The sequence below is a fragment of the Leptodactylus fuscus genome, chromosome 2, assembly GCF_031893055.1.
Source record: "Leptodactylus fuscus isolate aLepFus1 chromosome 2, aLepFus1.hap2, whole genome shotgun sequence".
NCBI classification, from domain to species: Eukaryota; Metazoa; Chordata; class Amphibia; order Anura; family Leptodactylidae; genus Leptodactylus; species Leptodactylus fuscus.
Window position 1 is genome coordinate 213,856,482 of NC_134266.1, and position 72,089 is coordinate 213,928,570.

Genomic DNA, 72,089 nt, shown 5'->3' on the forward strand with positions numbered 1-72,089 from the left:
GGGTGGAGTGTATGTCTCTGCCTACAACAATAACAAACCCTCCCTGCAGGTAGTGTGTATCATATGTCGTCTTCATGGATGATTCAGCATTAGGGTACAGTACATATTGTACGTTATGTCATTGCTGGTGCTTTCTACGATTCCCTCTAAACCATTAGTAGAAGTCACTGAACCGGTGTCTCATGGGACGTCATTGTAATAATTACTTAACCCCCTGCATACCTCATTGCTATGTACAAGTTACTTACTATATAACAGTAATTTCAAACCTTTTTATTAAAGTGAACCCTTTAAAAATGCCTCCTCCTGAGAACCCCTACTACCACCCAATCCTTAAAGAGAACCTCTCATGCCCTCATCAATGTGTAGTTTTATATACTGCTAGAAAGTTGAGTGCACTGTTGGCTTTCCCGGTATGTGCCTCAATGCTGGAGATGTTGGTGCCATTAATTTTGGCACTGATATCACCCCACTGTCAGAAGTGTGTTCCTCAGAGCTCAGCCTCATCGCTGGGCTGTAAGGAACACTCTCATGTCTGTACTCATCCATAGCCTTGTACTGTCAGAGAGGGTGTTCCTTACCACCCAGCAATGACGCTGAGCTGTGAGGGACACCACGGTTTTTTCCACAGCTTTTAAAAAACCATAAGGCTTATATATAACTACATATGTCTATGGTCATTACCTGGTCATTAAAAAAGATATTAAAAAGAGAAGACCCAATACCTGACCTATGTGGTCACCCCACTGGTGACTGTGCCCCTTATGAATATTTTCCATTAGCAAGCACCTTCTTTTTCCTATTACTGAGCCAGTTGCGAACCCAAATACATATGTTTTCCCCCAGTCCCAACATTCTTGTTTTGTATGCCAGTCTTTTATGTGGTGTAGTATCAAAAGCCTTTGAAAAGTCCAGATATACTACATCTAACACATTGCCCATGTCCAATCTAGTACTGACCTCTTCATAGAAGCTGATCAGATTAGTTTGACAGGACCGATTCCTCATGAACCCATGCTGATTGGGTGATAGAATGTTATTTTTATTTAGATATTTCAGGATAGCATCTTTTAGGGTGAGTTTACACGGAGTAAAGTGCCGCGTGATGTGGCATGTATACACCGCGTGAGATTTTGCGGGCCGTATACGCTCCCATTGATTTCAATGGGAGCCGGGATCGTATACGCGGTGCTATTTTGCGGCCGTGATTTTGGTGCAACATTTGCTATGCGCCAGTCTTGTGGGACATACCCTGTTTCTAGAGAGTCATGAAATATTAGGCACAGAGTTCTCTGTATTACCATATTAAATTTTGTCTGAACCTGAGGGTGAATACTACCAGGACCTGGTGAAGCCTGGATTTCTGGGTTAAGCAGGTGACTTAAAGTAGAATTTACTTTATCTCTGATCATGTCCCCAGTTATTGCACAGTAGAAAAGGCATTTAACAGCCTTTTAGCCTTTTCCCCATCCTCTTCCACCATTACTCCCAGATTATTTTTGAAGGGTCCACATTGTCAATTTTACATTTCTTGTTACATAACTGAAGGATATGTTGGGGTTATTTTTACTTTACCTGGCTATGAACCTCTCTCTTAATTTTTACCGTCTTTATATGTTATTCACAAATCTTTTTTTCTACTTTTAATTATTTAAATTTTTATTTAACCACAATGGTTTTCTTTTGTTCCTAACATGTTATTCCCATATGATATATATCTTTCGCAGGATGTATTTAAGATGCTTTTTAAAAAATGTATCATTTATCCCCTGTACTTTTGTTTTTAAGGACTCTGTCCCCAGTTTATGTCCCTAAGGTCATTCATTAGGTGATGAAAATTGGCCCTCCTGAAGTTTAGTATTTTTGTACCCTCTCTATTAAATAACTTATTAAAGGATACTTGAAAATGTATTATGTTGTGGTCACTAGAGATTAGAGATGACCGAGTATATTCGATCGAATACCTACCCTGCATGGTTATTGTTGTAAAAAAAACACCAGGGAAGGAGGGAGGGGAATCAAATTTTTCCCGTGTGGTATTTGATCGAGTACACCAATAACTATGCAGGGGAGGTACTCGATCAAATACTACTATTGGATCGAATACTATTCGCCCATCTCTAGTCACTATTATTATACAGGTAAGCCAGCCCCTTGTTGTATCATCATAACTTAATTTATCAGCCCAGTTGCGATGCATTCATTGTGGTTAATATGACATGCAAGTAAAAATAAAGCACAATATAACAAAAAAAAATCATTTTTATTATGTGTCTTGCATTAGTTTGTGCTCAAAGAAACGAATATCAGTGCTGCCAATGCTATCAAGTAGTAATTCTCACCAAATGATACACTGTAGCTAATACAATGTACAAGGAATGTTCAAAGACACAAGGGATGTTCATTATAGTCAAGGAGTGAAGGCGATTGGTTTATAAGACGCAGCTGCAGGCATGGTATACATGTCACTAACATATCAAACTTTAAGTCCTCTCCCCATGAGACAAGCAAACACTGTCATGACCATCTTTGGTTTCACTTCCACCAAGTCTTCTGGCAAAGCATAAACTCTTGCACCAATCTTCCTCGCCATTGATATAGCGTATCTGCATTGAAAAGACAACAACATGTTAACTCCAGTGGAAATGACAGCATATGGTAGGCAGTTTTATGACCATTATCTTCTAAATGTGACTCCGTTATCTGAGACGACCATATAACAATTTCCTCTGATGCAAATATCATTATCGTCATAAAAGGGAAAGGATTCCATCTGTAAAGCTTCTCTACAGTATTAATAAATTCCTTGGTGTACGTATTCTAAACTTCAATAAAAGGGACTTTCTGGAAACAATAAAGAAGATTATTTCAATGAGCACCATAAGGGTTTGTTCACATAGCGGAATTTGACTTTACTTTAGAGATGGATTCCGCCTTAAATCTGTCTCCCATGGTTTTCAATGAGAGACAGAGATCAAAGCAGGATCCTGAGAAAATAAACGTCTTGGTCAATCTTATGGCCGTGGATTCCGCTGCTGATTCAATGACGTAAGGTTCGCCACTGGTTAGCCCCATTCATGTGGGCCAAATCAGGGAGTGAAAGCTGTGGCAGAAGGCCAGAGGGGCAGAAATGGAAGAGGAATTGGAGGTGAAAGTAAACCAGGAATCCATCTTTCATTTCCACTTTGTGAACATGCTTTGAGTGTTTATACATGTATACACCATCTCAGTGACAACCAATGATCAGAAGGACCAAAAAATTTCCCTGAATGCTCCATGTGAATAGGACAATGGTGTGCATGTGTGGCCAGCTCTTAAATCACTTAAATATGGCTGTCAGAACAAGAATCCCTATCCATCAAAAGAGGGTTTGATGATGATGATGATGATTATTTAACATTGATAATATTAATAATATTTATTTATTGTGCGTCCTCAGCGCCAGGAAGATCAAGATGGGCACAAAATGAAAAAGATAAATCACAATTTAACAATTCTATGGGTAGTGAAACATTTACTGTACACGTACTTAGCATTATTGAGTTTCTCATCATCATTTAAGTCTTCAGTTTTCAGAAGGTCATAGTTAATGGATCCAGGCTGAATGGCGTCGATTAAATCCAGTACAGGCATACTGGTGCTGATTTTACCATCCTGTTTATAGGTATATAAAAATAATACATTAGACTTTTCATCAGTATTACTAATACAATATAGAGTTATACAGGTGACCTGTAGGAGCCTTCAGTGTCTTCAGCCACAAATCACAACAAACTGCATATAAATGTATTTTACTGTGGTACTATATAGCAGCATATATACAGTCCTATGAAAAAGTTTGGGCACCCCTATTAATCTTAATCATTTTTAGTTCTAAATATTTTGGTGTTTGCAACAGCCATTTCAGTTTGATATATCTAATAACTGATGGACACAGTAATATTTCAGTATTTAAATGAGGTTTATTGTACTAACAGAAAATGTGCAATATGCATTAAACCAAAATTTGACCGGTGCAAAAGTATGGGCACCTCAACAGAAAAGTGACATTAATATTTAGTAGATCCTCCTTTTGCAAAGATAACAGCCTCTAGTCGCTTCCTGTAGCTTTTAATCAGTTCCTGGATCCTGGATGAAGGGATTTTGGACCATTCCTTTTTACAAAACAATTCAAGTTCAGTTAAGTTTGATGTTTTGTAAAAAGGAATGGTCCAAAATCCCTTCATCCAGGATCCAGGAACTGATTAAAAGCTACAGGAAGCGACTAGAGGCTGTTATCTTTGCAAAAGGAGGATCTACTAAATATTAATGTCACTTTTCTGTTGAGGTGCCCATACTTTTGCACCGGTCAAATTTTGGTTTAATGCATATTGCACATTTTCTGTTAGTACAATAAACCTCATTTCAATCCTGAAATATTACTGTGCCCATCAGTTATTAGATATATCAAACTGAAATGGCTGCTGCAAACACCAAAATATTTAGAACTAAAAACGATTAAGATTAATAGGGGTGCCCAAACTTTTTCATAGGACTGTATATATATATATATATATATATATATATTTACACACACATATGTATGCTGTGTAGTGTAACGTGGTGATGGTGCCGCTCTCTAGTTCTTATTTGACAATGTAGACCATTTGGACTGCATAAAGGTTGTTGTATGTCACATTTCTTTCTTAAAGAGGACCTTTCACCATATCCGGGCACATGCAGTTCTATATACTGCCAGAAAGCTGACAGTGCGCTGAATTCAGCGCACTGTCGGCTTTCCCGATCTGTGCCCGGTGTGAAGAGCTTACGGCCCGGTATCGTAGCTCTTCTATGGTCAGAAGGGCGTTTCTGACCATTAGCCAGGAACGTCCTTCTGCCTCGCGGCGCCAATCGCGCTGTGCTGTGGAGCCGGGAGGAACGCCCCCTCCCTCTGCTCACACAGCTTGTCCGTAGACGAGCATTATCAGGAGAGGGAGGGGGTGTTCCTCCCGGCTCCACAGTACAGCGCGATTGGCGCCGCGAGGCAGAAGGACGTCTCTGGCTAATGGTCAGAAACGCCCTTCTGACTGTAAAGCGCTACGGTACCGGGACCGATAGCGCTTTACACCGGGCACGGATCGGGAAAGCCGACAGTGCGCTGAATTCAGCGCACTGTCAGCTTTCTGGCAGTATATAACACTGCCTGTGCCCAGATATGGTGAAAGGTCCTCTTTAAAACAATCAGTTAAAGGATATGTTTCTGCTGTTATGAAAAATCTTTTATGTGCTGTTTATTGCATAGCATCTTATGCTACGTCCTTCAATGTTCATTATCTAAGTCTTACCTTGAAGCCAGAGATGGTGGTTGATTTTCCAGCCTGTTGGAGTGTTTCATTTACCCAGTTGATAATGGTGTCATCATTAACTTTCTGTCCTCCTCCAATGTCCGATAGCATATTCAGTGTATATCTTTAAGATACAGTAGATAACAATATGATAAACTAAGCTGTAAAATGGCTTGTCCAGCAGTCTGCACTGAATTGATCTGGACTGGACTTGTAACTTTCATGGTCATTACAGTCCGATTGCCAGGGGTGTTGGGAGTTGGAACCCCCCATGGATCTGCTATTGATAATCTATCCTAAAGATAGGTCATCAACAGTATTCTGCCGGGCAACTACTTTAACATTATTGTGTACCATTAATATGTATGTATCAGAGTATTTATACTGTAGTGATCTTCTATAGACAAGACTATTACAACTAATACTGCTTAAGAGTTGACAAAATGGTTTGTTTTACAGGTTCCCCTTACATATGTCAATCTGATGTAATAAATATCTGCCTGATTTATCCACTTAGTCCTAACCTTAACCCTAATACGTGACAAGGAGATTTGAAGCATCTGTTACCACTGCATAGGTATCAAGCATCCCCTTTTGTACATTACTGTTTTACGAAGGAAGCCCCACATTTCCTTACTATACCTCCTCATTAACTGCCACATCAAAGCGAGCGTGAGTGTCCGATTTCCTTCATGCAGGTCCTGTCCAGCTATGCCAACTAGAGAGAACTTGGCCTTGTTCTTTCCCAGGTCCACAGCATAGTTGCAGTTTTCGAGCTATAAAAGAGTAATATGAAATTATGAAAGATAAAAAAGGCATAAAACAGTTTTGGCTATAATACCCTTGAAAGCAACCATTGAAGAGGTTGACAGCCGGGTAAACTTGATCCTCAGGATGGGAGATTGGTAGGGGTCGGACTCCATCAGCTTTTTGACTGAGGCACAATGCTTGTGCAAGCGCTGCATGGTCTTCATTATTAACCCTTTCAAAATGTCCCCACCATCCATAGTGGTTGTGCACAGTATTAGAGTATCCCTATTGAAGGGAATGGAGAAACTAATACCACTCACAGCTGATGCAGACTGTGACAGTGTTTTACAAGAGTGAGCACCGTAGAGGCCACGACACCCGTACAAGTGCTGCGGTCCCTTCAAACAGGTGATGGGCAGAAGTACCAAGAGTCAGACCCCACTGATCTAATCTCAATGGCCTAACCTAAAACAGTCAATTAGTTTTATGTTGCAATCCAGGAGTGGATTGAGCAGAAGGGAAACGTATAAGTACTTCCTAGATACTTCCTATTCCTTCTGTAACCAATATTAGGTTTGGCTAAAAATAAAATGCAGCAAAAAGCAGCATTTCTGCAATATGGGGCCTTAGTCCTAAGCCTCCAAATACTTATGACATCTTTAGGAAGGACTAAATGCCAAAACGTTGTTAAGCATTTTTGTGCTCCACAAAAAGCACTTTTTAATCTGGGGGTGTCTTGGACACCTCTTACAATAAGTTATGAGACTCAACTTTCCTACACAGGACAGGGGATAGTATCTCATCACTAGAGGTCTGGCCAGCAGGTACTGCAGAGATCAGGAGAACAGGGGACCAAACTTCCATCTAAAGCCTCCTTGTGTGACCAGTGTTCTATTCACTTTTTATGGGTCTGTCAGAATTGTAATCTCCATCAGTGCACACAACCCCATAGACATACATGGAGTGCCGCTCATGCAATCACACTAATTCTCTGCTCCCAAATAGGCTTTAGAGGGACTTTCCTTTGTTCTACTGATGGTGGATAGGGGTTAAGTGTCCCTAATGGCACAACCCCTTTAACTCAGCCAAGTCGTATTCAAGCTGGAAAATCTAGCTGATACATGGACCATTTCTTCTGGCGCCACTATAACGGTGTGAAAAGTCCCTAAATAGGTTTGTATAGGGAAAGATACCTTCTTCATTTTTTCTCCCAGTTTAGGATAGGGTGGTTTATTTACTCTGCTCCAGTCCACAGGAACCTTTATCTTCTCATACAACTGGAATATGATCAGGGCATCCGACAGGTCACTAGAAAAAGCCAATATAATATTTATTTTTAAGCAAAAACAATTATCAAATTCCCTCCTCCAACATCTCAGTGAAATTACTTTTGACCGAAGGATCATTTTCACTATTTACTTCTGCACATTCGCCCACATGTTGTCTCTAGCGTGCGGGACCGTTATTTCCTCTGCAGATCTTACCTGTACAAATGATTAACTCGTGGATTAACCCCCAGTGAGTTCATCCAGTTCCTAAATGTTCTTTCTTCTCTTGTTTCACCTGCAAAAATAATTCCATTCCTTTTATGAGAAATATTATTTAATGTGAGGGATCATCATAACTTGACTTCACTTTTAATGTGGCTGATCTATTCCTATCATTCTTATTACACAATTACTTAGGAGACAAGCAAAACACAAGCAATTACGGTTGGGGGAGAGAAAATGCCCAATGGCAAACCCAAACCCAACACATTATACATCCTACCATCCAGTGTATAAAGTCTAATTTCCTAGGGTCGTATCACATCTACATTTTCTTTATCTTGCCCCTGGAATTTTTTGGTTCCCTCTCACAAGGAACACCTACAGATGTAGCAGAGTTTAGCTTCAAGCTTAATGCTTTAACAACATTGTTGCACAAAGCATTATCTCAGGTTTGTCATTGACTTTTCAGTGACTTTGTTGTTAAAGGGGTCCTGTCTTCAGAGCCCAATATATCAACCCAGCCCTGTAAATAGATAGGTTAAGGACATCCAATGCAATGGTGCTTTTCCATTGCAAATCGGCATCTCCATTGCCTGATATGGCTGTTTTTGTCAGAATGTAAATGAACTCTTTGGAGCAATAAGTCCATTGCCATTGCTCCAAAAAGGTAATTGTGTGTGCCCTTGTTGCATTTCATTTTCAGCACATTGTAACAAGTCAATGTTAACTTAGTAGCATCTGTAGCATGTCCAGTGCTGTACATATTATTATTGGCCGGCCTGCATATTAGCAGTAACTACCTGGCTACTGAGTATTTGCAATCACCAATTTTGGGTACATTGGGTCAGATTTACTATTCTGGTTGCTCCTCAAACTTGGCACCTAATTTATGTGTATCATGGTTCGTTTTGACGCAATTTGTTTTGACGCCGTTTGTTTTCATATTCAAGAGTTGTGGCTTCATGGACTAGCTTTGTGTGAATATGTGCATGACTTAAATGTGCTGAATTGCACCAATTTCCATTAAAATATACACAAATATTCTGGGACCAAATTAGTTTAAAGACATATCAGATTTACCAACTGGCGTCGGCCACTGTGATAAATATGGCACATATTCCGACTCAGTTTACACTGTCTATAAATCAGTAAATGTGGGCAATCAGATGGTCATTCTCAGGAGGAATCACAGAACCACCAGGGCTCATAGTGAGTTAATAACAGCAATATGTAGGCACTTTTCAAAAATAAAACTATTACAATTGAGAAATTGTTATATTTTGCCTGAATGTTTGTTTTTTCTTTAAATATATCAGAGATCTCAGATATTTTTGCATTGTACATATGACTATTTTACCTTCAATTGAGCTCCAGTCAATGTCCTGGTTTTCTGGTTTATGCAGTGCAGGATATTTGTTAAACAAGTTTGCAATGAAAGCCAAGTTAAGTTTTGGATTTCCACGCACAACATCTGTGGCGGTCACAAACTGGCGACAACCCAATCTCTCCGCCTGTACCAACATGCATTCTGCCCTCTTTAGATCTTCTTTCTCCTGTGACCAGGTAATATGAAGGCAACTAGGTCAGTCAGTAACATTAAGGTGTGTACATATATTCTGTTCTACAAACCTGAATATGTTGGCTATTTTAGACAAATTTATTGCACATTAATTGTTGTTTTATAGGAATGTCCTTCTAAGGGGCGTTCACACTACCGCTGCCAATATCCATTGCTTTCTAATGGAAGACAGCAACGGACATTAGCAACAGTAGTATGAACACCCCCTAAGAGTGTAACTACACATTGCATGAAGTCACTAAGAAACATTGCATGAAGGCATATGTTTAATTTGTATTACATTCTAATAAGATTTTTTTTCAGATATAATATATATTCTCAAATAATCATACAATAGAGATTGAAAAGAGTAATCATAGGCATGCTTTATATTATATGCTGTATATATCACTACATAATATTATAAAATCTATATAAATCTATATAATTACGAATATATACATCTATATACCATATATAAAAATATATAAATCTATGTATATACAAATAAAATCTATATTTTTCAGATATTTATCTCACTGTACAGCCAGACACATGAAATGGGATGATGTGTTTGCCATGTTGCTATAGAATATAGTAATTTTGGAAAATAAAATTTTACCCTGAGTCCATTCATATCAATGACAATAGCTGGTATTCCTTCTTCATCACCTTTGGGGGCAATTTGATTAATCAAATTGTAATATGCTTTAGAGTCCTTAAAAGAAAAATAAGATAAAGCAATCATAAATCTCATGTAACAGTGAAGTTACTTTATGTAAGACATTTAGTTTCTTTGCAAAATTCCTTCCTTGCTTGCATTATGCCAATATTCCCCCCCACCCCCCAAAAATAAACAAAAAAACTACTGCATGAATATAAGCAGCACAAGATTCTGAAGCTTTCTTCTATCCATCACAGAATCAGCATCTATCCAAGCTATACAAGGTATATCAGAGAGGAATATTCTGTTCTGGGGGCGCTGGGTGTTGAAACCCTGCAAGCTAACATTGCTAACCTATCCTAAGGATAGGTCATCAGTATTTAACCCATGGAAAAGACCATGGCGGAAATGCATCACAGTTTTTTCTGCAGAGTTTGTCACAGAAAGTCTGCAGAGTTTTCCTTTGCGGACTTTATGCTTATATTCGGGCCCATTCACACGGAGTAAACGAAACGTGTGTGTATTTTGGCACAATACACGTGTAAAAAAAAATACACATGTAAAAATAAGACTCCCATTGACTTCAATGACATTTTACTCGAGTATTTTGATGTGTATTGTGATGTGTTTTTCATTCAAGTCAATGGGAGTCTTATTTTTACATGTGTATTTTGCCAAAAAAACATGTGTGTTTACTCCGTGTGAACGGGCCCTTCTACCTATACAGAAAACGCCAGCATTTTGGTAGGTATAATTGGCATGCTGCAATTTCCAAAACGCTTGCGTTTTCGAAAATGCAGCATTTCCATTTTGGATATTTTTCTGCAATGTGCCAGAATCCCATCCACTTTGCAAGTAATATAAAACACAGCATTTTTTGCCGTAGCGTTCTCGCACTTGCCAAACTATTGCATTTTCGCAACGTGGAACCCTGGGCTTAAACAGAACCTAGCCAACTTCTGATCAGCATTAGCTAGGATTTTTTATTTTTCATTATGGGGTAGCTTATCACCAGTGAAATTTAACCACTGACTACTAAGCAGAAGTCTTGAATAACTTTAAAGAGTTCACACAAGGTTTTTTGACTGGATTTTGACACGGAATCCGGTTTTGTGCTGCTCATGGAAAAAAGAAGTGATCTGCCCTTTCTTGTCACAGATTCCACGGCGGAATCTACCACAGTGTCCATGGCACAACACCTCCCTCACAACTAGGTACATTCATTTGGGCCTAATCCGGAGTGGAATGCCGCGACTGGATGCCGGTGCACTGGACTGGATTCTGAGGCAGCCTCTACATCAAAATCCAGCCCAAAAAACTCTGTGTGAACCCAGCCTTCAGGGTTTTCTGGGATTTTAAACTGACTTATCTATAGTATAATATTAAATCAGCGGGGTTACAGCATTCAGGGGAGCACTGTAGTCTCTTCAGTTTGGGATGTTGCGTTCTTGGGTCACACAAACTTTTTCTTGAAAAAAACAGAGCTGCAATACTAGCTACAACTATTACACAATGAATGGTTCATGTTCCTATTATTAACTGAAGGAACTTCAACTCTTATCTGAGTGCTAGGGCCACCAAAAGTCAGTTGATCGATGGGATTGCCAATAGACAGACTCGCTCCACTTTGATATTGATGGCCATCCCAGAACAGGTCATCAACATCTAAGTCTTGGAAGATCATTAATTGTATGGACATGAAGTTATTTCATCTTCTAGTTCAGTCTCTTTTCAAGCCATACACATTTGATATCTGTCAGCCAAAAAAGTTCATTCGGTGTCAGTTTTGTTTTATCCAGTCTCTTACTAGTAATAAACATAATGGCTCATGATGACAAGTAAAATTAAAGGGGGACTTTGGCCACAACAAGTTACTTCCCCCCCATTAATGGGATAAGGTGTAACTTACTGATTGGTGGTGGCCAAGCACATCCACTGATCACAAGAAGTGGGGTGTTTTATACACCAATTTGATATGAGGTAGAGGTCAGAAATGTAGACCCCTGCTCTGTGCATTTCACCAGGACCACTGGAGATAGCCAAAGTACAGCACACAACTATCTCTGGCAGCCAATTGAAATGAATGGAAAGGGGCTCTCATTTCCAACCACTTGTTGTGGCCAGAAGACTATTTTAATAACCATGAACTCTTATCTGTCTCTGGTTAGAAAGCCGTACATGACATTCAGGAAACTAAACATTTGCACTGGAGAAAAATAAATATTGGAACCCAGTTCATGTGTTTCCTTATAAATCCATTCAGTGTCACCTCTGTTCCTGGCTGTCTAACACAAAGACAGTAATGTCTATAAAAAAAAAGTTATATATTATATTTTATTGCATTGTATTATAATACAGGTTACAGTATATCCTGTTTGTAGACTTAATATACATATCAGACACCAGAGGCCAAAATGCAGAATAAGAGGTAGCTCAGATTTAACCTTGCCAGGGCCGTATCTTATGAATGGATGGTGAGAGTTTAAAAAAAAAACATCAAATTGTTCAGGGGTAAAACAAGCGCCAAATGATGTATGTTATTTAGAATTTTAACTTGGTGACAGCTCCACTTTAAAGAGGTCTTTTTACTACCTCTACCAACCCCAGTTCTTGTATCCTTCATTACTGTAGGTGCCACTCCACTTATTCTGGTGTAGTTGGATTTTTTTTTCTCTAGTCCCTACCATGCCTGATCAATTAGTTTTAGTTTCACCACATAATATGCTAATTATTGGGGAAGCCAGATGGTTTTCCTAGCCTCAACCCCTTTAAAACCCTCTTGGGAGGACACCCCCTTCCTCTTTGAATGGCTTTAGCCTAGAGGAATGCCCTGCTCTTCCCCCTGCTTTCTACATATCTTTGGACCTCAGTTCTATGATACCTGGATATGTGTTTTTGTATTTGATTTTGATATTCCGTCATTATTATGTTGCAGATGTCGCATCAGGAGAAGAAACTTATCCTATTATGGTTGGAGACAGAAGTATTCTGATCACCTCACGTAGCAACTATGACATGTCCACAGCAGCTGTGGTGGCTAGGAACGAAATGTAACCTGTATAGAGTAAATAGCTATCATTTGTTAACGGACAAGGTTCTCCATATCTCAATATAGCTGTGGCCAACACCACTTTAAACCACAACTCCTGTCTTGGTTTTCTTTGTCTCTGGCTCATAAAACATACCTTAATATCTGTACTGAAGTTATTAATTTTGCTGCATCCTGCATTCTCCAGGTGGTAGTTAGCCCACCTCAGAAGTAATTCTTCTGGGGAAAGTTTCATGAGATCCTCTAAGCTCTCTCCATCCCGTAACAAGGCTATCAAAGCTGTAAAGAACAAGGAAAGTTTTAAGATTAGCACAGAATGCAAATGCTCTAGAATGTTTGAGCTGGCCATACACATAATAGAAAAATTGTCAAGACCCGCTTATATCAACAGGATCAGCCTAGATGTGATATGGGACAGTACACAGAGCATTTCCACTCTAATCCACTTCACCATGTGTAGAAACGGCAGTAACCAAGCAAGATCAGCTAAATGCAAGGAAGTGTTGGCAGTACATAAGACAACAGGAGGAGAGTTCAGCACAAGAAAAAGACAGAACGTTTATTTGAGGCAATTAAAACCATGTACACACTGGAAGGATATTTTTATTTTATGTTACTTCTGCCCCGGGCCCCTTCTGGATTTGTCCAATTCCTGGAGCTGGATGTACTCGGGAGCTCAGTGACATATACCAGTCGGGGGCATTCACATTTGCGCCCGTGTCCGGTGTGTGCAATCCGCTGGGTTTCTGTCCTCAGCCCTGGGGAATCTGGACAGGGGACGGGAACCTAGTGGTCAGCTATAAAACCCAATCACTTGAATGGGTTTGTAAAGGTGACCGCCAGTGTCTGCCTGCGGCCTATCCACGGGGAAACCATTTTTTTTTAGCCGTACACAAATTCCTGCATGTTCGACTTTGTATCCAGCTAACAAAAAACGTTTCTCCGCGGAGAGGCCGCAGGCAGACACTGGCGGTCACCTTTACAAACCCATTCAAGTTGAATGGGTTTTAAAGCTGACCGCCGGGATTCTGTCCCCTGTCCAGTTTTTCCCGTGGCTGAGGATGGAAACCCGGCCAAATGGCAAACACTGGACATGGGTGCAAGTGTGAACGAAGCGTCAGGTGGCTCCAGTTCTGAGTGGTGTGCATGTGCACTGGTCATCAAGTCTAATTTTCTAATTTGGGGTGGAAGCAATTAAATTTTTGCCTCGAGCAGCAAAAACTATAGTCTGGCCTGAGGGTGCCAGCTATTGGTAGAAAGACCAAAAGTGGATATGGGTCTTGATCATTTCTTCTCAGAGTAGATTAGCCAATTGTAAAGGTGTTATAAAGGCCTATTACCCTCCTTTCAACAGTAAAAAGTGTATGTTTATGGTGGAGTGGGGAGAAAGTGTCAGTCAATAGCGATGTCATGTAGGGCCAGCTAAACTTTACAGACAGCCTTCTTTACTATAATCCATATATATGTCTAATCCAATGAAAGGATTCTAGTATTTGTAAACATATATATAAGCATGACATCATAAAAAACATTTATTAAAAGTCTAATTTCGCCAACATTTTCTGCAATTTGTACTGTATGTGACATACATAAATTCACAGACATGGCATGCAGACATACAATATGTTATTCTTGTGCAAGAACAGCTCCTTAAAAAGTGACCTGACATAGGCTTGCGATTTATTTAATAGAAAGACTTACAATTGCTTTATATATTTGTATGACAAATTATACCAAACCCCAAAAATGAAAAGTTTACTTTTTGTAAAGATTGTCTATATTATACACATAGAATGACATTTAATAAGATCATGACTGGACAATACTCTTATAGCTAGTACCTTCATTTCTGCTCAGTTCAATGTCTGCAAACAACCCGATCTTGATAACTTGCCACAGAAGTCCCAGTACCAAGTATGGCTTTCCTTCCTTCAAGTCTTCTGCACCAATGTTGACTACATGACACCCAATAGCTGATGCTGAATTCAGAGCTAAATTCAGATTTTCCTGAAGCACAGATATAAAGCCAAAATATTAACTATTTCATTAAATCCCCTCAGTCTGACCATATAGTACATTTAAAAAGAGCGCCATATATAACTACATTATCTGCATAAAGGCAATAACAGTGGAAACTAGTCACTTCCCCTGACAATGAAAGCTGATCAACTGGATTCAACACATTCAATTGTTCAATGGGGCACCTGCAGTCTGACAGCTTATTACAGTGTATTCACTCGGGTGTAATAAGGTTCCTGTAATAGTCATAATTTTGCAGATTAAAAAAAAAAAAAAAAAAAAAGTAAACTGATTTTAGTCTAAGGCCGCAGGTTGTGGAAACACAATGTTTTTGACTTCCATGGAAATGCAGAAGAAAAAAATGCTGAGTGCCTTCACACGGAGTTTACGCTCCATGTATTCTGTCTACGCTCCGTGTATTCTGTCCATTTTACACGTGTAAAAATACACGTGTAAAACAGGCATGTCAAACATGCGTCCCGAGGGCCGCATGCGGTCCTTTACAGGCATATCTGCGGCCCTCACAAAAGTCTCAAACTTTGTCTCTAAACTTTAGAGACAAAGTTTGAGACTTTTGTGCGGGCCGCAGATGTACAAAACTCACAATCAGCACTTCCGGCTCTTCATTCATTGGCCCATATCCCTGCATATGACCTGCTTACGTGATCAGCGGCTGCTGTTCACGTAAGCAGGTCATATGCAGGGATATGCAGCGCCGCACCTCTCATGAAGCGACCACTTCAGGTGGCGCTATGCCGGGGCCCCGGGGGGGACGGCATTTTTTAACCTAAACCAGTCCAGGACAAACTGTCCTGGGCTGGCTTAGTGTCACCGTCTCGACAGGGAAAGTGAGCGGTAGATTGGGGCGATTATGATGATGGGGGGGTTGGGGTGCTGGGGAAGGGTTGGGGTGCTGGGGGAGGGGGGCTTTTTGATGTCTGTCTGGCCCTTCCTTGGGCTTGAGGACTGTTTTTTTTTCCCCACCCACCTTGTAATTCTTTCACTTGCAGGTTAATTGGAGCATTACAGTCTGTAGTGCTCCTATTAACCCCCAAGTGCAAGAATTACAAGTGGGTGGGAAAAACAGTCCTCAGGCCCAAGGAAGGGCCAGACATCCAGAAGCCCCCCTCCCCCAGCCCCCCCCCCCCTTCCCCAGCACCCCCCTCCTCCCCAGCACTCCAACCCTTCTCGAGCACTCCAACACAATAATGGTGTCTGCCAGCTTTAACTGAGGTGCCATTTTACCGGCAATCGCAGGCACCCGGAGCAAGATTCAGGGCCTGCGTGCATTTTTATGGCAGCCGGGAGCCTTGTGAGGCTCCAGCCTGTCATTCTATACTTTCTATTGTAGGCTACTCTATGTAGCCTGCAATAGAAATGCCGGATTTTTGCGATGCATGGTATTAGTGATCAGTCCCCTAGGCCCTAGCCATTAGCTGCTGTGTGCGGCCCTCGCAACAACCTCTTGTTACTCATGTGGCCCTCGGGATACCCTGAGTTTGACATGCCTGGTGTAAAATGTAGTTAGCCATTGAGTTCAATGGCTTTTTCGTATAACGCACGTCTTTTTGCGCGCATCTTTTTGCTCAATGGCTAACTACATTTTACATGTGTATTTCTAAGCTTAATTCACACGTGAAAAAACGCTATCTAATTAGCGCGCGTTTTTTGGACCTTGGCCCGCTTTTTGTGGACCATTTTTTGTAAAAACCGCTTCCAGGCGGTTTTCCCATCCTTAAAGAGAACGGGCGTAAAAAATGCGTGTTTTGCACTTCCCATTCACTTCTATTGCTTTCTTCAGGCGGAAAACGCCTGAAGAAAAGTCATGTCATTTATTTTTTCGCCTAGCGTAAGAAAACGCTAGCGAAAAAAAAAAAACTATCCCTCTACATAGACTAACATTGATGGAGGAGGATTATGACGTGAATTCCGCTGTCAAAATCCTCCTCATAAATGTATTCATTTTTGACAAACACAAAATGTTAATTTTAGCTGGGGATTTTCCCTATAGATTTCAAAGGGGAAAGAAAAAAACAGAGAAAGACGCAATGAAAAACACTAGGGGAAAAAATGCAATGCGTTGTTGCTGCCTTTTTTTCTGCAGCTTTTTAAGCTGCATTTCACTATATCTGTCTTAGCTTTACTTGGAGGTTAGAGAAACTACCAGAAGAGGGCAGTAAAAACAACTGAAAATATGTTGCAACATACAGTAGTCATCCATGGTGCCATAACTTTCAAAAGTTAAAAATACAGCTGAGGCCTGGTTCACGTCTGCGTTCCATAGCAGCACTTTTCTTTCACACGATTAGTGCGGACACCGCACGGAAAACACACGGAACCAATTATAGTCTATGGGATCCGTGTGGTGTCTCAGCTAACTGCTTTTCAATGTGTTCGGTATTCCGTTCAGGGGTCCCCAGGTGGACTCCCCAAATGGAATACCGAACGCAGATGTGAAGCAGGCCTGAAGTGAGTAATAAAGTAGTGAATCCATAGCCACACAATTTGTTGCCATCCTGTGGTCCTCACCCTAATACCAGTAAAGTCATAGGTTGAACAGTTCACAACACACTGAAATAAGTGCAGACATTGAGATCATCCAATATAGGGCAAGCAGATCTAGTCCAGAATCAGAATTATTCTCCATGTTTAATGGATTGTGAACTGACAGTTTACTATTACTATGCTTTCACATGAATACAAGGGTCAGTGATGTCTATCCATTGTACCTGGATAGTGAAAGGAGTTATCTTCTTTTTGTTGATGGCTCGTTCATCAATTGTGTCTGGAACGGAGAGGTTGATCATTTTGCTGGAAAAGACATATAGTCACTATTAGAATATCTCATCCCATTGATGAGAGATGGCATCTGTCCTTAAAAGCATGTTCTAGGTTAAAGCTATTCATGACTTATCCTTATCTTTCACTGAGCTGCAATGACAAGGTTCGGAGAACAAGGCTTCTCTGGGTTAGTTCTGGCACTAGTGGACTAGCAAAAGCTGTGGAGATGTCGAGTTTTGGAGACCCACCAATTTGATACTGATCTTAAGGATACATCATTCATATCTTTCACCTAGCAAGCCCCAACAACATATTTAGATTATTACAAAACACAACAATGTGTTTTCTTGTTCTGTGAATTTGGGCACGAGCTGAATGTTATGGGAACTCCTCCACCTAGTTTTCACATATATGAGAAGAGAAAGCAAAATACACTTACCAGAGGACAATCCCATCTCCTACTGCCTTGAAGAGGTCGTCTGTGTCTGGGTTCATGGGAATGACATGCTTGCAGTCTGGATCCTTCTCTAATGCCTTATTAATCCAGTTTACAAAGGCATACTTTTCCTCTTCTGTAATGTGGAAGATGTAAATTAAATTATTGTGTGCTTAAAATGTTTACCGCTACCTTACTTACTTCTACATCCCTTTATGCTGTTGTAAAGGCAGTTGGAGCATAAAGAGAAAAACAACTTTAAGGGAGCCTTCACACAATGTAACGCTGAGCTCATTCTGATCGTAAAAACACATTCAGAATGAGCGAGTAAAAAGCAGCTCCCATTGACTTGAATGGGAGCCAGCATACGTGCGCTCCCCATTCAAATCAATGGGAGGCTTTTTTCCCTATGCTTTCAATGTCATACGCGCGTAATACATTGAAAGCATAGGGAAAAAAGCCTCCCATTGATTTGAATGGGGAGCGCACGTATGCTGGCTCCCATTCAAGTCAATGGGAGTTGCTTTTTACGCGCTCATTCTGAACGTGTTTTTACGATCAGAATGAGTGCAGCGTTACATCGTGTGAAGGCTCCCTTAATCTACATGCAATTGAATTGTTCAGTGCACCTGAAGCATGGCTGGGTCTGCCAGAGCACCCGTTTTTCCCAGTGGTTGCCACCCAACACTGTCCATTAAAATAAAGATTAAGAGGTCTCGCTGCGTAGTGATGACAGGGCTCTTGTAAGCAGAACCACACTCACAATGGCTCTAACTGCTCTACAATAGCGTATAAGTGGTGTAGAAGTGATTTTGGTGGTGTAAATTCTTTTTAGGCTAAGGCCCCATGTTGTGTAGCTAAACACATGGCGGAAGCGTATAGCTTTTTTCCCCCAGCATTTTTCACAGAAAGTCCACAAAGTACTTTCTGCCTCTATTGTACCTATACAGAATACACCAGCATTTCCGTAGGTATATTTGACATGCACCGATTTTCAAAAAATGCAGGCGTTTTTTAAAACACAGCTCTTCTGCTGCAGATTTTTTTTCTGCAATGTGTGGATGGGATTAGCCAAAATTCAATCCAGTTTGCAGGTACTGAAAAATGTAGTGTTTTTTTGCCACTATGTTTCTGCCACTTTCAAAACGCTGCATTTTCATGACATGGGGCCCCAGCCTTAAAGTGATTCCCCAGTGTTTTACTAAACAGTTGGGTTTTTTATACCTCTTCAGTGCACTCCATAACTAAACCTAGAATAAGAAAGGAGAGACGTCTGCCTAGGAGGGACTGACTACTCCATCTGATTGATACATCACCTAAAAATTACTAAAGGAACTCTAGAGTTCAAGTATTTTTAACCTATACTATATTTGAGCTCATTAATGTGCTGGATTCTATCATTTTCTGTTTTCTTCCTAAAATAATAACTTCGACATAAAGAGAAGATACTCTAACTCATTTGTAAAGGGATTGTCTAGTTGGGGAAAAAAGGTTGTCTTAATCTGATGGTCACTAACTTCAGACAATTTAGAAGCACAGGTAATTCTGGACCAAAATGTACTCCATTTCAATTAAAAAAGTTCCTGTTTTCTGTCCCGAAAACTACTCTAAAGTTGCTGTGACTAGGTGTCTGTCTTCTAGTTAATTTGCTGTACACTCCCTGTAACTATGGATTATCCATCTTTAGATACCATCAGGATTAATACATACAGGACCACAATGAGTGGAGGCCTGTTCTCTCTTCACACAGTAAATGCAGAATGGAGAGACTACTTAGGGTTTTAAAAGGATTCTTTCTGGAAATTCTACAATGTAAAGAGAGTTTACTAATTCAATATATTTGTAACTGACTGGGATATTAGTCACAGACAGTAAGAAGCTTTTCTGATTGGGCTCAGTTTATTTTCTGTGCCAGGGATCTGTTAATCTGCATCATGCCCTGTATTTACAGTCTAATGTCCCTGGATCGCCTATATAATGGCCATTTGGCAGTTTATTTGTTTGTAATTGTAGAGTTACTCCTGGCAGAATTGCATGTAATCACTAGTAGTAAAAATGGATGGGGAGGGGCAGACTTCTCCTTATTGTACATGTTCACAGCCTAAGAGAGAAATGTAAAATGTGCTGCAGTCATAATGGGGCTAATAGCGGCAGAAAAAAATGATAGTTCATCATGAATGAAGGCTTATACAGCCAAAGAACAGACTGCTCAGTAAGACTCTGCAAATATTTTAACTTTCAAAGAAAACTCTTTAAAGGAAAATAGTTGCAATTTGCAAATTGGGACAGCTTCATATCTTAATGAAAGTCTATTAATAAGTCAATAAAAATATATCTAGATACATAAAGGTATACATTCTACTTCACAGGCAATTTACATTTCAGTAAAATACACCCACCTGAATATGAATGTTGGGTGCCTGCACTGGATTGCTCAGATGTGCCACCAATTGCACAAATACCTTCCTTCTTATTGATAGCCTTCCTGAATGTTTTGGCTACATCTGTGCTTTTGAGGTCATGAATAACCTACAAAATAAGAGAAAAAGCATTGTAAATCTATCTGTAATAGAATAAATCCTCAATATAAAACAGAAATATATCATGATGTAATTAATTCATTCTTCAGTGTTGAGTGCAAAAATATCTGAATTGGAGTCTGTCGGAGACTCTGTCGCAGAGACCGCCCAAAATCGGCAGAGAAAAAGTTTTACAAACAGGACTTCTTTCTCTGCTGCTTTTAGTTTTGAAACAACCAGTGTCCATGTGTAACCATTCTTGTAGCAGACCAGCTCTCCATCATTTGGTTCCCTCAATGGGACCGAGGGGTCAGTATGAGCCCGGGGCTAGTGTAAGCCTACCATTAGCAACACAGACCTATACACTGAAGTCCCTGGATGTCCCTTTTGTATGTAAGGAATTGGGAGTAATAACCCAAGATTTCATCTAACTAAATGTGTAATGGCCAACATGTTCTCTGCATATAAACTCTTACAAAGCCAATTACAGGTAGTGGGGTTGATTTATTATTGTGGTTGCAACTAGACCTTGGGGAAAAAAATGCTAAAATCTGGCACATATTGTTACATCTAGTTTTATACCAAGTTTTTCTGACTCGCTTGAAAAGGGGCATCACTTCAGAGAAAAGGGTTGTGGCTGCATGAAATAGTAGCTTACTTTAAAGGGGTTGTTCAGGATATATAGAAAATCAATCCCTAAACTAAACCCCCTCACCCCCGCCTAACTTCTAATTGACATTATTTTTTTTTAAAAAAATCTATATTTACATATATACCCGTCCCTTACACACTTACCTATCTTCATTCTTCTGGCACCAAGTGGCACTTCCTCTGTTTCTGCCGGTGCCTGCGCAATACAGCTTTATTGTACAGTCGCCGGCAGAAGTGAAGAGCACATATCATGCATATGTAAGTAGTCCACAGAAGAAGATACTGATGGGACCAAAGACGCTGATCCCCAGGACACAGAAGACAGGTAAGTATGATTACAAGGGGGGAATTGGGGCTGAGTGAGGTAGGTAGGTAGATAGATAGAGCTAATGGTCCATGGGCTAGCTAGGGAAACAGGGAGGGGATGTGAAAGTGGGGGATCGTGGGAGTGTAGGCTAGGACAGTAGAAAGTTAGGGAAGCCTGTAAACAAATGCAGATGATGCCCATTAATTGCACTAAAATACCTTTTTTTTAAAATTAAAAAAAAAAGTTTTTTTTTCCCCGGAGATCCCATTTCCACCCAAAGTAAGCCAACTAATAGGTGTTATAAAGTTAGACTAGGCAATGAACCAGATTTATCATCCAGCTTCAACCACCATGATAAATCTGGAGCATTATCAGTCTGTCTATTCACAAATATGGACTAACATATTTCACTTACACTTCAGCTCCATACTTAAAGCCTTCAGCATAAGAATCATAAAGGTTATTGAGAAGTAGTAGAAGGCATTGTAAGTAGCAGTTATCACGTATGTCCAATAGGAAATAAATGACTTGGCACTAGAGATGAGCGAACAGTGTTCTATCGAACTCATGTTCGATCGGATATTAGGCTGTTCGGCATGTTCGAATCGAATCGAACACCGCATGGTAAAGTGCGCCATTACTCGATTCCCCTCCCACCTTCCCTGGCGCCTTTTTTGCTCCAATAACAGCGCAGGGTAGGTGGGACAGGAACTACGACACCGGTGACGTTGAGAAAAGTAGGCAAAACCCATTGGCTGCCGAAAACATGTGACCTCTAATTTAAAAGAACAGCGCCGCCCAGGTTCGCGTCATTCTGAGCTTGCAATTCACCGAGGACGGAGGTTTCCGTCCAGCTAGCTAGGGCTTAGATTCTGGGTAGGCAGGAACAGGCTAGGATAGGAAGGAGAAGACAACCAACAGCTCTTGTAAGAGCTAAATTCCAGGGAGAAGCTTGTCAGTGTAACGTGGCACTGACGGGCTCAATCGCCGCAACCCAGCTTTCCCAGGATCCTGAATGGAATACACTGTCAGTGTATTCCCGTATACCCGATATATACCCCGATACCCGTTCCAACTGTGTGCCCCCCCACCTTCACCCCAGAAATACCCTGCAAGTCCCCTAGCAATAGAATTGGGGCTATATACACCCACAATTTTTACTACTGGTATACAGTGCCATTGTCTGACTGGGAATTCAAAGAATATATTGGGAATACAAATACCCTCATTTCTTGCTACTGCCATATAGTGCCAGTGTCTGACTGGTAATTCAAAGAATATATTGGGGTTACGTGCACCCACAATTTTTACTACTGGTATACAGTGCCATTGTCTGACTGGGAATTCAAAGAATATATTGGGAATACAAATACCCTCATTTCTTGCTACTGCCATATAGTGCCAGTGTCTGACTGGGAATTCAAAGAATATATTGGGGTTACGTGCACCCACAATTTTTACTACTGGTATACAGTGCCATTGTCTGACTGGGAATTCAAAGAATATATTGGGAATACAAATACCCTCATTTCTTGCTACTGCCATATAGTGCCAGTGTCTGACTGGGAATTCAAAGAATATATTGGGGTTACGTGCACCCACAATTTTTACTACTGGTATACAGTGCCATTGTCTGACTGGGAATTCAAAGAATATATTGGGAATACAAATACCCTCATTTCTTGCTACTGCCATATAGTGCCAGTGTCTGACTGGTAATTCAAAGAATATATTGGGGTTACGTGCACCCACAATTTTTACTACTGGTATACAGTGCCATTGTCTGACTGGGAATTCAAAGAATATATTGGGAATACAAATACCCTCATTTCTTGCTACTGCCATATAGTGCCAGTGTCTGACTGGTAATTCAAAGAATATATTGGGGTTACGTGCACCCACAATTTTTACTACTGGTATACAGTGCCATTGTCTGACTGGGAATTCAAAGAATATATTGGGAATACAAATACCCTCATTTCTTGCTACTGCCATATAGTGCCAGTGTCTGACTGGGAATTCAAAGAATATATTGGGGTTACGTGCACCCACAATTTTTACTACTGGTATACAGTGCCATTGTCTGACTGGGAATTCAAAGAATATATTGGGGTTATAAATACCCTCATTTCTTGCTACTGCCATATAGTGCCAGTTTCTGACTGGTAATTCAAAGAATATATTGGGGTTACGTGCACCCACAATTTTTACTACTGGTATACAGTGCCATTGTCTGACTGGGAATTCAAAGAATATATTGGGAATACAAATACCCTCATTTCTTGCTACTGCCATATAGTGCCAGTGTCTGACTGGGAATTCAAAGAATATATTGGGAATACAAATACCCTCATTTCTTGCTACTGCCATATAGTGCCAGTTTCTGACTGGTAATTCAAAGAATATATTGGGGTTACGTGCACCCACAATTTTTACTACTGGTATACAGTGCCATTGTCTGACTGGGAATTCAAAGAATATATTGGGGTTATAAATACCCTCATTTCTTGCTACTGCCATATAGTGCCAGTTTCTGACTGGTAATTCAAAGAATATATTGGGGTTACGTGCACCCACAATTTTTACTACTGGTATACAGTGCCATTGTCTGACTGGGAATTCAAAGAATATATTGGGAATACAAATACCCTCATTTCTTGCTACTGCCATATAGTGCCAGTGTCTGACTGGGAATTCAAAGAATATATTGGGAATACAAATACCCTCATTTCTTGCTACTGCCATATAGTGCCAGTTTCTGACTGGTAATTCAAAGAATATATTGGGGTTACGTGCACCCACAATTTTTACTACTGGTATACAGTGCCATTGTCTGACTGGGAATTCAAAGAATATATTGGGGTTATAAATACCCTCATTTCTTGCTACTGCCATATAGTGCCAGTTTCTGACTGGGAATTCAAAGAATATATTGGGGTTACGTGCACCCACAATTTTTACTACTGGTATACAGTGCCATTGTCTGACTGGGAATTCAAAGAATATATTGGGGTTATAAATACCCTCATTTCTTGCTACTGCCATATAGTGCCAGTTTCTGACTGGTAATTCAAAGAATATATTGGGGTTACGTGCACCCACAATTTTTACTACTGGTATACAGTGCCATTGTCTGACTGGGAATTCAAAGAATATATTGGGAATACAAATACCCTCATTTCTTGCTACTGCCATATAGTGCCAGTGTCTGACTGGGAATTCAAAGAATATATTGGGAATACAAATACCCTCATTTCTTGCTACTGCCATATAGTGCCAGTTTCTGACTGGTAATTCAAAGAATATATTGGGGTTACGTGCACCCACAATTTTTACTACTGGTATACAGTGCCATTGTCTGACTGGGAATTCAAAGAATATATTGGGGTTATAAATACCCTCATTTCTTGCTACTGCCATATAGTGCCAGTTTCTGACTGGTAATTCAAAGAATATATTGGGGTTACGTGCACCCACAATTTTTACTACTGGTATACAGTGCCATTGTCTGACTGGGAATTCAAAGAATATATTGGGAATACAAATACCCTCATTTCTTGCTACTGCCATATAGTGCCAGTGTCTGACTGGGAATTCAAAGAATATATTGGGAATACAAATACCCTCATTTCTTGCTACTGCCATATAGTGCCAGTTTCTGACTGGTAATTCAAAGAATATATTGGGGTTACGTGCACCCACAATTTTTACTACTGGTATACAGTGCCATTGTCTGACTGGGAATTCAAAGAATATATTGGGGTTATAAATACCCTCATTTCTTGCTACTGCCATATAGTGCCAGTTTCTGACTGGGAATTCAAAGAATATATTGGGGTTACGTGCACCCACAATTTTTACTACTGGTATACAGTGCCATTGTCTGACTGGGAATTCAAAGAATATATTGGGGTTATAAATACCCTCATTTCTTGCTACTGCCATATAGTGCCAGTTTCTGACTGGTAATTCAAAGAATATATTGGGGTTACGTGCACCCACAATTTTTACTACTGGTATACAGTGCCATTGTCTGACTGGGAATTCAAAGAATATATTGGGAATACAAATACCCTCATTTCTTGCTACTGCCATATAGTGCCAGTTTCTGACTGGTAATTCAAAGAATATATTGGGGTTACGTGCACTCACAATTTTTACTACTGGTATACAGTGCCATTGTCTGACTGGGAATTCAAAGAATATATTGGGAATACAAATACCCTCATTTCTTGCTACTGCCATATAGTGCCAGTGTCTGACTGGTAATTCAAAGAATATATTGGGGTTACGTGCACCCACAATTTTTACTACTGGTATACAGTGCCATTGTCTGACTGGGAATTCAAAGAATATATTGGGAATACAAATACCCTCATTTCTTGCTACTGCCATATAGTGCCAGTGTCTGACTGGGAATTCAAAGAATATATTGGGGTTACGTGCACCCACAATTTTTACTACTGGTATACAGTGCCATTGTCTGACTGGGAATTCAAAGAATATATTGGGAATACAAATACCCTCATTTCTTGCTACTGCCATATAGTGCCAGTGTCTGACTGGTAATTCAAAGAATATATTGGGGTTACGTGCACCCACAATTTTTACTACTGGTATACAGTGCCATTGTCTGACTGGGAATTCAAAGAATATATTGGGAATACAAATACCCTCATTTCTTGCTACTGCCATATAGTGCCAGTGTCTGACTGGGAATTCAAAGAATATATTGGGGTTACGTGCACCCACAATTTTTACTACTGGTATACAGTGCCATTGTCTGACTGGGAATTCAAAGAATATATTGGGAATACAAATACCCTCATTTCTTGCTACTGCCATATAGTGCCAGTGTCTGACTGGGAATTCAAAGAATATATTGGGGTTACATGCACCCACAATTTTTACTACTGGTATACAGTGCCATTGTCTGACTGGGAATTCAAAGAATATATTGGGGTTATAAATACCCTCATTTCTTGCTACTGCCATATAGTGCCAGTTTCTGACTGGTAATTCAAAGAATATATTGGGGTTACGTGCACCCACAATTTTTACTACTGGTATACAGTGCCATTGTCTGACTGGGAATTCAAAGAATATATTGGGAATACAAATACCCTCATTTCTTGCTACTGCCATATAGTGCCAGTGTCTGACTGGGAATTCAAAGAATATATTGGGGTTACGTGCACCCACAATTTTTACTACTGGTATACAGTGCCATTGTCTGACTGGGAATTCAAAGAATATATTGGGAATACAAATACCCTCATTTCTTGCTACTGCCATATAGTGCCAGTGTCTGACTGGGAATTCAAAGAATATATTGGGGTTACATGCACCCACAATTTTTACTACTGGTATACAGTGCCATTGTCTGACTGGGAATTCAAAGAATATATTGGGGTTATAAATACCCTCATTTCTTGCTACTGCCATATAGTGCCAGTGTCTGACTGGGAATTCAAAGAATATATTGGGGTTACATGCACCCACAATTTTTACTACTGGTATACAGTGCCATTGTCTGACTGGGAATTCAAAGAATATATTGGGAATACAAATACCCTCATTTCTTGCTACTGCCATATAGTGCCAGTGTCTGACTGGGAATTCAAAGAATATATTGGGGTTACGTGCACCCACAATTTTTACTACTGGTATACAGTGCCATTGTCTGACTGGGAATTCAAAGAATATATTGGGAATACAAATACCCTCATTTCTTGCTACTGCCATATAGTGCCAGTGTCTGACTGGGAATTCAAAGAATATATTGGGGTTACATGCACCCACAATTTTTACTACTGGTATACAGTGCCATTGTCTGACTGGGAATTCAAAGAATATATTGGGGTTATAAATACCCTCATTTCTTGCTACTGCCATATAGTGCCAGTTTCTGACTGGTAATTCAAAGAATATATTGGGGTTACGTGCACCCACAATTTTTACTACTGGTATACAGTGCCATTGTCTGACTGGGAATTCAAAGAATATATTGGGAATACAAATACCCTCATTTCTTGCTACTGCCATATAGTGCCAGTGTCTGACTGGGAATTCAAAGAATATATTGGGGTTACATGCACCCACAATTTTTACTACTGGTATACAGTGCCATTGTCTGACTGGGAATTCAAAGAATATATTGGGGTTATAAATACCCTCATTTCTTGCTACTGCCATATAGTGCCAGTTTCTGACTGGTAATTCAAAGAATATATTGGGGTTACGTGCACCCACAATTTTTACTACTGGTATACAGTGCCATTGTCTGACTGGGAATTCAAAGAATATATTGGGAATACAAATACCCTCATTTCTTGCTACTGCCATATAGTGCCAGTGTCTGACTGGGAATTCAAAGAATATATTGGGGTTACATGCACCCACAATTTTTACTACTGGTATACAGTGCCATTGTCTGACTGGGAATTCAAAGAATATATTGGGAATACAAATACCCTCATTTCTTGCTACTGCCATATAGTGCCAGTTTCTGACTGGTAATTCAAAGAATATATTGGGGTTACGTGCACCCACAATTTTTACTACTGGTATACAGTGCCATTGTCTGACTGGGAATTCAAAGAATATATTGGGGTTATAAATACCCTCATTTCTTGCTACTGCCATATAGTGCCAGTTTCTGACTGGTAATTCAAAGAATATATTGTGGTTACGTGCACCCACAATTTTTACTACTGGTATACAGTGCCATTGTCTGACTGGGAATTCAAAGAATATATTGGGAATACAAATACCCTCATTTCTTGCTACTGCCATATAGTGCCAGTGTCTGACTGGGAATTCAAAGAATATATTGGGGTTACGTGCACCCACAATTTTTACTACTGGTATACAGTGCCATTGTCTGACTGGGAATTCAAAGAATATATTGGGAATACAAATACCCTCATTTCTTGCTACTGCCATATAGTGCCAGTGTCTGACTGGGAATTCAAAGAATATATTGGGGTTACATGCACCCACAATTTTTACTACTGGTATACAGTGCCATTGTCTGACTGGGAATTCAAAGAATATATTGGGGTTATAAATACCCTCATTTCTTGCTACTGCCATATAGTGCCAGTTTCTGACTGGTAATTCAAAGAATATATTGGGGTTACGTGCACCCACAATTTTTACTACTGGTATACAGTGCCATTGTCTGACTGGGAATTCAAAGAATATATTGGGAATACAAATACCCTCATTTCTTGCTACTGCCATATAGTGCCAGTGTCTGACTGGGAATTCAAAGAATATATTGGGGTTACGTGCACCCACAATTTTTACTACTGGTATACAGTGCCATTGTCTGACTGGGAATTCAAAGAATATATTGGGGTTATAAATACCCTCATTTCTTGCTACTGCCATATAGTGCCAGTTTCTGACTGGTAATTCAAAGAATATATTGGGGTTACGTGCACCCACAATTTTTACTACTGGTATACAGTGCCATTGTCTGACTGGGAATTCAAAGAATATATTGGGAATACAAATACCCTCATTTCTTGCTACTGCCATATAGTGCCAGTGTCTGACTGGGAATTCAAAGAATATATTGGGGTTACATGCACCCACAATTTTTACTACTGGTATACAGTGCCATTGTCTGACTGGGAATTCAAAGAATATATTGGGAATACAAATACCCTCATTTCTTGCTACTGCCATATAGTGCCAGTTTCTGACTGGTAATTCAAAGAATATATTGGGGTTACGTGCACCCACAATTTTTACTACTGGTATACAGTGCCATTGTCTGACTGGGAATTCAAAGAATATATTGGGGTTATAAATACCCTCATTTCTTGCTACTGCCATATAGTGCCAGTTTCTGACTGGTAATTCAAAGAATATATTGTGGTTACGTGCACCCACAATTTTTACTACTGGTATACAGTGCCATTTTCTGACTGGGAATTCAAAGAATATATTGGGAATACAAATACCCTCATTTCTTGCTACTGCCATATAGTGCCAGTGTCTGACTGGGAATTCAAAGAATATATTGGGGTTACGTGCACCCACAATTTTTACTACTGGTATACAGTGCCATTGTCTGACTGGGAATTCAAAGAATATATTGGGGTTACGTGCACCCACAATTTTTACTACTGGTATACAGTGCCATTGTCTGACGGGAATTCAAAGAATATATTGGGAATACAAATACCCTCATTTCTTGCTACTGCCATATAGTGCCAGTGTCTGACTGGTAATTCAAAGAATATATTGGGGTTACGTGCACCCACAATTTTTACTACTGGTATACAGTGCCATTGTCTGACTGGGAATTCAAAGAATATATTGGGAATACAAATACCCTCATTTCTTGCTACTGCCATATAGTGCCAGTGTCTGACTGGGAATTCAAAGAATATATTGGGGTTACGTGCACCCACAATTTTTACTACTGGTATACAGTGCCATTGTCTGACTGGGAATTCAAAGAATATATTGGGAATACAAATACCCTCATTTCTTGCTACTGCCATATAGTGCCAGTGTCTGACTGGGAATTCAAAGAATATATTGGGGTTACGTGCACCCACAATTTTTACTACTGGTATACAGTGCCATTGTCTGACTGGGAATTCAAAGAATATATTGGGAATACAAATACCCTCATTTCTTGCTACTGCCATATAGTGCCAGTGTCTGACTGGGAATTCAAAGAATATATTGGGGTTACGTGCACCCACAATTTTTACTACTGGTATACAGTGCCATTGTCTGACTGGGAATTCAAAGAATATATTGGGGTTATAAATACCCTCATTTCTTGCTACTGCCATATAGTGCCAGTTTCTGACTGGTAATTCAAAGAATATATTGGGGTTACGTGCACCCACAATTTTTACTACTGGTATACAGTGCCATTGTCTGACTGGGAATTCAAAGAATATATTGGGAATACAAATACCCTCATTTCTTGCTACTGCCATATAGTGCCAGTGTCTGACTGGGAATTCAAAGAATATATTGGGAATACAAATACCCTCATTTCTTGCTACTGCCATATAGTGCCAGTTTCTGACTGGTAATTCAAAGAATATATTGGGGTTACGTGCACCCACAATTTTTACTACTGGTATACAGTGCCATTGTCTGACTGGGAATTCAAAGAATATATTGGGGTTATAAATACCCTCATTTCTTGCTACTGCCATATAGTGCCAGTTTCTGACTGGTAATTCAAAGAATATATTGTGGTTACGTGCACCCACAATTTTTACTACTGGTATACAGTGCCATTGTCTGACTGGGAATTCAAAGAATATATTGGGAATACAAATACCCTCATTTCTTGCTACTGCCATATAGTGCCAGTGTCTGACTGGGAATTCAAAGAATATATTGGGGTTACGTGCACCCACAATTTTTACTACTGGTATACAGTGCCATTGTCTGACTGGGAATTCAAAGAATATATTGGGGTTACGTGCACCCACAATTTTTACTACTGGTATACAGTGCCATTGTCTGACTGGGAATTCAAAGAATATATTGGGAATACAAATACCCTCATTTCTTGCTACTGCCATATAGTGCCAGTGTCTGACTGGTAATTCAAAGAATATATTGGGGTTACGTGCACCCACAATTTTTACTACTGGTATACAGTGCCATTGTCTGACTGGGAATTCAAAGAATATATTGGGAATACAAATACCCTCATTTCTTGCTACTGCCATATAGTGCCAGTGTCTGACTGGGAATTCAAAGAATATATTGGGGTTACGTGCACCCACAATTTTTACTACTGGTATACAGTGCCATTGTCTGACTGGGAATTCAAAGAATATATTGGGAATACAAATACCCTCATTTCTTGCTACTGCCATATAGTGCCAGTGTCTGACTGGTAATTCAAAGAATATATTGGGGTTACGTGCACCCACAATTTTTACTACTGGTATACAGTGCCATTGTCTGACTGGGAATTCAAAGAATATATTGGGAATACAAATACCCTCATTTCTTGCTACTGCCATATAGTGCCAGTGTCTGACTGGTAATTCAAAGAATATATTGGGGTTACGTGCACCCACAATTTTTACTACTGGTATACAGTGCCATTGTCTGACTGGGAATTCAAAGAATATATTGGGAATACAAATACCCTCATTTCTTGCTACTGCCATATAGTGCCAGTGTCTGACTGGGAATTCAAAGAATATATTGGGGTTACGTGCACCCACAATTTTTACTACTGGTATACAGTGCCATTGTCTGACTGGGAATTCAAAGAATATATTGGGGTTATAAATACCCTCATTTCTTGCTACTGCCATATAGTGCCAGTTTCTGACTGGTAATTCAAAGAATATATTGGGGTTACGTGCACCCACAATTTTTACTACTGGTATACAGTGCCATTGTCTGACTGGGAATTCAAAGAATATATTGGGAATACAAATACCCTCATTTCTTGCTACTGCCATATAGTGCCAGTTTCTGACTGGTAATTCAAAGAATATATTGGGGTTACGTGCACTCACAATTTTTACTACTGGTATACAGTGCCATTGTCTGACTGGGAATTCAAAGAATATATTGGGAATACAAATACCCTCATTTCCTGCTACTGCCATATAGTGCCAGTTTCTGACTGGTAATTCAAAGAATATATTGGGGTTACGTGCACCCACAATTTTTACTACTGGTATACAGTGCCATTGTCTGACTGGGAATTCAAAGAATATATTGGGGTTATAAATACCCTCATTTCTTGCTACTGCCATATAGTGCCAGTTTCTGACTGGTAATTCAAAGAATATATTGGGGTTACGTGCACCCACAATTTTTACTACTGGTATACAGTGCCATTGTCTGACTGGGAATTCAAAGAATATATTGGGAATACAAATACCCTCATTTCTTGCTACTGCCATATAGTGCCAGTGTCTGACTGGGAATTCAAAGAATATATTGGGGTTACGTGCACCCACAATTTTTACTACTGGTATACAGTGCCAATTTCTAACTAGGAATTCAAAATGCGCAAGGATCCCGGAAAGGGACGTGGACGAGGCCGTGGGCGAGGTCGGGGGAATGGTTCTGGGGAGCAAGGTAGCAGTGAAGCCACAGGGCGTCCCGTGCCTACTCCTGTGGGGCAGCAAGCATTGCGCCACTCCACAGTGCCAGGGTTGCTTGCCACATTAACTAAACTGCAGGGTACAAACCTTAGTAGGCCCGAGAACCAGGAACAGGTCTTGCAATGGCTGTCAGAGAACGCTTACAGCACATTGTCCAGCAGCCAGTCAGACTCTGCCTCCTCTCCTCCTATTACCCAACAGTCTTGTCTTCCTTCCTCCCAAAATTCCGAAGCTTTACAGAACAATAACCCAAACTGTCCCTGCTCCCCAGAGCTGTTCTCCGCTCCTTTCATTGTCCCTCAACCTGCCTCTCCACGTCACGATTCCACGAACCTAACAGAGGAGCATCTGTGTCCAGATGCTCAAACACTAGAGTCTCCTCCATCTCCGTTCGATTTGGTGGTGGATGACCAGCAACCCACCCTCATCGACGATGATGTGACGCAGTTGCCGTCAGGGCATCCAGTTGACCGGCGCATTGTGCGGGAGGAGGAGATGAGACAGGAGTTGGAAGAGGAAGTGGTGGATGATGAGGACACTGACCCGACCTGGACAGGGGGGATGTCAAGCGGGGAAAGTAGTGTGGATGTTGAGGCAGGTGCAGCACCAAAAAGGGTAGCTAGAGGCAGAGGCAGAGGTCAGCAGCTTAGGCGAAGCCAGGCCACACCCGGAATCTCCCAAGATGTTCCAGTTCGTACCCAGCCCCGAAAAACTCCCACCTCGAGGGCACGTTTCTCGAAGGTGTGGAGTTTTTTCAAGGAATGCGCCGAGGACAGATATAGTGTTGTCTGCACAATTTGCCTCTCGAAATTGATTAGGGGCTCTGAGAAGAGCAACCTGTCCACCACTTCAATGCGCCGTCATTTGGAATCCAAGCACTGGAATCAGTGGCAGGCAGCAACGGCAGGACAAAGGCCGCCTGCCGTTCACGCCACTGCCACTGCCTCTGCCACTGCCTCTGCCTCTGCCACTGCCACTGCTGACTGTGCTGGCGATGCACTCCAGAGGACGAGCCAGGACACCACTTCATCTGCCTCCGCCACTTTGTTGACTTCTACCTCATCCTCCCCTGGTCCTGTCTTATCTCCTTCTCCTGCACCATCAAAGGCACCATCAGGCGTTTCTTTACAACAACCCACCATCTCTCAGACATTGGAGCGGCGGCAGAAATACACTGCTAACCACCCACACGCGCAAGCCTTGAACGCCAACATCGCTAAACTGCTGGCCCAGGAGATGTTGGCGTTCCGGCTTGTTGAAACTCCCGCCTTCCTGGACCTGATGGCAACTGCGGCACCTCGCTATGCCGTCCCTAGCCGTCACTACTTCTCCCGGTGTGCCGTCCCCGCCTTGCACCAGCACGTGTCACTCAACATCAGGCGGGCCCTTAGTTCCGCGCTTTGCACAAAGGTCCACTTGACCACCGACGCGTGGACAAGTGCATGCGGACAGGGACGCTACATTTCACTGACGGCACACTGGGTGAATGTAGTTGAGGCTGGGACTGCTTCCCAAACTGGCCCGGTGTACCTCGTCTCCCCGCCTAACATTCCTGGCAGGGACACGAGAAGAACACCCCCCTCCTCCTCCTCCTCTACCGCCTCCTCCTCCGCCACCGCCTCCTCCTCCGCCACCGCCTCCTCCTCCGCTGTTAGATTGACCCCAGCTACGAGTTGGAAACGTTGCAGCACTGGCGTTGGTAGACGTCAGCAGGCTGTGCTGAAGCTGATCAGCTTGGGGGACAGACAGCACACTGCCTCCGAGGTGAGGGATGCCCTCCTCGATGAGACGGCAATATGGTTTGAGCCGCTGCACCTGGGCCCAGGCATGGTCGTTTGTGATAACGGCCGGAACCTGGTAGCAGCTCTGGAGCTTGCCGGACTCCAACATGTTCCATGCCTGGCCCACGTCTTCAACCTAGTGGTGCAACGTTTCCTAAAGAGCTACCCCAATGTTCCAGAGCTACTGGTGAAAGTGCGGCGCATGTGCGCCCACTTTCGCAAGTCGACAGTAGCCGCTGCTAGCTTAAAATCTCTCCAGCAACGCCTGCATGTGCCACAACACCGGCTTTTGTGCGACGTCCCCACACGCTGGAACTCAACGTTTCAGATGTTGAATAGAGTGGTTGAGCAGCAGAGACCTTTGATGGAATACCAGCTACAAAACCCTAGGGTGCCACAAAGTCAGCTGCCTCAGTTTCACATCCATGAGTGGCCATGGATGAGAGACCTTTGTGACATCCTACGGGTCTTTGAGGAGTCCACAAGGAGGGTGAGCTCTGAGGATGCGATGGTGAGCCTTACAATCCCGCTCTTGTGTGTTCTGAGAGAATCCCTGATTGACATCAGGGATAACTCAGATCACACAGAGGAGTTAGGGATAGCATCCGATCCGTCACAGCTGGAGAGTAGGTCCACACATCTGTCCGCTTCACTGCGTTTAATGGAGGAGGAGGAGGAGGAGGAGGAGGAAGAAGAGTTGTCCGATGATGTGATGGTGATACAGGAGGCTTCCGGGCAACTTCGAATCGTCCCATTGTTGCAGCGCGGATGGGTAGACATGGAGGATGAGGAGGAAATGGAGATTGAACTTTCCGGTGGGGCCAGAGGAGTCATGCCAACTAACACTGTGGCAGACATGGCTGAGTTCATGTTGGGGTGCTTTACAACCGACAAGCGTATTGTCAAAATCATGGAGGACAACCAGTACTGGATCTTTGCTATCCTTGACCCCCGGTATAAAAACAACATCTCGTCTTTTATTCCGGTAGAGGGGAGGGCCAATCGCATAAATGCTTGCCACAGGCAATTGGTGCAGAATATGATGGAGATGTTTCCAGCATGTGATGTTGGCGGCAGGGAGGGCAGTTCCTCCAGTAGGCAACCAAGTTCTCACCGGTCCACACAAACGAGGGGCACACTGTCTAAGGTCTGGGACACCTTGATGGCACCCCCTCGCCAAAGTGCCGCCACGGAGGGTCCTAGTGTCACCAGGCGTGAGAAGTATAGGCGCATGTTGCGGGAATACCTTTCCGACCACAGCCCTGTCCTCTCCGACCCCTCTGCGCCCTACACGTATTGGGTGTCGAAGTTGGACCTGTGGCTTGAACTTGCCCTATATGCCTTGGAGGTGCTGTCCTGTCCTGCCGCCAGCGTCCTATCTGAGAGGGTGTTCAGTGCAGCCGGTGGCATCATCACTGACAAGCGCACCCGTCTGTCAGCTGAGAGTGCCGACCGGCTCACTTTGATAAAAATGAACCACCACTGGATAGAGCCTTCATTTTTGTGCCCACCTGTGTAAAGCACCCCAACATGAAACTCCATGTCTGTACTCAACCTCTCCAATTCCTCCGCATCCTCATACTCATCCACCATAAGCGTTGCACAATTCTGCTAATACTAGGCTCCCTCCAACATGATTTCCCCCAACTCTGCTGGTTAGAGGCTCCCTCCACCCTGATTTCCACCAACTCTGCTGGTTAGAGGCTCCCTCCACCCTGCTTTCCCACAACTCTGCTGGTTAGAGGCTCCCTCCACCATGAATTTGCCCAAACTGGGCTGTTTAGAGGCTCCCTCCACCATGAATTGGTCCAAACTGGGTTTTTTAGAGGCTCCCTCCACCATGAATTGGTCCAAACTGGGCTGTTTAGAGGCTCCCTCCACCATGAATTTGCCCAAACTGGGCTGTTTAGCGGCTCCCTCCACCATTAATTGGTCCAAACTGGGCTGGTTAGAGGCTCCCTCCACCATGAATTTGCCCAAACTGGGCTGTTTAGAGGCTCCCTCCACCATGAATTTGCCCAAACTGGGCTGGTTAGAGGCTCCCTCCACCATGAATTGGTCCAAACTGGGTTTTTTAGAGGCTCCCTCCACCATGAATTTGCCCAAACTGGGCTGTTTAGAGGCTCCCTCCACCATGAATTGGTCCAAACTGGGCTGTTTAGAGGCTCCCTCCACCATTAATTGGTCCAAACTGGGCTGGTTAGAGGCTCCCTCCACCATGAATTTCCCAAAACTTGGCTGTTTAGAGGCTCCCTCCACCATTAATTGGTCCAAACTGGGCTGGTTAGAGGCTCCCTCCACCATGAATTTGCCCAAACTGGGCTGTTTAGAGGCTCCCTCCACCATGAATTGGTCCAAACTGGGTTTTTTAGAGGCTCCCTCCACCATGAATTGGTCCAAACTGGGCTGTTTAGAGGCTCCCTCCACCATGAATTTGCCCAAACTGGGCTGTTTAGCGGCTCCCTCCACCATTAATTGGTCCAAACTGGGCTGGTTAGAGGCTCCCTCCACCATGAATTGGTCCAAACTGGGTTTTTTAGAGGCTCCCTCCACCATGAATTGGTCCAAACTGGGCTGTTTAGAGGCTCCCTCCACCATGAATTTGCCCAAACTGGGCTGTTTAGCGGCTCCCTCCACCATTAATTGGTCCAAACTGGGCTGGTTAGAGGCTCCCTCCACCATGAATTTGCCCAAACTGGGCTGTTTAGAGGCTCCCTCCACCATGAATTTGCCCAAACTGGGCTGGTTAGAGGCTCCCTCCACCATGAATTGGTCCAAACTGGGGTTTTTAGAGGCTCCCTCCACCATGAATTGGTCCAAACTTGGCTGTTTAGAGGCTCCCTCCACCATGAATTGGTCCAAACTGGGGTGGTTAGAGGCTCCCTCCACCATTAATTGGTCCAAACTGGGCTGGTTAGAGGCTCCCTCCACCATTAATTGGTCCAAACTGGGCTGGTTAGAGGCTCCCTCCACCATGAATTGGTCCAAACTGGGGTTTTTAGAGGCTCCCTCCACCATGAATTGGTCCAAACTTGGCTGTTTAGAGGCTCCCTCCACCATTAATTGGTCCAAACTGGGCTGGTTAGAGGCTCCCTCCACCATGAATTGGTCCAAACTGGGTTTTTTAGAGGCTCCCTCCACCATGAATTGGTCCAAACTGGGCTGTTTAGAGGCTCCCTCCACCATGAATTTGCCCAAACTGGGCTGTTTAGCGGCTCCCTCCACCATTAATTGGTCCAAACTGGGCTGGTTAGAGGCTCCCTCCACCATGAATTTGCCCAAACTGGGCTGTTTAGAGGCTCCCTCCACCATGAATTTGCCCAAACTGGGCTGGTTAGAGGCTCCCTCCACCATGAATTGGTCCAAACTGGGGTTTTTAGAGGCTCCCTCCACCATGAATTGGTCCAAACTTGGCTGTTTAGAGGCTCCCTCCACCATGAATTGGTCCAAACTGGGGTGGTTAGAGGCTCCCTCCACCATTAATTGGTCCAAACTGGGCTGGTTAGAGGCTCCCTCCACCATTAATTGGTCCAAACTGGGCTGGTTAGAGGCTCCCTCCACCATTAATTGGTCCAAACTGGGCTGGTTAGAGGCTCCCTCCACCATGAATTTGCCCAAACTGGGCTGTTTAGAGGCTCCCTCCACCATGAATTGGTCCAAACTGGGGTGGTTAGAGGCTCCCTCCACCATTAATTGGTCCAAACTGGGCTGGTTAGAGGCTCCCTCCACCATTAATTGGTCCAAACTGGGCTGGTTAGAGGCTCCCTCCACCATTAATTGGTCCAAACTGGGCTGGTTAGAGGCTCCCTCCACCATGAATTTGCCCAAACTGGGCTGGTTAGAGGCTCCCTCCACCATGAATTGGTCCAAACTGGGGTTTTTAGAGGCTCCCTCCACCATGAATTTGCCCAAACTGGGGTGTTTAGAGGCTCCCTCCACCATGAATTTGCCCAAACTCTGCTGGTTAGAGGCTCAATCCACCCTGATTTTCAAAACAAATGTTGGTGCCAACCTCAACTTACTACAAGGGCCAAATTCACTGCTGGTGACAAGCTCTCCTCACTGCAAGTGCCAAATACACATGTTTCAAGGTGTTTTCCTACTGTCAGAGAGGTGGTATTGAGTGTGTAAAGTGTGTAGTTGTTAGGCTGTGATGTTGGGGTAATAGAGGGTCTTTGGTGTGTTAGATGCCCCCAGACATGCTTCCCCTGCTGTCCCAGTGTCATTCCAGAGGTGTTGGCATCATTTCCTGGGGTGTCATAGTGGACTTGGTGACCCTCCAGACACGGATTTGGGTTTCCCCCTTAACGAGTATCTGTTCCCCATAGACTATAATGGGGTTCGAAACCCGTTCGAACACACGAACATTGAGCGGCTGTTCGAATCGAATTTCGAACCTCGAACATTTTAGTGTTCGCTCATCTCTACTTGGCACCAATACTAAGAAAATATGGCATAATGCCCAGCAGTGTGATAAACAAGGATTATAGGATAATAATTTGGTACATAAGTGGCTTCATCTAATATAAGTGATGTTTACACAGTCGAGTCAATCTGCTGAGCCATGTCAGAAGATGGTGTGCTGTATACCTTAGATCAATGATAACAGGAGTATGTATACTTTTCTAGGGATCCAGGGTGAACTTACTGTGAGAAATTCATCAAAACTGATCTTCCCATCTCTGTTGCTGTCACCTGTTTCCATCAGATTTTGGATGATCTCTCTTAGTCTATACCCAGGAAGGGGCAAGTTAGCAGCTTTGAACAAGTCATTTAATTCATTAGGACTTATGTAACCATTTCCATCGGTATCTAAAAAAGAGAAAACACAGATGTTACTAGGGATTGTAAGCAATGGGCAATGGAGGGGGGTATATTTATTTCTAGGGGATTAATAAATTAAGCATAATGTGATATAATCTTGGTTTACTATGTAAAGAACTTTGACATTAATCAGTGACTCTGACATACTATATCACCAACTCATAATTTATTTTAAAATTTTTTTTAAAAATTTTCTATTGACCTTTAAAACACAAAAAAAGCAAATCATGTTTTAGGTGGACTCCTATTTCAGGTGTTGGCTTAAGCTCGGTGTTGGGGTAGAGAAGATATTCTGAAGTTTTCCTGCTCATAAATTTTTGAAGAAATATCTTACCAATCTTGCTAAATGCGTCCCTGAGCTCCTCCATTTCCTCATCTGTGATTGGTCGAGATGCCATGATGTCCTTTTATTCAGTTCTTCCCTAGATATAATACATGACGGTTATATGTTTCATGTAATAACTAAGCATAATGGGTCACGTTTTAGCACTATGTCTTTGCAGCATTAGGATCTTGGCTTAACATACAAACAAGAACAACATCATGTTGCTGTGCTAGCTTCTTCTGGATACACCCACTCTCTCTGTACAGCACTGCACTATATGTTGGTGTGATGTAAGCAACATAAGTAAATAATAAAAAAAAATTAAAATTAGTTTGAGAAGGGAACTAAAATATAGACTGGGTTCACAGTTTTGGCATATTTCTGGACAGCAGCATCTATAGCGCTGTATCGTAAAGGATTATCTTATCTTATTGTGAGAGCGGTGAGGAATGCCCCTCAGTACTCATCTATGGACAAGTACTATCAGGAGGGGAGGGGGCTTTCCTCACCGCTCTCACAGTACAGCGCTATAGACGCTACTGTGAAGAAAGAGTGACTGTCAGTAACACCCTTCTGACAGTGAAGAGCTACGGTACCGGCACAGAATGTGAAAGCCAACAGTGCAATGAATTCAGCGCACTGTCGGCTTTCTAGCGGTATATAAAACGGCATGTGCCCCAAGTGGTGAAAGGTCCTCTTTAAAAAATAAATAAATAACAGTATTAATGGTTAGTTTTTTCAATTACAGGGTAACTAAACTTTTGTACAATATTTGGCAGTGTCATTAATAAATTTTGTAATATATTTTATTATCATATTTTGGCTCCCTTCTGTAATTTTTTTTGCACTTCTCTATTGAGAGCTATCCTCTGCTTCTCACTGTGTACTGGCTTGTGTGAAAATAAGAAAAAATGAGGATAGGTAGTTATTAGAGATGAGCGAACACTAAAATGTTCGAGGTTCGAAATTCGATTCGAACAGCCGCTCACTGTTCGAGTGTTCGAATGGGTTTCGAACCCCATTATAGTCTATGGGGAACATAAACTTGTTAAGGGGGAAACCCAAATTCGTGTCTGGAGGGTCACCAAGTCCACTATGACACCCCAGGAAATGATACCAACACCCTGGAATGACACTGGGACAGCAGGGGAAGCATGTCTGGGGGCATAAAAGTCACTTTATTTCATGGAAATCCCTGTCAGTTTGCGATTTTTGCAAGCTAACTTTTCCCCATAGAAATGCATTGGCCAGTGCTGATTGGCCAGAGTACGGAACTCGACCAATCAGCGCTGGCTCTGCTGGAGGAGGCGGAGTCTAAGATCGCTCCACACCAGTCTCCATTCAGGTCCGACCTTAGACTCCGCCTCCTCCGGCAGAGCCAGCGCTGATTGGCCGAAGGCTGGCCAATGCATTCCTATGCGAATGCAGAGACTTAGCAGTGCTGAGTCAGTTTTGCTCAACTACACATCTGATGCACACTCGGCCCTGCTACATCAGATGTAGCAATCTGATGTAGCAGAGCGGAGGGTGCACTAGAACCCCTGTGCAAACTCAGTTCACGCTAATAGAATGCATTGGCCAGCGCTGATTGGCCAATGCATTCTATTAGCCCGATGAAGTAGAGCTGAATGTGTGTGCTAAGCACACACATTCAGCACTGCTTCATCACGCCAATACAATGCATTAGCCAGTGCTGATTGGCCAGAGTACGGAATTCGGCCAATCAGCGCTGGCCAATGCATTCTATTAGCCCGATGAAGTAGAGCTGAATGTGTGTGCTAAGCACACACATTCAGCACTGCTTCATCACGCCAATACAATGCATTAGCCAGTGCTGATTGGCCAGAGTATGGAATTCGGCCAATCAGCGCTGGCCAATGCATTCTATTAGCCCGATGAAGTAGAGCTGAATGTGTGTGCTAAGCACACACATTCAGCACTGCTTCATCACGCCAATACAATGCATTAGCCAGTGCTGATTGGCCAGAGTACGGAATTCGGCCAATCAGCGCTGGCCAATGCATTCTATTAGCCCGATGAAGTAGAGCTGAATGTGTGTGCTAAGCACACACATTCAGCACTGCTTCATCACGCCAATACAATGCATTAGCCAGTGCTGATTGGCCAGAGTACGGAATTCGGCCAATCAGCGCTGGCCAATGCATTCTATTAGCCCGATGAAGTAGAGCTGAATGTGTGTGCTAAGCACACACATTCAGCACTGCTTCATCACGCCAATACAATGCATTAGCCAGTGCTGATTGGCCAGAGTATGGAATTCGGCCAATCAGCGCTGGCTCTGCTGGAGGAGGCGGAGTCTAAGATCGCTCCACACCAGTCTCCATTCAGGTCCGACCTTAGACTCCGCCTCCTCCAGCAGAGCCAGCGCTGATTGGCCAGAGTACGGAATTCGGCCAATCAGCACTGGCTAATGCATTGTATTGGCGTGATGAAGCAGTGCTGAATGTGTGTGCTTAGCACACACATTCAGCTCTACTTCATCGGGCTAATAGAATGCTTTGGCCAGCGCTGATTGGCTGAATTCCGTACTCTGGCCAATCAGCACTGGCTAATGCATTGTATTGGCGTGATGAAGCAGTGCTGAATGTGTGTGCTTAGCACACACATTCAGCTCTACTTCATCGGGCTAATAGAATGCATTGGCCAGCGCTGATTGGCCGAATTCCGTACTCTGGCCAATCAGCACTGGCTAATGCATTGTATTGGCGTGATGAAGCAGTGCTGAATGTGTGTGCTTAGCACACACATTCAGCTCTACTTCATCGGGCTAATAGAATGCATTGGCCAGCGCTGATTGGCCGAATTCCGTACTCTGGCCAATCAGCACTGGCTAATGCATAGTATTGGCGTGATGAAGCAGTGCTGAATGAGTGTGCTTAGCACACACATTCAGCTCTACTTCATCGGGCTAATAGAATGCATTGGCCAATCAGCGCTGGCCAATGCATTCTATTAGCGTGAACTGAGTTTGCACAGGGGTTCTAGTGCACCCTCGGCTCTGCTACATCAGATTGCTACATCTGATGTAGCAGTGCCGAGTGTGCATCAGATGTGTAGTTGAGCAAAACTGACTCAGCACTGCTAAGTCTCTGCATTCGCATAGGAATGCATTGGCCAGCCTTCGGCCAATCAGCGCTGGCTCTGCCGGAGGAGGCGGAGTCTAAGGTCGGACCTGAATGGAGACTGGTGTGGAGCGATCTTAGACTCCGCCTTCTCCAGCAGAGCCAGCGCTGATTGGTCGAGTTCCGTACTCTGGCCAATCAGCGCTGGCCAATGCATTCTATTAGCCCGATGAAGTAGAGCTGAATGTGTGTGCTTAGCACACACATTCAGCTCTACTTCATCAGGCTAATAGAATACATTGGCCAATCAGCGCTGGCCAATGCATTCTATTAGCTTGATGAAGCAGAGTGTGCACAAGGGTTCAAGCGCACCCTCGGCTCTGATGTAGCAGAGCTGAGGGTGCACAAGGGTTCAAGTGCACCCTCGGCTCTCCTACATCAGAGCCGAGGGTGCGCTTGAACCCTTGTGCAGCCTCGGCTCTGCTACATCAGAGCCGAGGGTGCGCTTGAACCCTTGTGCACACTCTGCTTCATCAAGCTAATAGAATGCATTGGCCAGCACTGATTGGCCAGAGTACGGAATTCGGCCAATCAGCGCTGGCCAATGCATCCCTATGGGAAAAAGTTTATCTCACAAAAATCACAATTACACACCCGATAGAGCCCCAAAAAGTTATTTTTAATAACATTCCCCCCTAAATAAAGGTTATCCCTAGCTATCCCTGCCTGTACAGCTATCCCTGTCTCATAGTCACAAAGTTCACATTCTCATATGACCCGGATTTGAAATCCACTATTCGTCTAAAATGGAGGTCACCTGATTTCGGCAGCCAATGACTTTTTCCAATTTTTTTCAATGCCCCCGGTGTCGTAGTTCCTGTCCCACCTCCCCTGCGCTGTTATTGGTGCAAAAAAGGCGCCAGGGAAGGTGGGAGGGGAATCGAATTTTGGCGCACTTTACCACGCGGTGTTCGATTCGATTCGAACATGGCGAACACCCTGATATCCGATCGAACATGTGTTCGATAGAACACTGTTCGCTCATCTCTATTAGTTATATCTTGGGCATTATAAAACATAGAAACTTGCATACATAAATGTCCCAATACCGACTGTGTTTTCAACCAATAATATCTCTGGAAATAATAAGTAGAACTGCGACCTTAGTGTCATATGAAAGCTGAGAATCTCCATTTCCATATGAATAGGCTTGTGTTTTTGCTAAGAGATTGAAAGAACTACAAAAAAGAACATGACAACATATACTTTATATCGTGGCTGTTTTAACATACACTACACCTAAAACCTAAAACCTGGGCTGATCTTATTTATATGCTAACAGGAAAACCACTAAACCCTTTTCCTGACAATGCTTTGTTTCCTGCATGTAACTGTGCTGTAAAGACTGCAGATATCATTTTTGTAGTATTGGTTAATGTGGTGATAACATATATCTTCAATATAATAAAACACTAAGGCTAAAATTGGCAAGCTGCATTTTTTTAAAAACACATGTTTTTTTTTAAAAAATGCCGCTTTTCCGCTGCTGTCTTTTTTCTGCAATGTGTAGACAAGATTAGCCAGAATCTCATTCACTTTGCTGGTTTTGTAAAATGCAACGTTTTTTTTTTCTGACGCGATTCCACAGCAGATAACAGCATTATGATTCTCTACATTGTGGGGCTATAGCCTAAGTGTAGGTCATGTTTATGCAAACAGTTGATAGGTTGATAGGTTGTGTGCCTATGTGGCAGAAACTGCATAGCAGAAAAAACACGCCCGTGTGTGGCTACCAACGACATTTGCCCGTATTATATATTGTGTGTTCATTGGGATCTGCATGTGGGCAAGGTTTCATCTGCAAGTTGCTGCTGTCACACTGGAATGGACCTTTATGGGAAACGGATGCCTTGGAAGTGATTGTGTTATTACTGAAAATCCACTCAGCAGCCTTAACATTAAAACCACTAATGGGTAAAATGAATAACAGTTACTGCAGCTCTCCAGTGTAACCCAGTAGGCTGCAACCATCCTGTACCTAGATACAGGGAAGATCAGCAGAAAAAAAGTAATGTTAAAATTCCCCAAAAAATCTTCTTTTTGCTATTTTGCCCTAAGGCAAACTAAGACCAGTTTACCATCTATATACGGTATATTCAGTTGTGTGCAATACCTAATATATACAATACAAAGTCTAATGTAATCTCTTTTATTACATCATTATATATTCAGAAACATACTGATAGGGAATTTAGATTGTGAGCCCTATATGGGACAATGTTGACAATATCTTTAAAGTGCTGAGAAATATGATGGAGCTACATAAGTAAGTAAAAAAAATTATAAATTAATTAGTAATAAAATTCCAAAATTGCCTGGAGTGTATTTTTAAAAGAAGTATTCTTTATTACTTGGCTGAATAATAACAGCTCAATTTTGCTATATATCCCCCAGAACCAGAGGTGAACAGACTAAAACAGAAGCAACGTCATACAAGAATCCAAGACAAGAGTCAAGACAGGTAGCAGAAGCCCAAAGGCCACAGGTATCAGAGGTATATAGCAGGAGACATAAAGCCACTGGTATCAGAGGTATATAGCAGAAAGCCCAGGTATCAGAGGTATATAGCAGAAAGCCCAGGTATCAGAGGTATATAGCAGAAAGCCCAGGTATCAGAGGTATATAGCAGAAAGCGGAGGTATGAGAGGTATATTGCAGGAGGCCCAGGTAGCAGAGGTATATTGCAAGAGGCATAAAGCCACTGGTATCAGAGGTGCATAGCAAAGAGACCAGGGCCAAATCTGAATTAGAGGTATAGAGCAGAAAGACCAGAGCCAGGTATCAAAAGGTATATTGTAGGAGGCACAATGCCAAAGGTATCAATGGTATATTGAAAGAGGCACATGAAACCATAAAAGGCAGAAATAGTGTAATAAATGTGTCCCATAGACTTATACAGATAAATACATACACAGGGAAAGACAGGAGGAAGTCAGCAGTTGCAAAGACTAAAGAGACAGGAGAAGGAACAAAACACAGAGGTAGCAAGTAAGCAACGCCTGCTAAGAAAGCCAGTATATTGGTGAACAAAGAGAGCGGACATTACACCATTATTTGCATACAATGTTTAATGGATAGGAATAGTATCACAATCCTAGATTCATTCCTTCTTCTCTAATGGTGTATAGTCATTTCCTATTCAACTTCTCAGTCCTGCTTCTGCACTGGTCTTTCCCTCACTAGAACCAACGCTGCTTCCCCTTTTTAGTTCTGCTTTTATTCTGACTCACAAAAATGAACGGTTTCAGTCTGTCGTACATTTCTATATACTATTTTGCTTGTTCGTCTACTTGTCCCTGGTCTATTTCTTAAAGCAATAGGTCTACAGCAATGTCTTCTCCTTTTGCAGATGACATCCATTCTTGAGTTTTCAGCACTCATGGGCATCCCAATCTGATCAGGTACCTTCAGTCTAGGCAGCTATTTCTTTTTAATTCAGCCGCTTAGCACTGATACATTAAAAAATAATATTTAATCACCCTAATTGTAATGGCATATACATTTCTTTATTACAGTGTATTTTTTTGACATTTTCTATTTTCACATATTGATGGTTACTTTGAGATTAAAGGGGTTGTCTGAGACATTTATTAACTTGTCTAGATGCTGCAAGTGTTGCCAAAAAGTGTTTTAGGCTAAGGCCCCACATACCGAGCCACAACCAAAAAACACAAAGAAATGAGTCCACCATTGAGGCCCTTGATCAACAACCTGTACATAGTAGCCACTGCTGGAAAGGGAGCACCAAGGGAGAGGTGAGTATATTTTTTTTCAGTTTCACATGCCGCATATATACAAGTTTAACAAAAAAGTCTCAGACAAGCCTTGTAATCCCTAAAGAATATGTAGACTTTTCTCATACATCATTATTACAAATTTGTTTGCAAAAACTTATATTTATTAAATATGTGAAAAATATAAAACTATAAAACCAATTACTGTACTAAATGTCTACATTGTTACTATAAAGGTTGATGATGCGAAAAGATTTAGAATCTTGGGGGGTTGTGCCTTAGCCATCAGATGCCCGTTTTTAGAACACATTCATTAAAATGGGACTATATACATGTCCGTTTTTTTCACAGAACCTTAAAAATGGCTGCCACATCCATTGTATCCACTTTTCACAACCATTTTTCAGTACAGTTGTGAAAATGTAGCCTTAGAGAAGAACCCCATCGTGATACTGCTCCAGGTTGAATTCCTGCTCGATTACCCCATGTCCCCAGAAGAATGAATTGTTCTTACAGCAGCTTCTAAATAAGAGGATAGAAGTAGCCTTGCCGGGATACAGTAGGAACTTGAAAGGTTACCACAAGTAGACAGGGGCACTGTAAAGCCAGGTTCACACAAGGTTTTTTTGTTAGGATTTGGACACGGAATCCACGTTGGACACGGAATCCACGTAAAATCTGGCTCCAAAAACTGCCTCCTATTGGATTCAATGGGTTCCTTTTTCCGCGAGCAGTTTGTTCCTGCTCGCGGAAAAAAGGAGCGACTTGCCCTTTCTTGAGGCGGATTCTGACACCTCCCTCCCGACTAGGCCCATTCCTTTGGGCCTAGTCCGGCGCTGAATGCTGTTTTTTGTACTGAATTGTGAGGCGACCTCCGCTTAAGCCTGCCACCAGTTTTCCTGAGCAATCATTTTTCTGCTAATTTCAGCACGCAATAGACTTTTTACTGTCATTTGGGTGGTCCTATGATGTCTGCTCCACCCACCTGACAGTAGAAACTAAAATTGGCATATTTAATGCAGAATATAACAATCTCTGGAGCAGTGAAGAATTGAAGAAAAGTGAAATTTTGCTATTAAATGTGAGAAGATGTAACACACAAGAGTATACCACATGGCGCAGATCTTTTGCTAAACTTTCCATCCCTGTGAAGTGTGTTGTTTCCATATTTTATGGAATATGGGATGGAAATCCATGCAAACACGGGGAGAATATACAAACTCCTTGCTGATGGTTTTTTGCCTTTGGTGGGATTTGAACACCAGAAATCCAGCACTGCAAGGCTGCAGTGCTAACCACTGAGCCACTGTGTGGCTCCTAAGTGTTGTTTCCTTTTTTTTTTAGATTTATGCACACCACGTTCAGATAAATAATTCAACCACAGACATTTCTGCAACAAATCTGCCATGTCTGATACTTTACTATTCAGATTCATAACATGTGATGTGCTGTATTCTTACATTATTTTTCAATGGACAGAAGGAATGATGTCAGAACACCTATAAAATGGCCTGACAAATACCACTTAATGTTCAGAGTCTCAACATGATGCTCCAATTCAGAATTTAAAACAAAGCCTGCCAAAAGTCAATGTGCTACTTATAGTGGTTCCTTTCATTTTTCATTGCGGCCATTTAGCTCTCTTGGACACCAGGACTCAGGACTGACAACTACAAGGGGCATAGCTATAGAGGGTGCAGTGGCAGCTGAAATAACTGAGCTCCAATGGTCCCTCTACCACATAGCATATAATAATATTCTAAATTGCACAAGGTAGGTAGGGGCCCCATCATAGACTGGGGCCTAGAAGCATCAGTTTATGTCTGTGACTGCCACCCACAAAACACCTAAAATTCCATATTTGCATGGCTAATTGTAGCACTAAGGGTGTGATCACATGTAGGGATTTGAGGCTGATTTGGTGCAAACTCTGCCCCCAAATCATCAGCAGATTCCGCCCAAATTCTGTCTCCCATTGTTCTTCTCAATCTAGCCATGGAGTGCTGGAGACTCCCCCTAGTTAGGACCATTCATCTGGGCCAGATCAGTGGTGGAAAGCCCCAAAGTAATGCCAATACTCTACATCTGCAGTACAGGGAATATGTCTTGACCCAGGTATTGGCTGAAGACTAACCAAACACCTTAAATAATATGTCAGGCATTACCATGTGCACGGACCATCTATGGTGATGCATGGAGAAGTTACAAATCTCTATCACAAACTGCTAGGGTTTTTTTTTTTGTTAAGCACTGTATTCTTACCAAGATGCAATAGAACACCTAGAAAACATGAACATGACCCCTTTTTGGAATCCATGACAAAAAAAAAAAACATCTTTTCCTATTTTAAATGGGTGCCATATGAAATATATATACCTCATTATAGGATTATACCTTCTTAGTTGTATATGTGGTTTGTGAATTTTTTGGGGGTGTGGTTTTTGGCAATTTTTTTTTTTTTTTTTTAATTCAGATGGCTTTTACCTATTGACCATGTTGATAGTTCTCTTATACAGTAATAAGAAACAATGAAGCAATAAATTGTAGTAATAAAATGACTTGCATTCATGCCATTTTTACTAATATTAATCTAACAGTCACTTAAACAGATTTTCATCAATTATAACTAATGAAAGGATTGACCCTGACCTGAGAATATTGGAGATACCACTAAATTGCCAGAAAAAAATTAATATTTTGTATTAAGAACTATATATTTTATAAATCATTTTAAAAAATATTTAAATTGATTTTCTTATTACAAAACATTCCAAATGTTTCCAACATTGAAGCCATACAGGAAACAGTATATATATAATTTCAATTCAACAAAGCAGCAATGAATAGTCAGTATCACGTCTACAATTACTAGTCCGCAAATGACCACATTTTCCACTATAGTTCACCATGTGGCCGTATAGTTTTAGGAGTTGGCTTTCACCTCTCAGTCTCAATAAAAGCTTAGACATTCAGCTTTACATTTCAATCCCAAGGCTTTAGCTATATCAATAGACTTTATAAGATCAATGTTCATTTTATGGGATTTGTAAAAGGTTTTAAGATTATTTTCCTCTCCGATCACTGTTTGCGCTGACCACAGACTTCCTGTGCCATTGTACAGCTCAAGGCTCTTACAGCTCACTAGTAGCACTAGCAGGGTGGCACAATTGGCAATCCACCCTTAGACTTTAGCTTATAATAAATTAATGCATCCAAAAAATATTAATTTGTGGATGGACATTTCACAAAACACTGTAAAGAAACTCTTGCCTTACCTGCTTCAATATGTGGCTTGTCACGGCCAAAGCAACAGAGATATCTTTAAAGAAGTTTGGTTCACCCAAATACGCCAGCAAAGCTTTATTTTGTGGTTAGTAGAAGGAAGTGACTGACATGTGAAATTATGACTTTATAAGGAAATGTCAGCCGTTTTAACCCTTCCTCTATTTCCAGAACCACCTGATTAGTCAAAATGATTTTAACACTGTTACCCACTTCCTAGACTGTTGAGTAGCGTGCTTTAGCAATGCTAGGTGTCTCTTACATTGCATTGCTCAGTCTCATTTTACAGAGTGAAAATCCTCTTATGTATTGCAGGAACCATTGCAAGGTTAGAATGTCCCTTCACGGTATCAGAGAATTCCCTGATGGGACCAGGTTTTTCTCCAGACCAAAGAAGGTATCAAAGTGATAGTAACACTTCATACAATGCAATAAGCGATCAGTATATATATGACAATAAACACTGCAATACACATCATATGATCACAATAAGATTGCTGGCATTATCACTCCTGGAGCCTCGTAAAAGTTGACCGAGGCGCCATTTTCCCCTCATTTGGGGTAGATCACTGTGGCTCTATGAAGCTTCTAATAGAAGTGCTGCAATTTTGCAATGCATAGCAATGCATTAACATTGCTATGCATTGTATTAGTGATCAGAACACCTGGGGTTCAAGACCACTAGGAGGTCTAAAAGTGACAGTAAAAAAAATAAATACAAAAGAAGTAAAAATTCAAGTCATCCCCCCCCCTCCCCTTTCCCCAAAATACATATAAAATATAGTGAAACACCTATACAGTAGGTGTCCCTGTGTTAAAAAGTGCTCAGTCTGCAAACTTATAAAAATAATTTTCCTGTACAGTAAATGGCATAGAGGGGGAAAAAACAATGGTGCAGAATCTCTGTTTTTTTCCGTGTTTCCTCTCTGAGAAAAAATTGAACAAAAAGAAGTCAATACAATAGACAGTCCCCAAAATAGTATAATTGAAAAGTACTTCCTAACCTACAAGAAAGATGCTTTATATATCTCCATACACAGACATAAAAAAGTAAAAATATAAAAGTTACAGGAGTCAGAATATGGCGACTCCAAGAAATGTTTTTGTTTTGCAAAGTTTTGCACTTTTTAAGGGGTTAAAATGTAAAAAAAAAAAAAAAAAACATATATATTTGGTATTGCTGGAATCATAGTTTTTCAACTGTTATAGGAATCTGCCCATGTGATTCCGGGATTGAATCCTGACTGCATCTGAGGTAAGTATAGCAAACCAGGCAGGACCTGTAGAAGCTGAGCACAGGCACCCGTGGTAACTGAGCTATTACTACATTTTGACATTTTACCTTGAGCAGTTAACAGCGTTATGTGCCACAAACAATGCTGAAAAAATAAATATGTAGCCCAAGAAAACAAGTTAGGGTGTGTTCACACGGCGGAATTTGGTTTCCGCCGTGTAAACTTCCACGCAGCATCCCGCTCCAAATTAGGCCCAAATGAATGGGCCTAAACTGGAGCGTGTCTCGAGCCACGGAATCCATGGCAAGATAGGGAATGTTGCATCTTTTTTCCACTACTAGCTAGTGGGAAAAAAAGCGAGCGGCTCCCATTGAAGTCAATGAGAGCTGTTTAGGCAGGCGGCATTTGAGGCGGATTCCATGAACATACCCTTAAACCTACATTTAGTCCTTTAGAGGTTAACACTTTTCTGCAGTCATCTTATTTTCATAGGCAGAATTGCAATGATGGGTAACACCACATGGTAAGGACAAATGTTCAGGTATTGTTGCTGCAATTTTTTAAGCCAAAACCAAGAGTGGATAATGGGTAAGAACCTAAAAAGGACATGTGGTATTTCTATTTTTTCAATCCATTTCTGGTTTTGGCTTCAAAAATCACATTAAAAACCCTAAATTTATGTCCTTACCCACATACAGATAAGGATCACACCATTCACAACAAGTGATGGTCACATCTCATCTCTTCCCCCTTCCTGCATAATGACCTCTGCTGGATCACACAACAGAGTCTAGAACACTCTGGTAAAAGTCAACTGGGCAGATAAACTAATACTTTCTAGATTTAAAACTGTTCCAGATTTGTTAAAGGCTAGGCTAGGTTCACATCTGTGTCCATGCTTCCATTTGGGGGTCCACTTGGAGCCCCCCTCCCAAACAGAAGCCTAATCTACTTTAAAAAAGTGGTTACCAGCAGAAATCCGAGGACCCCATAGACTATAATGGAGTCCGCGTAGTTTCCACTCAGTTTCCGCCCGAAAAGGGCGAAAAATATGGAGAGAAAAGCGCTACTTGCAGCGCTTTTCTCTGCACATTTTTCAAGAGGAATCCCCATATGGAGGCAAATGTTGGTGTGAACCCAGACTTATACTGTTTGAAAATCTGGTGCACTTCTAGACTGTCTAGTCTTTTTACCGACAAAAAAAAATGCACCAAAAGTTGGCATATTTTGTGTCGCATAGTGTTGTATATGAAGCCCCAGTCCGTACTTCATAAGCCGCAAAAGCTGTTAAAAAGTATCTGAAACAATTAGAAAAAGTGGGGTAAAGCATGTATGCCAGGTTTATTTTTACACAAATTACATCAGAACTTAGGCACCTTCTCATTTGTGTATCTGCCCCAGAGAGTGAATTCCTATGGTCTATGTCACTGCTATAAAGAATAGCTTTATATGCAGAGACATCAACCTGTGAGAGCGCTTAAAGAGGACCTTTCACCACTTTTGGGCACAGGCAGTGTTATATACTGCTGGAAAGCTGACAGTGCGCTGAATTCAGCGCACTGTCGGCTTTCCCGATCCATGCCCGGTGTAAAGAGCTTACGGTGCCGGTACCGTAGTGCTCTATGGTCAGAAGGGCGTTTCTGACCATTAGCCAGGAACGTCCTTCTGCCTCGCGGCGCCTATCGCGCTGTGCTGTGGAGTGGAGAGGAACGCCCCCTCCCTCCGCTCACAGTGCTCATCCATAGACAAGTTCCTCCCCGCTCCACAGCACAGCGCGATAGGCGCGGCGAGGCAGAAGGACGTTCCTGGCTAATAGTCAGAAACGCCCTTCTGACCATAGAGCACTACGGTACCGGCACCGTAAGCTCTTTACACCGGGCACGGATCGGGAAAGCCAACAGTGCGCTGAATTCAGCGCACTGTCAGCTTTCCAGCAGTATATAACACTGCCTGTGCCCAAAAGTGGTGAAAGGTCCTCTTTAAATAGGACCTTTCATGTCCTCATGAATATGTGGAAAGCAGAAAGCACTAGAACGCCTTGCATTGTCGGCTTTCCCGGTATGTGCCCTAAGGACCCCTTCACACGGCATACGCACGCTGCTCATTTAGACCCGTACACATAAGCGCTTCAAAACATATCCCATTCACTTCAATGGGAGCACGCGTTAAGCCGGCTTTACGCGTGCTCCCATTGAAGTGAATGGGATGTGTTTTGAAGCGCTCGCATGTATGGGTCTAAATGAGCGGCGCGCGTACGCGGTGTGAAGGGGCGATAAGGCTAGAGATATCGATACCTTTAATTTCAGCAGTGAAATCTCCCCACTGTCGGAAGAGCATTCCTCACAGCCTAGCCCCACTCCTAACGAAACCATACAAAATAAAAATTACTCTAAGGGAAAGGAAAAACTATTTTAAAAAAGATTTTTAGTAGCACTTTGTGCTATTAATTTTTTAAAAAAAATGAAAACAAATGTTTTCCCACCTCTTTTGTTTATATTTGTCCAGATATAAATTTTTTAAAAAACAAGCAAAAATAAAAACAACATAAAAATAAAGCCCTATGTGTCACCAAAATAAGATGCACAAATTAGTTGAATAATGCAAATGATAAAAATGTTATAGCCCTCAAAATCACACCCAAAAATGTGTCTGATTCTGAACCAGAAATTGGCTCAGTACTGAAGTGGTTAAGAAGGTGATAATTGAGCAGGGGGTAACAGCAAAAATGAGGGCACTGCTGGGGCACCGTGGAGTCTCCAAGTGAAATCTGGTCCTATAGCACTGCATGTTGCTGCTATGACAAGATGGCTGCCGCCATAATCCTGTATAGGAAATAGAATAATCTACAATCAGAAAATAAAAGCAGATTAGAAAAAAAAGTGATAGATTCTCATCAGGCTGGGAACCTCATTCATGGGCCTACCAGGGCTACATAGATTGTTTCTGTGAACACTGTTATAGTGGTATAGATTGGCAGATATTCTGTTCTTCAATCTAAGACTAGATTTACATAACCATGGCTGAAAACGGCTGTGATATACTGTATGTATACTTTGATCGATGCTTTGCTTCCAACATGACCAAAAATTGTCAAAAACGTGGTTATGTGACTAGCCCCCATTCACAAACCGTGAATTTAATGTGACCGGCGTTTTTGTGGTGTGTGAATATAGGGTATGTAAGATATGGCTACTTGTACAATTTTGGACTTGTAAATGAGAAGGATATCAGCAATACAAAAGAGTTGGTGTCGTAAAAATTGTTCTGGCCTCCCAGTGTGTTGCAATAAAAACATCCGGATTTAGCATGAGGAAAGAGGAGGAAGTCATCGAACTGTTGTAACTATATGAGGAAGTTTGGACAAAATTCTCTCTTTAATTGTTTTTTTTATATATATTACAAGAAGAGATTATGAATATGGTATCACACATTGTAAATGATGCCAGAACACTGATTTTGTTGGGCAAGGCATTTTTCTGAACTATTTTATAACGTTTCATACAGAATTGTGCGACCACAGGGTGTTACTGAATGAGGACTATAAACACCAGCACCATAGAATCTGATAGAAGAAGAGTCCGCTGCCTGCCAGTCTGCTACTATTCACATGGCAAGTCTGATTTTCATCACTTTTTTAGACCGAACACTTATTTCATTATACAGCTGAAGCACATATATACATGTTAAGTTTAGACTGTGGACCCTTAACAAAAAACCTGGCACGGCTGAGGCCACACATTCTGGAAAAGCTGCATTTTTGTTGAAGTTTTTGCTGCAGTTCTTTGAGCCAAAGTCAAGAAAAAAGGAATATGAAATATACACTACCGTTCAAAAATTTAGGGTCACTTAGAAATGTCCTTATTTGTGAAAGAAAAGCACAGTTTTTTTTCAATGAAGATAACATTAAATGAATCAGAAATACACTGTATACATCAGGCATGTCAAACTCAGGGTACCCCAAGGGCCACATGAGTAACAAGAGGTTGTTGCGAGGGCCGCACACAGCAGCTAATGTCACACACGTATTTTAACAGCAGTCATGAAAACAAGATATGAAGTAGTAATATGAGACAGCAACATATATTTGCAGTGCCCAACAGCAACTAATATATTTAACAAAAATACAGCAATTAAAAACTAAACATTTATTTGCTATCAGCTTGCCAAAATGCAGTTAATGGTTACATACAGGAGGGCCACTCACTTGCTTGGACTTTGCCTGTGCGGCAGTGGGTCCCTTCTTCCTCAGCACGGTCACAGTATCCCAGTCACTCTCAGCCACGACTCTTCCTCCGCTCATATCAAAACTGACAGCAGCCACGCGAGCCACAGATCTCACGATCAGCACTTCCAGGTTGTCATTCATTGGCCCATATCCCTGCATATGACCTGCTTACGTTATCAGCAGCCGACCAAAGTACACACGTCATGGATTGACACGGAGCTAGTTGGTCGGCTGCTGATCACGTAAGCAGGTCATATGCAGGGATATGGGCCAATGAATGAAGAGCCGGAAGTGCTGATCGTGAGTTTTGTACATTTGCGGCCCGCACAAAAGTCTGAAACTTTGCGGGCCGCATGTTTGATATGCCTGGTATACATTATTAGGGTGCATGCACACTACGTAACGCCGGGCGTGTATGAGAGCCGTACACGCCGGCGTTACAGCAGGGCTGCCGAGCACTTCCCATTCACTTCAATGGGAGCGCTCGTAAACGCCGCTGTTACGAGCGCTCCCATTGAAGTGAATGGGAAGTGTTCGGCAGTCTGCTGTAACGCCGGCGTGTACGGCTCTCATACACGCCCGGCATTACGTAGTGTGAATGCACCCTTAATGTGGTAAATGACTATTCTAGGTGCAAATGCCTGGTTTTGAATGCAATATCTACATAGAGGCCCATTTCCAGCAACCATCACTCCAGTGTTCTAATGGTACATTGTGTTTGCTAGCTGTGTAAGAAGGCTAATGGATGTTTGGAAAACCCTTGTGCAAGTACCGTATTTTTTGGACTATGAGGCACACTTTTTTCCACCCAAATTTGGGAGGAAAATGAGGGTGCATCTTATAGTCCGAATGTGGATGGAGGAGGAGCGGAATTGCAGCATCACCACGCTCTTGCCACCGCTGGAGCGTGGCAATTCTGCAGGCCTCAGCACATGTGCCAGCAGCTAGAAACCTCCCCGGCATCCGTTGTTCTGTTACAGCGGATGCCGGTTCTGTAAATAATGGCGGCCGCTGTGCTGCAGAGTGGTCGCCATATTAACCAGGTCTCTGCTGGGGCAGGCATCAAAGACCTCTTCCCTACCCCCCAAAGTTTAAAAAAAAGCCCGGGCCGGCCTCATACCTTGTAAAGTTGCAGGCCGGCTCCTGAGTGGCAAGGTCGCAGGAGCTGACCTGTTTCTATGACAGCCGGGAGCCTACTGAAAGCTCCCAGGCCTGTCATAGCAATATTACTATTGCAGCTGGTCTATGACCAGTCACAATAGTAATATACAGAATCTCCCATAGACAGCATGGGGGCTAATAAAATAGTTTTAAAAAAAGCTTTAAAAAAAAAAATATTAAAAAATAAATAGAAGTTCTAAATACCCTCCCTTCCCTAGAATACATATAAAAGTAGAAAATTACTGTGAAACACATAAACATTAGGAATTCCTGTGAAAATGCCCGGTCTATTAATATCAAAAGTGCCAAACCGTCGGGTTTTTTTCATCGTTTTGCCTCTGATTTAAATAAAAGGTGATCTAAGCAATTAAATTTTCCCAAAATAGTATAACTAAAAAGTACATCTGGCCCCGCAAAAAAAAAAACGCTCTATGCATCCACATACATTAAACATTTTACCATTTTTTGCTTCAAAATTTTTTTTCCCTATTTTCCTCCTCTAAAACCTAGGTGCGTCTTATAGTCTGAAAAATACAGCTGAAAACAGTTTTGCTGGTTAGAGAAGCTATAAAACTGACCTTCCTTTGAGCTAGTTGAGAATCTGGAGCATTACATTTCTTGGTTCCATTAAAATCTCAAAATGGCCAGAAAAATAGGACTTTCAAGTGAAATTCGACAGTCTATTCTTGTTCTTAGGAATGAAGGCTATTCCACACGAGAAATTGCCAAGAAACTGAACAATGGTGTATACCACTCTTCAAAGGACAGCACAAACAGGCTCTAACCAGAGTAGAAAGAGAAGTGGGAGGCCCCGCTGCGCAACTGAGCAACAAGACAAGTACATTAGAGTCCATTAGTACATTGAGTACATTAGTTTGAGAAATTGACACCTCACAGGTCCTCAACTGGCAGCTTCATTAAATAGTACCTGCAAAACGCCAGCTGACCATCTTTGGGATCAGTGGGGATGCCAGCTTCAGCAACCTGTGAGTATACAGTATTTACTGACCCAACTACAACATTGCTGGGCAAATGTGCTACACGATACCATATAAAGCCTGTATCCCTCCATGTTCAATGGTATCTCTTCTTGCATCCAGGCTAGAGTCAGCTCAACAGGGTAGCAGAGCCCTATTGTGACTCTAGTTTTCCCCAATAAACTTACCCTTTCAATCTAATATGGTAATCACTTACATATATCATCATTACATTCATAGATATAAAGTTTCACTTGATTCCAGTAAGTCCTTCTTGGTTCTTTATTTTTTATTATTGTTTGATTATGTGTATCATGATACTTCATGGCTCTTACATGCTGTGCTGTTATCTAGTTTTATACTGGTGTTGTCCTGGGAAGATTATCCCAGAGCTTTTACTATTACAGATCTGTGAAAGTGAGCTTGTAAGTACATGAGGGTTAATGATGCGGATCCTTGCTGTATCCTCATCACCCCTCTACATGGATGGGAACTTGTTAGATATCTGTTCAGAGTCTTAAATGTGCTTTCCATCCATTACATGTTGATGACCTATCCTATCCCACTGATCAGCATGGCTACTATACATTGGACTGAACCAACTTTCATACAATGTGTGGTGCCTGCAGCTGCTGCGAGCAGTTGACCGGTGGGGTTGTTGGGTCTCAGACTCCAACTGATCAAATTTTGTTGACCTACAATAGGGTGCAAAAGTTTTAGGCAGTTGTGAGCTCTTATTTTGCTGTACTTTTTTCCACACCTAATAGTTTTACATTGTACTGTATCCTGGAGGTAAAAAAAGAATACCAAAAAAGAAAAAACTATTATAGAAACTCACCAACCGATACAAGGTGCACGACCTGATTCCTCTGGACTCGAAGAAGAAAGGATTCAAATATGGATGAAGAAGTTGAGGTCCGCAGCTCTTGTTCATAATAAAAATATATTTTTATTCCATTATTTTAAAATTGGCAAAGAATACCATAACGAAAAAAGTGAAGAAGGAAAATACAAAAAGTGAAGATAAAAACGCTAGATTTCACATCCTTGGCTTGTCTAACGCGTTTCGAAACCGCAAAGGTTTCTTAGTCATAGCCTGATGGCAACCATCAGGCTATGACATGGCAACCATCAGGCTATGACTAAGAAACCTTTGCGGTTTCGAAACGCGTTAGCCAAGCCAAGGATGTGAAATCTAGCATTTTTATCTTCACTTTTTGTATTTTCCTTCTTCACTTTTTTCGTTATGGTGTTCTTTGCCAATTTTAAAATAATGGAATAAAAATATATTTTTATTACGAACAAGAGCTGCGGACCTCAACTTCATCCGTAAAAAAAGAATATCACTGATGGTGGTAGGGATTGCAAATGAACCCATATCACTGAATAGAATCCTTATGCTAAAACATAGAGCCCCAAAGAGCTGGGTGAGTAACATTCCCCCCTAAATAAAGGTAATCCCTAGCTAACCCTGCCTGTAGATCTGTCCCTGTCTCACAGTCACATAGCTCACAGTCCCAAATTAATCAAATGTTAAATCCACCATTCGTCTAAATTGGAGGTCACCTGATTTCGGCAGCCAATGTACTGCCTCCATTGTCGTAGTTCCTGTCCCACCTCCCCTGCGCAGTTATTGGTGCAAAAAAACATGCCAGGGAAGGTGGGAGGGGATACAAATTTTTACTGCGTTTGCGGCCTTGTATTCGATTGTAATCGAATACCTCGAACGGCCTGATATTCGATCGAATATGTATCCCACCGAACGGTGTTCACTCATCTCTAGTAACTATAAATAGCCAGTTGTTTATAGGTATGGTACCTAGAAATAGCCACATCCATTATATATACATACCTCCCAACTTTTGAAGAACCGAAAGAGGGAGAAAATGTGCAAATTTAGCCCCGCCCACTTTTGTGTTGACTCCACCCACTCGTTAATTTTTCATGTGCCCGCACACAGTATAATCCTCCTACAGTCACCCGTAAATTATATGTCCCCCCTCTATCTCTCCCCCAGTTTCATATACACCCTTCATCTGCCCCCAGATTCATGTCCTCTCCATCTCTGCCCCCAGATTCATGTCCCCACATCTCTGCCCCCAGATTCATGTCCCACATCTCTGCCCCCAGATTCATGTCCCTCCATCTCTGCCCCCAGATTCATGTCCCTCCATCTCTGCCCCCAGATTCATGTCCTCTCCATCTCTGCCCCCAGATTCATGTCCCCCATCTCTGCCCCCAGATTCATGTCCTCTCCATCTCTGCCCCCAGATTCATGTCCCCCATCTCTGCCCCCAGATTCATGTCCCCCATCTCTGCCCTCAGATTCATGTCCTCTCCATCTCTGCCCCCAGATTCATGTCCCCCATCTCTGCCCCCAGTTTCATGTCCACTCCATCTCTGCCCCCAGATTCATGTCCCTCCATCTCTGCCCCCAGATTCATGTCCCTCCATCTCTGCCCCCAGATTCATGTCCTCTCCATCTCTGCCCCCAGATTCATGTCCCCCATCTCTGCCCCCAGATTCATGTCCCCCATCTCTGCCCCCAGTTTCATGTCCACTCCATCTCTGCCCCCAGATTCATGTCCCTCCATCTCTGCCCCCAGATTCATGTCCCTCCATCTCTGCCCCCAGATTCATGTCCCCCATCTCTGCCCCCAGATTCATGTCCCCCATCTCTGCCCTCAGATTCATGTCTTCTCCATCTCTGCCCCCAGATTCATGTCCCCCATCTCTGCCCCCAGTTTCATGTCCACTCCATCTCTGCCCCCAGATTCATGTCCCCACATCTCTGCCCCCAGATTCATGTCCCACATCTCTGCCCCCAGATTCATGTCCCCCATCTCTGCCCCCAGATTCATGTCCCTCCATCTCTGCCCCCAGATTCATGTCCCTCCATCTCTGCCCCCAGATTCATGTCCCCCATCTCTGCCCTCAGATTCATGTCCTCTCCATCTCTGCCCCCAGATTCATGTCCCCCATCTCTGCCCCCAGTTTCATGTCCACTCCATCTCTGCCCCCAGATTCATGTCCCTCCATCTCTGCCCCCAGATTCATGTCCCCACATCTCTGCCCCCAGATTCATGTCCCACATCTCTGCCCCCAGATTCATGTCCCCTCCATCTCTGCCCCCAGATTCATGTCCCTCCATCTCTGCCCCCAGATTCATGTCCCTCCATCTCTGCCCCCAGATTCATGTCCTCTCCATCTCTGCCCCCAGATTCATGTCCCCCATCTCTGCCCCCAGATTCATGTCCCCCATCTCTGCCCTCAGATTCATGTCCTCTCCATCTCTGCCCCCAGATTCATGTCCCCCATCTCTGCCCCCAGTTTCATGTCCACTCCATCTCTGCCCCCAGATTCATGTCCCTCCATCTCTGCCCCCAGATTCATGTCCCCACATCTCTGCCCCCAGATTCATGTCCTCTCCATCTCTGCCCCCAGATTCATGTCCCTCCATCTCTGCCCCCAGATTCATGTCCCTCCATCTCTGCCCCCAGATTCATGTCCTCTCCATCTCTGCCCCCAGATTCATGTCCCCCATCTCTGCCCTCAGATTCATGTCCCCACATCTCTGCCCCCAGATTCATGTCCTCTCCATCTCTGCCCCCAGATTCATGTCCCTCCATCTCTGCCCCCAGATTCATGTCCCTCCATCTCTGCCCCCAGATTCATGTCCTCTCCATCTCTGCCCCCAGATTCATGTCCCCCATCTCTGCCCTCAGATTCATGTCCCCACATCTCTGCCCCCAGATTCATGTCCCCCATCTCTGCCCTCAGATTCATGTCCTCTCCATCTCTGCCCCAGATTCATGTCCCCCATCTCTGCCCCCAGATTCATGTCCCCACATCTCTGCCCCCAGATTCATGTCCCACATCTCTGCCCCCAGATTCATGTCCCTCCATCTCTGCCCCCAGATTCATGTCCCTCCATCTCTGCCCCCAAATTCATGTCCTCTCCATCTCTGCCCCCAGATTCCTGTCCCTCCATCTCTGCCCCCAGATTCATGTCCCCCATTTCTGCCCCCAGATTCATGTCCTCTCCATCTCTGGCCCCAGTGTCATGCCGTCCTCTCCATCTCTGCCCCCAGTGTCATGCCGTCCTCTCCTTCATCTGCCCCCAGATTCACGTTCCACCTCCACATTAAACTTACTTTCTCCTCCGCTCCCTCGCCGCTCTCTGCCCGCCTCTCTCGCTGACACATGCGGCTGAAGGAAGGAGCTGACACAGGTCAGCTCCTCGCTTCGCCGCTGCCCGCCTCTCTCCCTGACACATGCGGCTGAAGCTGCTCGCGTGCTCGCTTCGCCGCTGCGTCTCTCACTCGCTGACACATGCGGCTGAAGCGAGGAGCTGACCTGTGTCAGCTCCTCGCTTCGCCGCTGCCGCCGGCTCCTGGCTTGTACATCGCGTCTACAAGCCAGGAGCCGGCGGCAGCAGTGAAGCGAGGAGCTGACACAGGTCAGCTCCTCGCTTCAGCCGCATGTGTCAGCGAGTGAGAGACGCAGCGGCGAAGCGAGCACGCGAGCAGCTTCAGCCGCATGTGTCAGGGAGAGAGGCAGGCAGCGGCGAAGCGAGGAGCTGACCTGTGTCAGCTCCTTGCTTCAGCCGCATATGTGTTCAACTCAGATCTGCGTCCTCTGGACGCAGATCTGAGTTGAAATCGGGACATACCTCCCTCCAACCGGGACCGCGGGACATGTCACCCAAATCGTGACTGTCCTGCGGAAATCGGGACGGTTGGGAGGTATGTATATATGTGTGAATATATATGAATGTATATCTATCAGTGTGTAGGTATATAGTGTGTGCAGTCCCATCCACACATTGCAGAAAAATACACACAGTAAACACTGCAATTTCCAAAACTGTTGCGGTTTTGGAAATCGCAGCATGTCACTTATACCTACAGAATCACCTATAGTGTCCCTATAGGTATAAAGGAAGCAGAAAGTCCTCAGAGGAAAGCTCTGCGGAATTTCTGCAAAAAGCGCTGGGGGAAAACTGATGCGTTGCCGCCGGGGATTTTCCTGCAGCGCTTTTTTGCTGCGGGACGCTGTGTTAAGTTCACACAGAGTTTTTTGGTCAGGATTTTGAGGCCATATTTGCCTCAAAATCCTGACCAAAAAGACAGCTCCCATTGAATTCAATGGGAGCCGCTCAGGAGCTTTTTTCGGGAGCTGGCTTGTGCCTTGCGATTCGGCCTGAAGACACTCCGGACTAGGCCCACTCATTTGGGTCTAATCCGGAGAAGAGAGCGTGGCTGGATACCAGTGCAGTGCATCGGCTTTCAGTCGTGATTCCCCGATTTTTTGGATTGGAACCTGAGGTGGCCTCCGCCTCAGGTTCCGATCCAAAAAAACCCTGTGTGAACTTACCCTCAAGGATTTATCCATCTTTCTAATATTGATGGCCTGTCCTTAGGATAGGCCATCAATATTACATCTGTGATGATACAACAGCCAGGACCTCTGCAGATCAGCTCTTCCAGGACAGCGTGGCTACAGGTAATGGTAAGGGCTAGTACATACAGGGGGCAGTATAGCAGGTTTTGGCACTGAGAGTGACGCGGTGAGCTGGGTCAAAACCCGCCTGCCACAACTGTCGCGGTCGCGGCTTCCCCCCCTGGAATCGGCTCAAATGAATGGGCCAACTCCAGAGGTTGCTGCCACCAGGCGGATGCTGCGGCCATCCTAATAGTGACAGCCCCCCTGTCCGTTATAGTAAGGACAGGCCACATTAAACATGGCTGCCACACCCAAATTGTCCCGGAAGATTTTTCTGATAGGGGTGACGTCCTGGAGTCTCAGAAGAGTGGACGAATCTCTATACTTTGTCGAAGGCTCTGCATTGTGTTCCTGAGCTACCAGAAGGGTGGGGGAATCGCCCGGACAGCACCCTATCATTGTGTGACACAGGCACAATCAGAAAGCGGCATAGTCAGCACATCTTCAGGCTTGTGACACAAAAAATAGGCACGACCTCGTAGAAGGAAAGGTGGGAACCCCAAACGCTGGACTGTGATAAATGGCAGGCAGTAGGGTTGAGCTGATCTTGAGATTTCAGGATCGTTTTTAAAATCCGATTTCCGCTCATTTTCCATCTGAACCCAATTCCGATCCTAATGCAAGCCAATGGGATTTTTTAATGATCGAAGATCAGATTTTAAGAATGATCCTATTCACTACACAGCATGGAGTCCAAAAATTGAACGCTTCAATTTTTGGACTCCACGCTGTCTGGTGATTAAAAAAAAATCCTCTGGCTACTTAGTCCCCCTGGTGTCCGCTTACCTGCACAGATCCGCTGCAGCTCCCATTCTTCTCCATCCGGTTCTCTCTTATTCACAAGCCTTCAGAGCGCCATGCGCGCCCCCACCTCCCTAGGCTAGTGTTACTGATGCTGGAGTAGGCGGGGCTTGTTGTGGCTTAGGAGAGTGAGGGTGGGTACGGAATTCTGTTCCGATCTATTTTAGGCAGGATTGGAACCTGATCGTGATAGTGAAATTTACTCGATCGGGATCTGATCTTTTCCGATCCTGATCGCTCAACTCTAGTAGGCAGTGTATATAGTGATCACATGACTCTATACAATAGTCAGAGTATATTTACATCTATATTCTAATAAAATAGCATCTACTAGAAAACCCATTTTCATACAGGGAATTCTGAGGTAATAGAGTGCGGTCCTCCAGTCAGGACCACCAACTATTAGCCAGAATGGAAAGGGATTAAAAGAAGACCCAACAGGTCCATGGAGAACCCAGTGATGGTAGGGAAAAGTGTGTTATACTTTATTACCTCTAGAGGCGCTGTAGGGAAAGTGAACACTTGCAGTCAGGTCTGACCACAGGTTAGGGCTCGTTCACATCTGCGCCCAGGTGTCCGTTCTGCAGGTTTCCGTTTCCTGCATAAAACAGAGGCAGGAGACGGAAACCTGCAGGACTCTTTCTTACCCATTCATTTAAATGGGTGAGAAAGATGTCCGGCCGTGAGCGGCGGTGAGCATTTTATGCTCTCCGCTGCGAAATCGGGTTTTTTAATCCGGACACAGAGTCGGACATGCAGTACTCTGTGTCCGGATTAAAAAAAACGGTTTTGTGGCGGAGAGCATAAAACGCTCACCGCTGCTCACGGCCAGACCTGGTCTGTGCTTTCCATCTTCTTGCATGCAGAAGACGGAAACCACAGAACGGAGACCAGAACGCAGGTGTGAACCTAGCGTTACAGAAAATAGTAAAGAGCTGACAACCCGTTTTAGGGGCTCTGTACAAACCACCTATAGATTTAAGTAAGATTGGAAACCCCTGAGGATCCCGAGTGCTGGGGAAAGGACATTGAGGCCTGTACAACATTAACTACAAAGACATCTTGATCAAGTCTTCCAGGCTGCCGCCAGACAGATACTCGGTGATGAAGTACGCCCGCTGCTCAGAGTGGTGTGCGGCATAGAGGTGGCAAATGAAGGGGCATTCTCTGGCAGCGGCGAGTATCTGCTGCTCTCTCACAATGGTATCCATATCGTCCTCTGTTTTCTCGATGGTCTTGATGGCCATGAAGGTCTGTCGGCCAGAGACTGATGCCAAGAAAACCTGAAGAAGACAAATAGAAAATGGTTATAACATCTAAAATGAAAAGGGGCTCATTCACATCATGTAGTGTCAGATCTGGGATTGTGTATGAAAAAGCCATAAAAGGGAGTCTCTACTATTACCATATGGGAATGGACAGAATAGGCACAAGATGGCTGGGTGGATCGGTTTGGGATCAGCATTCGGCTCAATTTAGATCACTTTTTTTTTTTTTTACATCTGTTTTTTTTGATCCGCAAACAGATGGTCGTCCGTATACATAGAGATCAATGTTAAAAAAAAAAAAACAGATCCATTTTCTACACAGAAGGGTAATATACCATACTAATGTCTCTGTGCAAATAAAAAACTGCAAGATATGGATCACATGATCAGAATAGAGCCTTATTCACATTGGATCAATGTATGTATTGTATAGCATAGACCAGGACATGGGATATAAACAGGCCGCCCCCCACAGCTCTGATCCTGAGATCCTCCATGAGTCAGAGTACCCCTTTATATTAACACTAAACCTAACTATGGTGATACACAGAACAGATGAGATATGGGGTTTACAACAGTGGTCATGGGGGCAGGAAGGTCTCCTAACAGTCGCCCCATAGAACCAGACTACAATTAATATCTACCCAGTCTGCAATGTTGACATCAGGAAATAAAATGGGGTCAAAATGAATAAGAAGTGATAAAACTTACTTTGCCAAAGCTGCCCCTACCCAACATCTTGTGGAGGATGAAGCGGCTGATGTTAAAGTCGGGGTAGGGGCCTGATGTTGTAGCGTTGTGACTGCTGCCAGGGGTCGGCTCTTGGTCCTCCGATCCTTTATCCTCAGATATTCTCTTCTTGTTCTTCTCCTTTGGCCCATTATCACTGTCCTCTTCCCTCTTCCTCTTCTCTTCTCTCTTCTTCTCTCCTCCATCACTCTCCTCTTCCCTCTCGTCTTCTCTCTTCTTCTCTGCTCCATCACTCTCCTCTTCTCTCTTCTCTTCTCTCTTCTTCTCCTCTTCGTCGTCTCCTCTTCCAATGGACGCCATTTTGGTCGTCTCACTAGTCCAATAATAAATCCAGTAAGCCAAACAATATCTGTAGAAATCCGTAGAAATCTTTAGAAATGCTTCTTCTCTCCGCCGTCGACAGTAAAGAACTGAATGTCGGTTGGCCGTGCGCAGGTGACGTGATGTCATGGCCGTGAGACACTCAGGTAGCTCCTGCCTGGCAGTGTTCCATTGTCCTGCACTGACACATACACTGTGTGGTTGGCATCATGGGGGACAGTCCAGTTTCCTGAGGATTGGGAGAGACCTTTATGGCGACTTCTAGTGCTGCATTATTAGTAGATGGGGAAGAATTGAGCGCTATATGACGGCCGGCCGTGCCCATAGTCCATTATTATAGAAAGTGTTACTACTAATATGTATGGAAAGAATAGATGTGTAATACATGTTCCTGGGTGTCTATAAAAAACATAATCATTTGAAAGCGCTGTGACAATGGTTATTGGGGCACTCTACTTTTCTTTATGGGGGCACTGTAATCTTTATGGGGACACTTATCTTCTTTATGGGGGCACTGTAAGCTTTATAAGGACACTAATCTTTATGGGGGCACTCTCATCTTCTTTGGGGGCACTCTAATCTTTATGGGGCACTCTAATCTTCTTTAGGGGGCACTCTGGCACTAAGGGTATGTGAAAATTCTGCCCCCTCTTACAATGAGCTTTACTCTAGATTTAGTGTATCCGGGATAGAGAGGGGTTAACCATTTCGTTGTAATAGCACCCCTGGTGGTTACACCTACAGACCTGGGTTCTATGTATTGTATACAGACCATTGATGCTATATATACATATAGGGTTCCTTGCCCTATAGGTACAATGCTTTCCTATATCTGCAGTGTATACTGATCTGTGTTTCTCATTCTGCCCCATGTCAGTTTATTTTGCAGGCGTCACCGAGGATTTCACCCATTACATAGGGTGAAATCTGCACCTCCCCCACCGCTATTTGTTATGAATACCACCAGAAACGCCTCACCGTTTGGTATGATTTTTGCTACTGTGGAATTGGGCAAATATTCTAGTGCTTTGGCCAACTGTGGGTGTAGTAAGATGGCTGCTCTTCTCTTGAGCCAAAGCCAGGAGTGGATTGACAGAAGAGAAACGTCTAACACAGGGGTGCTCACACTTTGTCAGCATGTGAGCTACTTCTTAACATGACCAAGCCCTAAGATCGACTACCCACTTCTTGTGGGCGGGACCGAGGCGGGCCTGTGGGCAGGGCCGGCGCTGGCCCATGGGTGGGGCGTGTCTGTGGGCGGGGCTTGTGGGTGGGGCCGGGCGGATCATGAGAGGTGGCCGCACAGGCATCCCCGCTGTCTGCTTCTTCACAGCGCAGACAGAGTTATCTCTGGAAACTGGTAGGCTGGGGGGCTGCCGCAGCTGTCGAATTGCGACAATGAAGGCAGTACATTGGCTGCCTAAATCAGGTGACCTCCAATTTAGACGAATGGTGGATTTAACATTTGATTAATTTGGGACTGTGAACTATGTGACTGTGAGACAGGGACAGATCTACAGGCAGGGTTAGCTAGGGATTACCTTTATTTAGGGGGGAATGTTACTCACCCAGCTCTTTGGGGCTCTATCTTGTTGGGATCCATGTCAGCTTGCGATATGCGGTGAGCTGACTTTTTCCAATAGGAATGCATTGACCAGCGTTGATTGGCCAATGTAGGAGGAGCAGCTGGAGGGATGGTTGGCAGTAGCGCAGAGCTGTGTGTGTGACAGGAGGAGTAGCTGGAGGGATGGTTGGCAGTAGCGCAGAGCTGTGTGTGTGACAGGAGGAGGAGCTGGAGGGATGGTTGGCAGTAGCGCAGAGCTGTGTGTGTGTGACAGGAGGAGGAGCTGGAGGGATGGTTGGCAGTAGCACAGAGCTGTGTGTGTGACAGGAGGAGTAGCTGGAGGGATGGTTGGCAGTAGCGCAGAGCTGTGTGTGTGACAGAAGGAGGAGCTGGAGGGATGGTTGGCAGTAGCGCAGAGCTGTGTGTGTGACAGGAGGAGTAGCTGGAGGGATGGTTGGCAGTAGCGCAGAGCTGTGTGTGTGACAGGAGGAGTAGCTGGAGGTATGGTTGGCAGTAGAGCAGAGCTGTGTGTGTGACAGGAGGAGTAGCTGGAGGGATGGTTGGCAGTAGCACAGAGCTGTGTGTGTGACAGGAGGAGTAGCTGGAGGGATGGTTGGCAGTAGCGCAGAGCTGTGTGTGTGACAGGAGGAGTAGCTGGAGGGATGGTTGGCAGTAGAGCAGAGCTGAGTGTGTGACAGGAGGAGTAGCTGGAGGGATGGTTGGCAGTAGCGCAGAGCTGTGTGTGTGACAGGAGGAGTATCTGGAGGGATGGTTGGCAGTAGCGCAGAGCTGTGTGTGTGACAGGAGGAGTATCTGGAGGGATGGTTGGCAGTAGAGCAGAGCTGTGTGTGTGACAGGAGGAGTATCTGGAGGGCTGGTTGGCAGTAGTGAAGAGCTGTGTGTGTGACAGGAGGAGTAGCTGGAGGGATGGTTGGCAGTAGCGCAGAGCTCTGTGTGTGTGACAGGAGGAGTAGCTGGAGGTATTTTTGGCAGTAGCGCAGGGCTGTGTGTGTGACAGGAGGAGTAGCTGGAGGGATGGTATGCAGTAGCGCAGAGCTCTGTGTGTGTGACAGGAGGAGTAGCTGGAGGTATTTTTGGCAGTAGCGCAGGGCTGTGTGTGTGACAGGAGGAGTAGCTGGAGGTATTTTTGGCAGTAGCGCAGGGCTGTGTGTGTGACAGGAGGAGTAGCTGGAGGTATTTTTGGCAGTAGCGCAGGGCTGTGTGTGTGACAGGAGGAGTAGCTGGAGGGATGGTATGCAGTAGCGCAGAGCTCTGTGTGTGTGACAGGAGGAGTATCTGGAGGGCTGGTTGGCAGTAGTGAAGAGCTGTGTGTGTGACAGGAGGAGTAGCTGGAGGGATGGTTGGCAGTAGCGCAGAGCTCTGTGTGTGTGACAGGAGGAGTAACTGGAGGTATGGTTGGCAGTAGTGCAGAGCTGTGTGTGTGACAGGAGGAGTAGCTGGAGGTATTTTTGGCAGTAGCGCAGGGCTGTGTGTGTGACAGGAGGAGTAGCTGGAGGGATGGTTGGCAGTAGCGCAGAGCTCTGTGTGTGTGACAGGAGGAGTAGCTGGAGGTATGGTTGGCAGTAGCGCAGAGCTGTGTGTGTGACAGGAGGAGTAGCTGGAGGTATTTTTGGCAGTAGCGCAGGGCTGTGTGTGTGACAGGAGGAGTAGCTGGAGGGATGGTTGGCAGTAGCGCAGAGCTCTGTGTGTGTGACAGGAGGAGTAGCTGGAGGTATTTTTGGCAGTAGCGCAGAGCTGTGTGTGTGACAGGAGGAGTAGCTGGAGGTATTTTTGGCAGTAGCGCAGGGCTGTGTGTGTGACAGGAGGAGTAGCTGGAGGGATGGTTGGCAGTAGCGCAGAGCTCTGTGTGTGTGACAGGAGGAGTAGCTGGAGGTATGGTTGGCAGTAGCGCAGAGCTGTATGTGTGACAGGAGGAGTAGCTGGAGGTATTTTTGGCAGTAGCGCAGGGCTGTGTGTGTGACAGGAGGAGTAGCTGGAGGGATGGTTGGCAGTAGCGCAGAGCTCTGTGTGTGTGACAGGAGGAGTAGCTGGAGGTATGGTTGGCAGTAGCGCAGAGCTGTGTGTGTGACAGGAGGAGTAGCTGGAGGTATTTTTGGCAGTAGCGCAGGGCTGTGTGTGTGACAGGAGGAGTAGCTGGAGGGATGGTTGGCAGTAGCGCAGGGCTGTGTGTGTGACAGGAGGAGTAGCTGGAGGGATGGTTGGCAGTAGCGCAGAGCTCTGTGTGTGTGACAGGAGGAGTAGCTGGAGGTATTTTTGGCAGTAGCGCAGAGCTGTGTGTGTGACAGGAGGAGTAGCTGGAGGTATTTTTGGCAGTAGCGCAGGGCTGTGTGTGTGACAGGAGGAGTAGCTGGAGGGATGGTTGGCAGTAGCGCAGAGCTCTGTGTGTGTGACAGGAGGAGTAGCTGGAGGTATGGTTGGCAGTAGCGCAGAGCTGTATGTGTGACAGGAGGAGTAGCTGGAGGTATTTTTGGCAGTAGCGCAGGGCTGTGTGTGTGACAGGAGGAGTAGCTGGAGGGATGGTTGGCAGTAGCGCAGAGCTCTGTGTGTGTGACAGGAGGAGTAGCTGGAGGTATGGTTGGCAGTAGCGCAGAGCTGTGTGTGTGACAGGAGGAGTAGCTGGAGGTATTTTTGGCAGTAGCGCAGGGCTGTGTGTGTGACAGGAGGAGTAGCTGGAGGGATGGTTGGCAGTAGCGCAGAGCTGTGTGTGTGACAGGAAATGGAGAAATGTGGATGGATGTCCGCAATGCGAGGAAGACTAGCCATATTCATTGTAACATAAAATGTCTTAATAAAGTGAAAATTTACTGGGCTAAATATGATACATCTGCAGTTCATTTAAGTTTATAGGCACGGTACTACCTATAGATAACCAGTAGTTTAAAGGTATGGACGGTACCTAAAAATAGCCAATAGTTCATAGGTATGGTACCTATAAATAGCCACATCCATAAAAAATAAAAGTGAAAATAGTGCAAAGAAACCTAAGGATATCAAAAGATACACGGGCATATAAGCGTCTATGGAAGCTCAATAAATACACAAAATCCTTCATTTAGCCCTGGTGGCATTATATCAGTCTTAGTCTCTGGCCAATTAGAGTGGTAATAAGTTGAGGTGTGCTGGAGATATAACGGATGTGACTGTGACAGCGTATCCAGCTAATAAGATACATAAACAACGACCTCTAACCTCATCTTTGGCCTCTTCCTAATTGACAGTGGGGTTTAGGGTTAGTTCACATGGGGCAAAATGGTCAGGATTTTGATGCAGAGTCTGCATCAAAATCCTGCCGCCGTCATTTCCTTTTTCCGTGAGTGGTTTGTTCCCGCTCACGGAAATAAGAAGAGAGCTGCCCTTTGTTCAGTCGGATTCAGTGGCTGATTCAGCCACGGCGTCCGCCTCGCAGCACCACCCTCTGGCCTAGGTCCATTCAATTGGGCCTAATCCGGAGTGGAAAGCCGCGATGGGATGTCGGTGCACTGCACTGCGACGGAATATATTCACGTGTGAACTAGCTCTTCATGTACTATATCTGTTTACTGCAGGAGTGACATCTCTATTTGTGTGATCATTTTACACAAAGGACAACAGCAGCAGCCTGGTATATGTTTTATCTTGCTCACATATTGTGCACTTATTTATTTCCATGGGTATCAGGAAATTATCTGGCATATTTTTTTTTTAAGTCTTATTTTATTAAATTTTTACAAATTCCTTTAGTTGTCTTTTGAGACAAAGCTAAGAGTGGCTTGAGATGAAAGGGGCAGATTTATACTTCTAACAATGGTATCTAGGAAATGTAAGGAGAGGCTAATAGTGAGAGGAGTGAGCTTCTCTTAGATGGAATAAGGTAGAGGAGCCTATACTAGGTTGTTTACATCCTTCACTGAGTGCCAGGACCAGCGACAATGAGAGAAGGAGAGGTAGTTTCCTGGGCAACGCTACAAACAGGAAGCTAATGGCACAGAGCGTCTTTGTATTCTCCATAGTAATTGTTCATGTGTAAGGTCATGTGACTGGGTTACAGACATGCGCAGGAGCTGACACGGGTCCCTGGGAACACTAGGTTAGTTAATAACTTTTTATGATCACCCTCGTGTATGTCCCCATTATGGTTATTGAGGTCTAATGTATATCCTGCTGTGATTATATGGACTGAGCATTACTTATGGATTTGTATTTTATTCATTGATACATTTGTATATATGATGATGTCATCAATAGTGATAACTATCAATGTTTGACTTATATATTATTGCTTGAGAGAGAAGGTTGCTGTGGCTAAGAAGAATAAAACCCCACCATGATTGCAGTGCTGCTGTCTCTATTTGTTAGCTTTTTGTTTGTGGCGTGGGATCCTTTGCAGGAATCAGCTGCGACTTTGCCTAAGTTCATTGAGTTATTGGGTTATTGCTGTGGGTACGCCGCTGCCTGCAACATTGCACACAAACAGTGATATCTGCAATGAAAACCTACAACATGAATGGATAGACTGTGGATA

General features: G+C 43.4%; 1 protein-coding gene across 1 annotated transcript; it reads right to left on the reverse strand.

The window, feature by feature from the left end:
• Positions 1 to 2,244: 2,244 nt before the first annotated feature.
• Positions 2,245 to 49,868, reverse strand: LCP1 (lymphocyte cytosolic protein 1). Its single transcript, XM_075265496.1, has 16 exons — positions 49,754 to 49,868; positions 39,611 to 39,698; positions 39,101 to 39,264; positions 20,471 to 20,600; positions 18,075 to 18,207; positions 17,584 to 17,665; positions 14,677 to 14,842; positions 12,972 to 13,114; positions 9,745 to 9,840; positions 8,922 to 9,117; positions 7,559 to 7,637; positions 7,268 to 7,382; positions 5,967 to 6,100; positions 5,325 to 5,448; positions 3,530 to 3,654; positions 2,245 to 2,606 (listed from the first exon to the last, which is right to left on the reverse strand). Exons 2-16 carry the CDS (start codon positions 39,672 to 39,674, stop codon positions 2,477 to 2,479), a joined length of 1,881 nt encoding a protein of 626 aa, XP_075121597.1. The 5' UTR covers positions 39,675 to 39,698; positions 49,754 to 49,868; the 3' UTR covers positions 2,245 to 2,476.
• Positions 49,869 to 72,089: the final 22,221 nt, after the last annotated feature.

Excerpts from the sequence above, each read along its gene's own strand:
- LCP1 (XM_075265496.1), bottom strand. The coding sequence starts at position 39,674 with ATGGCATCTCGACCAATCACAGATGAGGAAATGGAGGAGCTCAGGGAC. Across the intron at positions 20,601-39,100 it reads GTTTTGATGAATTTCTCACA|GTTATTCATGACCTCAAAAG; the intron begins GTAAGTTCACCC and ends CTTATTTTGTAG. Across the intron at positions 14,843-17,583 it reads TAACTCCTTTCACTATCCAG|GAAAATCTGAATTTAGCTCT; the intron begins GTACAATGGATA and ends TCTGTGCTTCAG.